The sequence below is a fragment of the Leopardus geoffroyi genome, chromosome A3 (assembly GCF_018350155.1).
Source record: "Leopardus geoffroyi isolate Oge1 chromosome A3, O.geoffroyi_Oge1_pat1.0, whole genome shotgun sequence".
Classification (NCBI taxonomy): Eukaryota; Metazoa; Chordata; class Mammalia; order Carnivora; family Felidae; genus Leopardus; species Leopardus geoffroyi.
This window is the reverse complement of record NC_059336.1, coordinates 1-56600: the sequence shown is the minus strand read 5'-3', so window position 1 is coordinate 56600 and position 56600 is coordinate 1. Positions and strand designations below refer to the sequence as shown.

General features: G+C 45.6%; 1 long non-coding RNA gene across 1 annotated transcript; it reads left to right on the top strand.

Moving 5' to 3' along the window:
• The first annotated feature begins 17193 nt into the window (after positions 1–17193).
• Positions 17194–49479, top strand: LOC123579824. The gene is made up of 3 exons (XR_006702972.1): positions 17194–17832; positions 33513–33668; positions 49351–49479. It is a non-coding gene; the product is annotated as an uncharacterized LOC123579824 (long non-coding RNA).
• The last annotated feature ends 7121 nt before the right edge of the window (positions 49480–56600 follow it).

Below are 56600 nucleotides of genomic sequence, written 5' to 3'. Positions count from 1 at the left end.
TATTGAGAAGCTTTCCTGGCACTGGTTTCTCCCAAGCTTATCCTTCATAAAGGAAGTAAGAGCTGAGAATGCCCTCTCGATTCATGTGTGTGCAGGCCTAGAGCCTCCCAGGAGCTAGGAGCCAAGCTTTGGGGCATCTCTCTGCAACCTCCCATCTTTGGAGGACTTCTTGTTTTTGAAGTTGACTGCATCAGGCTCCCTCTCCTTGTTTAGTCACTGTGGGCCAGCTTGTTTTGCTGTTTAACGCCTTTGGTTCATTTCATTAACTTATTAGTGGTGGGAAATCCAGGGTTCCTAAGCCAGAGGCCAGGTGCTTTCATGGGCATGGTCTTCCCCTCCCCCACCGGTAGGCAGTTTCCTAGGAACCTCATGGAAGGTGCTCTTCCCTGACTGAGGGTCCTGGGGTCTCCTTGAAGGCCCCTGATTGCTGTCACCTCCAGCTCCTCCCTAAACATCACCACCTGTCAGTTTGGTCTCTGAGAATGTTCCTTCATGTTCACTTCTCTATTGCCGGCGTAGCCTGGAGCCCAGAAACAATGATGCAAGCCCCCCCCCCTTCCCCCCACCCCCCCCACACATCCTGTTTAAAGAATAGAGAGATTGAGTTCAGGACAAATCATTTACATAGATAGTGCTGTAGTAGGTATTCCCTTGTTAATCTGCCTTCTCAAAGAGAGAGAGATTTTGTTTGCAAACTTCAGACCCAGAAAATTTACTGTTCTGCCAGCATTAGATAATTATCTGTCCTCCCTGAAGCAGAATGCTGTTTCTCTGGAGCCCCGCCTAGCCATGTGCCTGTGCTGGACGCCATGTGCACAGTGAAGTGACAGGCCCCCAGAGAAGACTGCCAGGAGACTTGTGCGGACGCACAGGACCAGAGGCAGGGCAGTATGGCACTGTGTCCAGAAGAGGACGGTGGGGCCCTGACCAGAGAAGCCTACAGGCCTCCCTCCCCTCTGCTGTGGTACAGGGGGCAGGGCTCACAGGCTCGCTGGGCAGGGCTTTTGCAGTGCATGGGACAAGGGCATGCTGCATGAGAGAGGAAAGCTAGTTCTGAAAGCCTCAGTCTCCTCCCTGTGCCTTCACAGTGGGAGACCGAACATTCACTCAGCATTGTGCCCACTGGGAAGAAACATCACCAAGGAGACCCCCTTCCACTTCTGCACAGGGCACACACTGTCTTTTATTTCTCTGTTTCTGAAGCGTGTCCAGGCCCCTGGAGAATCTCTCAGGACCGCACTGTAGGATCACCTTGCTAAGCTCAGAGTCCTCAGGCAGTGGCACCTGCCCTTCCAAGCATGCCGTGCTGCCTGTGATGCTTAAGCCCTGCATGCTGCCCACATCCAGGAAGTTTGAGAATTTTTCTAAGACCAGGTTGGGGAGGGGAGCAGAACCACCATGCCATTTGGCCTGGGCCCTGGAGAACCCCCCCCCCCCCCCACACCTCATCATCTGCATGTTCTGTGTGATGTTGGTGTAGGGGGCACCCTGGCTCAGGGGACACACCCCAGGACAGTAGAGAGCGGGGTCTGGCTTAGGCTGGGGCCTGACTGTGAGACCAAGCAGTGTAGAACCTTGCCCAAGGGAATACATGAGCCCATGAATCTTCTCCTCATGGGGACAGGAGATATTTCTTTGTGCACCCTGTCTGCACTCAGTGAGTAGTGAGTCCAAGATCAAGATGCCTACAAATCAGGTGTCTGTGAGAGCATGTTTCCCGGTTCACAGACAGCACCTCTTTGTCATGTCCTCACTTGGTGGAGGGGTGAGCGAGCTTTGTGGGGTCTCTTTTGTAAAGGCCCCCTCCCATCCATAGAGGCTCCATCCTCCTGATCTAAGCACCTCCCACAGGCCCTTCTCCTAACACCATCATCTTAGGTGTTGGGATTCTAATATGAGTTTGAGGGGCACACGAACATTCAGACCATAGAGGTATGGTATCTCCAGCCTCATTGCCAGCTGTCTCACGAAGGGTCTCCACCTTCCATAGACACTGCCTTTGGAAGTCCCAGATGAACCTATCCTGTGTTCCCTGCAGTCGTGTCTTCAAAGCCACAACCTTCCTTGTAGCCTCTCTGTTGGGGATCAAGAATATATATATGCACTGGCATATATTTCAGGTACAATGTAGGCCAGGTGATCATCTGAACACTGAGGGCTGTGCAGGTATGCTGCGACAAGGCATACTTGTCCCCATGCCTGTCTGATGGAGCCAGTGTGTGCCATTTGCCCTGGGCCCTTCCAGGTGTGGGACTCTTGCTCAGACTTGAGTTTTGGTCCCCACAAGCAGGAAAGGCTAATGTGACAGAGTGAGACTGGGCATGTTAATGTTTGCACCCCTGGATTTAGGTAATATGTTCCTCTGTCTCATCCCCTCTGCTTCTCACTGTGCCATTCAAATTCATTTAAAGAACTTTGTGATTCCAGCATACTGATTTGGTCGATGAGCCTTTGTGGCCCATGACCTCTGGGGTAGCTTGTCCGGCAATGCACCTGGAGGAGACGAAGCGGTGTCTTCACCTCCTCCTTCAGCTACGGCTCCTCCCTGTGCTCCAGAGGTGGAAGGAGACTTCCTGCCTGCCTTTGAGGGACTGTGCAGTTATGGAGGCAACTGGCCCCAGCCAACAAACCCCGTGTTCTTCTGTGAGTCAGACACAAGGTCTGGGCTGGCCAGAAACAACTGTTCCTCAGGGCCGTCAACCTAAGGAAATTAAATGTCACCTGGAGTGTAGGGCTGTAGCCTCTGTAAGATCAAACATTTTGGGTAACAAGAGTTTGGCACAGCCAGTTGGTCACATATGTGCATGTGACCATGTGACATGTGTGTGGATAACCCAGACATCCAGGAGGCCCTAAGTAGCCACATGATGTCCAGACTGTCACAGCGATGGCATGACTTTGCACGCAGGTGCAGCCCTCAGGCACCGCCTCCTGACTGCTTGCTCTCTTCTGTGCTATATGCTAACAAGTGAAGCTGCAGGATGGCTGGAACATAGACCATGGAAGGTAGGAGGTGGTTGCTCTTGCAGGAGAGGCATGCTGGCCGCAGTGACATGAGCAAGAGTGGGGAAACCGTGAGCAGCAGATCCGAGAAATAAAAAAGCCGGTAGATGGGTAAGGGGGTGTCAGGGCTGCTTCCTTGGGAACCTCATTGCTTTACTGTTCAATGAGCCATGGCCTGGCCTTGCAGACGTGTGTGCCAAAGCCCCAGTGGGACCTGGGATCGCCCAGGCATCTCTCCCGTGTGTTTGTCAGCCATAACTCAAGCTTGTGTCCTCACCTTCTGAGGATCAAGGGTATCGGTGGTCCTTGCGAAGTACATCCTATGTCTTCACAAGTTTGCAAACATCACAGTTTGCCAGGGAGTGACACTGGGGACCTGGATTCCTGATGCAGTACTTTCTGATTTCAGGATGCTTATTCATTGGCAACCTGGTGAATTCTGTAAATAGGGCCCATGTTTGTTAATTCAGCTGCATCAAAGATAATAAGATCAAATAAGGTCCTTTCATAATACATTAGTTGACATAAAATCCAATTAGATATTTCTGAAAATCTTGAGTTGACAGAGAAGGCTGCCCCCACCAGTGAGTTTTCCAGAAAATGAGCCCTGACTCATGGAGCAGCAACTCAAAGATTCATCTCGTAGTTGAGACCCTCCTGTAAGCTCCCCTCCCATGGCTTGTGTCAGGTCTCCTGCTGTTGCCAAGTGGGGATCAGCCCCAGGGTTGGCCTCCTTTCCATGACATTGTACTTGGCCTCAGCACAAGCAGATGGACTGCTGGCATGGAGGCTGGAACCGGGAACTAACAGAATCCGATCCCAGGTGTAATTTCTAAGGGGATCCAGTATGCAGAGCAGAGCCACCAGGTACATGGGGCTGGCTTAGAGAGATGTCCATAGTGTTGGAACAACCCCTGGATGTCCCCTTCCCACCTCCTCCTGCCACCAGCAGATACTGAGAGATTCTATTACCAGGTGAGTGAAGGGCATCAGCCCAGGGACACGGAGGGCAGCAAGTTGTCCCCAGCTCTGACTGCTCCCCACTGTGGGCCCATCCATGGCAGCATCAAGACATCTTTGGCCTCAACTACTGTTTCAGGAAAACACTTGAAAACGCTAATCTCAGCATTTATTTCCAAGGTTCCAAGCCACATTTGAGGAATGAAAGATCAACAACAATGCAAAGACAGCCTCTCAGCCCAGCCCTGCTCACCAGCCCTGAGTTCCAGGGGTCCAAGGGTCCAGAGGGAAGGACTCATAGGGTTGGGGAAGACAGTCTTCTCAGCATTTACTCTAAAGGGGTGTCAATTTCTTGGCTTATCCCCCTGCAGCCTGCAGATATCCAACAGAATATGTGGGTTTTCTGGAAACTTGAGGGCTGTAGTGGGCGGTGGGGGCATTCTAGGCCCGTGTTTTTGAGGAAAGATGCTGCATGGTTAAGACCCCAGGCCTGGATGCTCTGGGGATGGGCCGGCTGTAGATGTGTTCAGAGGTCATGGCAATGCTCAGGGCTCTGTGGTCAGTGGTGGGCCTGGGGTCAGTGGGCCCCTGCAATGTCCTTCCGGCACAGAGTGGGGCTTTTTTGTCTTTGCAATCCCAATGACTGGTTGGCACCTGTACCTAGGTAGGCATTTAGGAGATGTTAAAAATAGAATATTAGAACTAGTCCAGCCCAGTATGCTGCTCCTGCTTACCCACACTGCTCTGGTATCTCCCTTGATGCCTGCTTGGCACAGTGTGTCTGGAGGACCAGTGCCTGGGCAGAAGCTGTGCCCATCGGTGGTCAACAAGAATTCCTTGAATGCCTGATGTGTTAAGGAACTTCTCTGATCCCAACGTGAAGGGTGAGGAGACAGTTGCTGGGGTGGGGCGGGGGGGGGGGGTGGTCAGAGTGAATAGGGGAATCAATGGCTGGAATCCCCAAGACTCTGATACTTGGAAGGGCCCAGAGATGGTGTTCATGGGTAAGGTGTGCACCCTCCCTCCCAGCCCATTTTATTCCTCTCTGGCCCACCTCTCAGAAGTCTTCATGGGAGGGCCCCCTTGTAGGTAACCTCTGATGTGTCTGATGACCAAAGTGTCACCCGGATCACATACTTGAGCAAGGGGTGTCCTATGAGGATTCTGACCCTAAACCATGAAATGCATGTGCAAACTTGTAACACCCCTCTCCGGGACAGCATCCTCAGTCAGGACTGAGAGAAGGAGCCCTGGCATGGAAGCAGTTGCTTGGTCCTCGTGCCCTCAGAACCGGGCCTTTCCCATGTGCAAGGGAGGCACTTGGTGTGCTGTTGTCCATCACTTCCTCACTGTCTGGTCCTTGCCTCTCCCCACAGGGGTCCTTGCAGGAAAAGCTTCTTAGGGTTCATCCCTTTCAATTTCCCTCTTCCTTCCCTCATTGAGGAAAGTTCTGAAGCACATTCTCTTGTTCCTTTGTAAAACCATTGTTTCAGAGTTGGAAACATCACCAGGTGACAGCTGAGCCCACCGTTGTCTTAACTAATAATTAATCAGGGGAGCTCAGGAGGAAATCAGAACCACTGTAGGTCCCACCAGTGTCCTCACTGGGAATGAATCCCATCAGGGCACCAGGGGTCATTGACGTCAGGGCAGCCATGCCCTCCGTACTGGTGCTCCTCCTTCCTCTCAGCTGTTGTAGGTTTTTCGTTAGTTGTTGTGTGGTGTGTAAGATAGGGGTCTAGTGTTATGTTTGGGCTGTCCAGTTTTCCCAGCACCATTCATTGAAGAGACTGTCTTTTCACCATTGTGTATTATTGGCTCCTTTGTTGTGAATTAATTGCCCACATATGTGTGGATTTGCTTCTGGTGTCTCCATTCTGCTCCATTGGTCTTTCTGTCTCTTAGCCCATAGCATACTGTTGGTTACTGTAGCTTTGTAATATAGTTTAAAGTCAGGGAATGTGATGCCTCCCAGTTTGTTCTTCTTTATACACATACTTTGGCTATTCATGGTCCTCTGCAGTTTCATACACCTTTTAGGATTTTTTTAGTTCTGTGCAAAATGGTACTAGAATGTTGATCAGGAGGGATTACATTGCATCTGTACATCACTTTGGGTAAAGTGACAATTCTATAGTATTCACGTTTATAATCCAGGAACACATAATATCTTTCCATTTCTTCATCGATGTCTTATCTTTTCCATGGGATAGGTTTTTCATGTCTATGGTAAAGTTTTTTTCTAATTGTTTTCTTAACTTCTTTTGATGGTTCATTATGCGTTTGTCCAATGTAATGATTTTTGTATCTTGATTTTGTATCCTACAGTTTCACTGAATTTGTTTATTTGTTTTACCTTTTTTGTTTTGTTTTGTTTTGTTTTGTTTTGTTTTTTTGGTGGAGTGATGTGGAAGATTGGAACTCAAAATGGCATGTTTCTACCATATCCTTGGCCATCCACAACATCCATAGCATAGTGGCCCTAATATAATTCTACCACAGTGTCCTTTAGTAATATGCTGCATCTTGTGAACTGTGTCCAGGTAGGGTTTGGCCTCCATAATGAAGTTTGATGTGTTCTACACTTTTCTGGTATGTTACTAATATAGTTGTTTTGAGAAGTAATGTAGTTTCCATGAATTTCCAACATATAGAAAGTCTGCAATAGCAGTAGAAATACTCTTTATCTCTACACTCAGCTTCACCAGCTGTCATTTTACACCGTTGCCACTTCTTATGACGTACTTCTTTGTTTTTTATTCAAAACAGGACACCTTCCCCAGGAACTGTCATAGAACTCCCAAACAGGGAAATCATTATGGTTTCCTCATTATAATCGAATCCAGAGGCCACTTCAAGTGTCATCACCTGCCCGAACTCTGTGACAATGACTCCTGTTGTGACCCACTTTTCTGCCCTTGAGACTTTCACTCACTTCACAACCATGATTGATTTAAAGATCATAGAGGGCTCCAATCTGGGCAGCCTTTTCTGTGTGGCTTCTGTAATTTAGTATGTTTTCAATCTTTGTTCATGTTGTGACATGTTTTAGTACTTTAGTCATGATTTTAATTGTGGTTCAATTTATAAAACATAATAGTGACCATTTAAAAGATTTAAAAAATTTTTTTTAAATGTTTATGTATTTTTGAGAGAAGAGAGAGAGAGAGAGAGCAAGAGAGAGAGAGAGCATGAGTAATGGAAGGGTGGAGAGAGAGAGACAGAATCTGAAGCAGGCTCCAGGCTTTGACCTGTCAGCACAAACCCCAACGCAGGGCTTGAACCCACAAACTGTGAGATCATGACCTGAGTCGAAGTTGGACACTTAACTGACTGAGCTACTCAGGCATCCCTAAAACATTTTAAGTCTACAGTTGTATGCCACTAAATATATTCCCATTGTGCACAAATCACCACCTTCCACCTTGAGAATGTTTGAATCTCAACCAAGTGAAAGTCTATGTATTTTATTTATTTTTTATTTATTTATTTAAAAAAAATTTTTTTTTTCAACGTTTATTTATTTTTTTTGGGACAGAGAGAGACAGAGCATGAACGGGGGAGGGGCAGAGAGAGAGGGAGACACAGAATCGGAAACAGGCTCCAGGCTCTGAGCCATCAGCCCAGAGCCTGACACGGGGCTCGAACTCACGGACCGTGAGATCGTGACCTGGCTGAAGTCGGACGCTCAACCGACTGCGCCACCCAGGCGCCCCTGTATTTTAAACATTAACTACCCATTCCCCTTTCCCCTCTGCCTGGCAACCATATTTTACTTTTTGTAGGTGAATTTGATTATTTTGGATACCCCAAACAAGTAGAATCTTATAAGATTCTTTTCTGTGATTGGATTATTACCCTTGCATAGCGAATTCACGCTTCATCCACATTTTGATCTGAATCAGTACTTTAGTCCTTTGCATGGCTGGGTAATATTCCATTGTGTATACATCACCCATTTACCCTTCAATGGTTAGCTTAGCCTTTTGACTATTGTGCATGATGGTGCTACAAATTTGGGGGAAGAAATACAGAGTGAGTCCCTGCTTTCAAATATTTGGGGTATATACCTGGATGTATACTGATTAATTCTATTTTTAAGATTTTGAGGAACTCCCATTCAGTTTTCCTCAGTAGCTGCACAAATTTATTTCATTTTTTGATATGTTGGAAGAACATTTCAGTTTATGGATCTACCCCATGTTGTTGTATATTCATTTATCCTTTGTGGCATGTTTGGATATTTTGTACCATTTTCCAATTGTGAATAGTGTTGGTATGAATATTTATGTTGGCTTTGGTTATGATTACGGTTCTAGTTCATGATGTGTGAATCATGGTGTGTGGTTTATAGATTATGGTTTCAGTATTTTATTGTTTAGTGGTGTATGGTTTTGGGTTAATGGCATATGGCTTTTCAGTCACACGCCCTTATGATTTGGGTGTTTTTGTGTGAGGAGGTGGGAAGAAGAGTGTTATGGGGTTTGAGATGAAATGTTTCTTGTGGGTGAGTGGATGAGGGGGTAAGCTGGTGGATGTTTGTGGGGGGAGGGTTTAGGAGGTTCAGTGGGTGGTGTGTGGGGGAGCCAGTGGGTTCAGAATTTGGAAGTGATGGTTTAAGGGTGAGTGAGTGAGGGTTTGAGAAGGTAATTGTTCAGGTGGTAAGGGGGTGACAATATCAGGTGTAGGTTTAGAAGGTTTTGGGGATGAGTGCTTATTAGTTGAGAGATTAGAGAGATCAGGTGCTAATGGCTTAGGGCATGAGGGTTTAGGAAATGAGGATGGGAGTAGGGTGGGCCTTGAGTCATTGGAGATAATGGTTAATGTGTTTAGGCTGGGGTGGTGGAAGATGCACGGAGAACCCGGTTGTCCAGAGAACTCATTAGGGAGAGCACTAGACTGATTAACTGGAATTTGTGGTAAAAGGTAAAAGACCTTGAGAGAGCTAGGGTTTAGGATCAGGGTACATTCTGAATTCAGATACATGGTTTGCAAATATTTTCTCTAAGTTTGTGGCTTGTCTTGGTTTTTTGAACAAAGTTTATCAGGGTAGAAGTTTTATTTTACAAAGTCCATGTTATCAATTTTTCTCTTCTTGGTTGGTCTTTGTGTCTGTGTTTTATTTTATTTTTTTATTTTTATTTTTTTTAAAATTTTTTTTTTTTTCAACGTTTATTTATTTTTGGGACAGAGAGAGACAGAGCATGAACAGGGGAAGGTCAGAGAGAGAGAGGGAGACACAGAATCGGAAACAGGCTCCAGGCTCTGAGCCATCATGAGCCATCAGCCCAGAGCCTGACGCGGGGCTCGAACTCACAGACCGTGAGATCGTGACCTGGCTGAAGTCGGACGCCCAACCGACTGCGCCACCCAGGCGCCCTGTGTTTTATTTTTTTAAATGTTTGTTAATTTTGAGAGGGTGAGGGTGAGGGGGGGTGGGGGTGAGTCTGAGGGTTAGGGTTAGGGTTATGGTTATGGTTAGGGTTAGGTTAAAGCTTAGGTAAGGGTTAGTGTTAAAGTCAGAGTTACAGGGTTAGAGGGATAGAGGGTTAGAGAGTTAGGGTTAGGGTTCGGTTGAGGGTTAGGGTTAGGGTTAGGGTTAGGTCCCAGGAGGCTCCAGGCTCTGAACCGACAGCAGTGCAGTGGTCCCTGGAGGATTGAGCGGAGGGCACAAGGGAGGGTGCCAGTCAGGATTATTCTTTGCTTTCCAAGGCCACACAACTCTATGAGCCACTGTTGGGGTAGGCTGCAGGAATCTTCTCCGGCAGCTTCAGCCGGGCCTGGGAAATGACATAGTGATGTTGCAGGTTCTACACCCAGTGATCTTGCACCACTTCTGGACCCCAGGCTCGTGGTGTTGTCAGACTTTGGTTGGGTCCCCATGGGGAAAGAGCCTTAGCTAGGGTTAGGGTTCGGTCCAGGGACGTTGCCAGGGCCAATGGGACTCCACTCTCATGATCTCCCTGGAGGGCTGAAGTGAGGGCCCATTCAACAGTGAGGGTCCAGTATAGGTTTAGGATTCGAGATAAGCTTATGCTTCAGTTGAGAGATATGGTTAGGGTTAGGGTTAGATCCCAGGAGGCTCAGGCATGAACCACAGTAGTGCAGTTGTCTCCCCGAAGGTCTGAGTTAAGGCACAAGGGAGGATTCTGGTCAGGATTAGTCTTTGGCTTCCAAGGCCACACAACTGTATGGGCCACCGTCGGGTAGGCCTCAGGAATCCTCTCGGGCAGCTGCAGCCGGGCCTTGGAAACAACATGGTGCTATTCCAGGTTCTATGCCGAGTGATCCTGAACCACTTCTGGACCCCATGTGCGTGGTGTTTTCAGAGTTTGATATTGGGTCCCCATGAGGCGAGAGCATTATGTAGGGTTACGGCTTGGTCCACGGATGTCGCCAGTGCTGAAGCGACTCCCGTCTCGTGATCTCTCTCGAGGGCTGACTTGAAGGCCCATGGTATGGTGTGGGTCATGTGTAGGGTTAGGGTTCTATATAGGGTTAAGGGTTGGTTGAGAGTTATGGTTAGGGTTACAGATAGGGTTAGGTGTCAGGAGGCTACAGGTGCTGAACCCACAGCTGTGCAGTTGTCTCCTAAAGGGCTGAGTTGAGGGCACAAGGGAGGGTGCCAGTCAGGATTAGTCTTTGGCTTCCAAGGCCAGACCAGTGTATAGGCCACTTGTCAGGTAGGCCTCAGGAATCCTCTCAGGCAGCTGCAGCCTGGGCTTGGAAATGACACGGTGAAGTTCCAGGTTCTATGCCGAGTGATTCTGCACTGCTTCTGGACCACATGTGCATGGTGTTTTTAGACTTTGGTATTGGGCCCTGTGAAGAGAGAGCCTTAGCTAGGGTTGCTGGTTGAGCTCAGGACGTTGCCAGGGCCAAAGCGACTCCAGTCTCATGATCTCCCTCGAGGGCTGAAGTGAGGGCCCATGAGACGGTGCGGGTCAAGTGTAGGTTTAGGGTTTGAGATAGGGTTAGGTTTTGGTTGAGGGTTATGGTTAGGGTTACAGTTAGGGTTAGGGTTAGGTCCCAGGAGGCTCCAGGCGCTGAATCCACAGCAGTGCAGTTGTCTCCCCAAAGGGCTGAGTGGAGTGCATAAGGGAAGGTACGGTCAGGATTAGTCTTTTGGTTCAAGGCCCGACAACTGTATGGGCTACTCGTCAGGTAGGCCTCATGAATCCTTTCGGGCAGATGCAGCTGGGCCTTGCAAATGACATGGTGATGTTCCAAGTTCTATGCCAAGTGATTCTGCACCTGTTCTGGACCCCATATGTGTGGTGTTTTCAGAGTTTGGTATTGGTCCCCATGAAGCGAGAGCATTATGTAGGGTTACGGTTCGGTCCATGGATGCCCTCAGTGCCGAAGCAACTCCAGTCTCGTGATCTCCCTCGAGGGCAGACCTGAGGTCCCATGGTATGGTGTGGGTCATGTGTAGGGTTAGGGTTCTATATAGGGTTAGGGGTTGGTTGAGGGTTATGGTTAGGGTTATGGATAGGGTTAGGGATAGGTCCCAGGAGGCTCCAGGCGCTGAACCCACAGCTGTGCAGTGGTCTCTCCGAAGGGTTGAGTTGAGGGCATAAGGGAGGGTGCCAGTCAGGATTAGTCTTTGGCTTCCAAGACCACACAACTCTCTCTTCCAAGGCCCCTGGTCGGGTAGGCCTCAGGAATACTCTCAGGCAGCTGGAGCTGGGCTTTGGAAACGACATGGGAAGTTCCAGGTTCCATGCCGAGTGAGTCTGCACCGCTTCTGGACCCCAGGTGCGTGGTGTTGTCAGACTTTGGTATTGGGTCCCCATGGGGATGAGAGCCTTAGCTAGGGTTAAGGTTCGGTCCAGGGACATCACCAGGGCTGAAGCGACTCCAGTCTCGTAATCTCCTTCGAGGGCTGTAGTGAGGGGCTAGGGTTAGGGTTAGGGTTAGGGTTAGGGTTAGGGTTTAGGGTTAGGGTTAGGGTTAGGGTTAGGTTTTAGGGTTAGGGTTAGGGTTAGGGTTAGGGTTAGGGTTAGGGTTAGGATTTAGGGTTAGGGTTAGGGTTCGGGTTAAGGTTAGGGTTCGGTCCCAGGAGGCTCCAGGCTCCGAAACCAGAGCTGGGAAGTGGTCTCCGCGAAGGGGTCAGTTGAGGGCACAAGGGACGGAGCCGGTCACGATTCGTCTTTGGCCGCCAAGGCCACACACGTCGATCCGCCCCTGGTGGAGGAGGCCTCCGGAATCCTCTCGGGCCGCTGCAGCCGTTCCTGGGAAACCACATGGTGAGCTTTCCGGTTCCATGCCGAGTCAGCCTGCACTGCTTCTGGACCCCAGGCGGTTGTTGTTGTCAGACGTTGCAATTGGGTTCCCATGGGAGAGAGCCTGAGCTAGGGTTAGGGTTTGGTCCAGGGACGTCTCCAGGGCCGAAGCGACCCCGGTTTCGTGATCTCCCTCGAGGGCTGAAGTGAGGGCCCATGCCAGAAGGCGTCTCAATTGCAGGGTTAGGGATCGAGGCGGGCTTAGGTTTTGGTGGAGGGTCCTGGTTCTGGGTAGTGTTAGGGTTAGGGTTCGGTCCCAGGATGCTCCAGGCGCCGAAACCAGCACTGGGCAGTGTTCTCCGGGAAGGGGTCAGTTGAGGGCACAAGGGACGGTGCCGGTCACGATTCGTTTTTGGCTGCCAAGGCCACACACGTCGATCCGCCCCTGATCGAGGAGGCCTCTGAAATCCCCTAGGGCAGCTGCAGCCGGTCCTGGGAAAGCACATGGTGAGCTTCCAGGTTCCATGCCGAGTCATCCTGCACTGCTTCTGGACCCCAGGCGCGTGTTGTTATCAGAGGTTGGAATTGGGTTCCCATGGGAAGAGAGCCTTAACTAGGGTTAGGGTTAGGGTTAGGGTTAGGGTTAGGTCCTAGGAGGCTCCAGGCGCCGAACCCACAGCAGGGCAGTGGTCTCCCCGAAGGGCTGAGTTGAGGGACGGTGCCGTTCAGGATCCGTCTTTGGCTGCCAAGGCAAACACGTCGATCCGCCCTTGGTCGAGGAGGCCTCCTGAATCCTCTTGTGCAGCTGCAGCCATGTCTGGGATACGACATGGTGAGCTTCTGGGTTCCATGCTGAGTCAGCCTGCACCGCTTCTGGACCCCAGGCGTGTGGTGTTGTCAGACGTTGGAATTGGGTCCCCATGGGGAGAGAGACTTAGCTAGGGTTAGGGTTCGGCCCAGGGACGTCGCCAGGGCCGAAGCGACTCCGGTTCTCATGATCTCCCTTGATGGCTGAAGTGAGGGCCCATGCCAGAAGACGCCTCAATTGCAGTGTTAGGGTTGGAGGCAGGCTTAGGTTGTGGTGTAGGATCCCGATTCAGGGTAGGGCTAGGGTCAGGGTTAGGACCCAGGAGGCTCCAGATGCCCAACCGACAGCAGGGCCGTGGTCTCCCAAAAGGCTGAGTTGAGTGCACAGCGGACGGTGCCAGTCAGGATTCGTCTTTGGCTGCCAAGACCACACACGTCGATTGGGCCCTGGTCGAGGAGGCCTCCGGAATCCTCTCGGGCGGCTGAAGCCGGGAGTGGGAAACATCATGGTGCGCTTCCATGTTCCATGCCGAGTCAGCCTGCACCGCTTCTGGACCCCAGGCGCATGGTGTTGTCAGACGTTGAAATTGGGTCCCCATGGGGAGAGAACATTAGCTAGGCTTGGGGTTCGGTCCAGGGACGTCGCCAGGGAGGTGGCGTAGGGGGATGGGTTAAATGGGTGATGGGCTATGGAGAGCACTAGTAGTGTGGATCACTGGGTGTTGTATGTAAGTGATGGATGACTACTTTCTGACTTGAAGCTAACATTACACTGTATGTTAACTAACTGGTATTTAAATAAAATTGAAAAAATGAATACTAAAGAAATACATAAATACATTTAAACTAAACTAAATAAACACATGTGAAAAAGGAAAAAGAAAACTCATGTGATGATGTCAATAGACACAGAAAAAGCGTTCTGAGAAAATTTTGTATCCATTTGTGGTAAAAATCTTTTAAAATTCTGTGTAGAAGGGTCAAATCTCAACATAACAAAGGCCATGTATGTGAAGCCCACAGCTAATGTTATACTCAGTGGTGAAATTGTGAAAGATTTTCCACTAAGATCAGGCACAAGACAAGGATGCCCTACATGTGTGAAGGGGTTTGGGTGATGCAGGCTTCTGGTTATGCAATGAATGAATCACAGATAGAAGATATAGCATAGGGGACATAGAGAATGGTACTGGAGTAGTGATGCATGGTGACAGATGATAGCTACACCTGTGTTAGTGTAGCAGAATGTATACATTTGTCCAATCACTGTGTTGTTCATCTGAAACTAATGTAACGTAGTGTGTCAGCTATTCCCACATAACATGTTTTTTTTTTTGTTTTTTTTTGTTTTTTTTTAAATTTTTTTTTCAACGTTTATTTATTTTTGGGACAGAGAGAGACAGAGCATGAACGGGGGAGGGGCAGAGAGAGAGGGAGACACAGAATCGGAAACAGGCTCCAGGCTCTGAGCCATCAGCCCAGAGCCTGACGCGGGGCTCGAACTCACGGACCGCGAGATCGTGACCTGGCTGAAGTCGGACGCTTAACCAACTGCGCCACCCAGGCGCCCCCATGTTTTTTTTTTTTAAACAAGGTAAAGGACTGAAATAAAAAGTTTAATGTAAAAGAACCTGTTAATATCTAATGAAGAAATGCAGTGAAGTTCCAAACTTAAAAGTCACCATATCAAATTCTGTATCATTCCTGTACACTAACCCAATTATCGAAGAAGTAAAGAAAACAATCCCATTTACAATAGCATCAAAAACAATAAAAATTATAGCAATACAGTTAGCCAAGGAAATGAAAATGTCTCTACAGAAAACTATACAACCTGTGTGCGGGAATGGAAGAAATTCAATTTGGGTGAAAGAAAGGGGAGAACACACAAGTCAGTGAAAAGCCATCCCATGTCCAACTTTCGGAGGAATTAATACAGATACAATGTCCATATTACCCAAAGCCATCTAGAGATCCAGTGCAATCTCTATCAAGACTCCGGTGCAATTTTTATGCAATGAGAAAATCATATCCTAAAATTTATTTGGAACCACAAAAAGACCCCAAGTAGCCAACACAAGAGAGAACAAAACAGGAGGCATCACCCTTCTTGATTTCAAGCGTCATTCTAACACAAAGAAATCAATTATGTCACTGGCCTAAGCACAGCCAAAAGACAATGGAACAGAAATTGAGAGCCCAAACTGAACCCATGCATCACAGTCACCTAGTATTTGACAAGGGAGTCAATAACACACAGTGGAGAAGAGTAGTCTTTGGAATAACTGGTGCTGGGGAAATTGGATATTCCCATGTATAAGAACAAAGTTTGGCACCGCATATTACACCACTCCCTAGAGAGTGAAAGGAAGAAATAGAGAGAGATGTGGTTAGAGAGAAACAGAGACAAAGAGGAAGTACAAGAAGGAAAGTAGAGACCTGGTCCGGGTATGTGGACACGGTTAGATGGGCCAGGGGAGAGGGGATGTATGAAGTGGCTCTGAGTGCTGGGGCAGAAAGGGCTTCTATCATGGGCATCAGAGTTCCATGGCCCCAAGACTCCAACATCCCTGGGTCCAAGTTCTGCAGAGGCCATTGGAATTGAAAAGATGGGTAGCCCTCATTTCTTCTGGAATTGTGAGGTTCAGCCTCACGTTCTGTCATGGAGAGGGATGTCTTGAGGGAGAGTGTGCTGCTCTTTGGCAGGTAAACTCCATAGTCTGCCCTGTGGGGAGGTGTCCCAGGGCCATCTCCCTCACTGCCCCAGGCTCTGTTGGATTTCCCCCCTCCCCCACCAGCTGGCCTTCCTCAAGTTCTGAACCCAGGCATCAGGCATTGTGTTGCCCCCAGGTCCTGCAGACTGGACCTGGCAGAGGTGGACTAGTAATATTGATTAAAAAAAAAAGATATATATATATTTGACAATAAGGTACACATCCTCCCTCTGGGACTAGCGGTGTGCATCCCAATCGTGGGTTGCTATCCTCCTCTCCACAACCAATCTGAGGAATCCAGAAGGTAGGTGGACCCTTTAAAACACTCTAGTCTTCTCTTACATGAAATTCAAAGACATTTTCTTGACCCAGCTTTCTTTTAATTCTGAAGAGATGGCAATTAGTAATTGAAGGCATAATAGTCCTATAGGAAATTGACCTATATGACTGATGGACATTATTTCATCCATCCGTATCCCTAAAGCACATTTCATTGGAAATATTAGCCAAGGATACACACTGTAAATTCACAACAGATGTGTAGCTCCCTGTAAGTTGCATTCTGACGTTGTCCCATATGGGTCATCAAAGATATTATTAGTGACTTTTCAGATAAGCTTTCAACACCAAGAAGGTGATGTTAGAGAATCTGGTATGAATGGAAATTCGCAGATTCTAAATGAGGAATGATTTTTCATTTTTAATGTTTCTTTTTCTGAGAGAACCCGAGCTGGGGAGGGGGATAGAGTGGGAGACACCGAATATGAGGCAGGCTCGAGGCTCTGAGCTCTCAGGACAGAGCCTGATGCGGGGCTCAAACTCATGGACTGCAAAATCCTGACTTGACTCAAAGTCGGACGCTTAACCGACTAAGCCACCCGAGCGCCCCAGGAAGGATAGTTTAGTGGCAAAGAAGAAGAAATTAAAGATAGTGTAAAGGATGTCTATTTTTAATTGAAATATTGTTCACACATTTGTTGTGTTAGTTTTAGGCATACACTGTAGTCATTCCATATGTCTATACGTTATGTTGTACTCAACCACAAGTGTAGCTATCCTGTGAAAGCATGCAACAATATTGTTACAGGATTGACTCCATTCCATTGGCTGTCCCTTGTATCCCTAGGACTCACTCACTCCATAGCTGGACGCCGGTATCTCTCTCTCTCTCAAAGGTGTCCATTCTTTATCTAACCTAAGTATTTTGGTGGTAAACAAAATTACCTCTTGTTCAGCATGTGTAAATCGGTGGTCTATTTTTCTGTGAATATTGCTTAAAACGTTACAAATGATGTCGTTACGTTAATAAATTCGGTTTCATTCTTCACTCACAGGAAAGAGAAGGAAAAGATTTTGTGTCGCAGGCCCTGTCACTAAAACCTTCCCAACGAGGAGAACAGGCTTAGTTGCCCAGAGCACCTTCGGTCTCTCAGCTGAGCAACCAGGGCCTACAACATTGAAGGAATGCCCATGGTGGCCAGCAGAGAGAGCTCAAGAACCACAGACCCCCGAGGGGCGGGTTCCTCTGCTGGGCAGTGATAGCCAGCAGAGGGCGCACCATCTGCTTTTCTGACCCAGGGCACCTCAGAGCAGGAAGGGCTTAGATTGCTCTCAGAGGACTCAGGCCTCTGCTGGTGCCTCAGTACAGAGAGCAGAGCTGCATTTCCAGCAGGTTCTGCCACCCGCCCCAGGGGAGACCTTGGGAGCTTAGCAGCAACTTGGCATCTCCTGAGTCTCCAGAGAGAGGCTGCCTTGTTGTACTGAGTGCTGAGGAGGGCGCGCCGGGTGGCTTCCCTGGTCAAGCTGGTTGCTGAGCTGCACAGGCCTTTGCATTTTCTGGGCTGTTCCCGTGTTTCATTCCACCCCTTCCCGGACAGTTTTTGAACAAGACGTATTTTACTAAAGGACTTGTGGATGGCGGGGTCCCGCGACATCACCTCATAGATGCAGTCCATGGTTTGTTCCAGATCCAGGCTTGTTTCCGGGAAGGAACCCTAACAGAAATTCAGAAGCACGGGAGCTGCATTCAATTAGGACGTGGATACATGAAATGCTCGTCTCACGACCTTCTAGAAGAATGAGCTGGGACCCATGTTCCGAGTCTGCTGGAACCAGAGACCAAGGTAAGGGCACAAACTGTCCCACACATCATACATGCTTTTTTAAAAATTTCATGGTTATTTTTCCAACCTAGTGAAGTGATTGAACACTACAGAAAACCTGGTAGGTAAGTCTCATTAACCTCATGTTATCTTTTAATTTAAATTCCAGTGAGTGAAGACACAGTGTAATAGTAATTTCAGGCGTCCAATATAGAGCAACACTTCCACACGTCACCCGGTCTCATCCCAGGTGCACTTCTTAATCCCCATCAGCTGTTTCACCCATTCCCTCACCTCGCTGTGGAACTCCTCAGTTTGTTTCCTAGTTAAGAGTCCGTTTGTCTCCTCCCCCCGCCCCTTTGTTTTGTTTTCATGCCATGTGTTAGTGAAATCATTGGGTATTTGTCTTTCTCCGACAGGCTTATTTCACCCAGCATAACATTCTCTCTCTCCATCCACCTCGTGGCAAATGGCAAGATTTCGTGTTTTTACGGCTAAATAATATTCCATTCCATATACCACATCTCAATTTATTCATCAGTTGATGGGTGCTTGGATAGTTTCTGTCATTTGGCTTTTGTAGAAAATGCTGCTGTAAACATCACGGTGCATGTATCCCTTTGAAGATTTTGTATTCTTTGTGGAAATACCTTGTAGGGAAGTTGCTGGATTGTAAGGTACTTCTATTTCCAGTTTGGTTTTGTTTTTTGACATCTCCATGTGGTTTTCCAGAGCGGCTGCACCAGTTTGCATTCCTACCCACAGTGCAAGAGGGTTATTCTTTCCCCACATCCTTGGCAACACCTGCTGTGTCATCTTTCATTGATTTTAGTCATTGTGACAGATGTGATGTGTTCTCTCATTGTACTTTTGAATTGTATTTCCCTGAAGATCAGTATTGTTGAGCATTTTTTCATGTGTCTCTTGGCCATGTATATGTCTTCCTTCAGGAAATGTCCATTCGTGTCTTCTGCCCATTTTTAATCAGATTTCTCATTTTTTGGGTGCTGTATAACTGTATATATTTTGGACACTAACCCTTTATCCGATGTCGTTTGCAAATATTCTGTTGATGTTTTAGTTCTGTTGATTATTTCCTTGGTGACGGAAGGTTTTAATTTTTATAAAGTCTCATTATTTTTGCTTGCGTTTCCCTTACCTCTAGAGATATATCTACAAAGACGTTTGTACAGGCAATGTCAAGTAAGATACTACCCATGTTATCCTCTGGGATTTTTATGGTTTCAGGTTTCACATATAGGTCTTTGTCCATGTTGGATTTATTTTTGTGTATGTTGTAAGAAAGTGGTCCGTTGTTTTTGTTTTGTTTTCCAGATTGCTGTCCAGTTTTTCCAAAACCATATGTTGAGGAGCCTTTTTTTTTAAATTTATGTATTTATTTTTGAGAGCGAGAGCGAGCGAGCATACAGAAGAGGGGCAGAGAGATATGGAGAGAGAGAATCCCATGCATGCTCTGCACTGCCCTGAGATCATGACCTGAGCTGAACCCACCATCACACGCTTTCGTGACTGGGCCACCCATTGTCCCAAGACTATCTTTTTTTTTTTTTTTTTTTTTCCATTGGATGTTCTTTCCTGCTTTGTTGAGAATTAATTGACCATAGAGGTGTGAGTTTATTTCTGGGTTTCCATGCTATTGATCTATGCGTATGAGTTTGTTGTTGTTGTTACTTTTTGTTGTTGTTTTGTCAGTACTGTTCAGTGCGGACATACTGATCATACTGTTCTGATCAGTATAGCTTTGTAATATAACCTAAAGTCTGGAATTGTGATGTCTCCAGCTTTGCTTTTCTTCTACAAGTTTGTGTTGGCTGTTTGGGGACTTTTGTCATTCCATACAAATTTTGAGATTATTTGTTCTTGTTCTGTGACAAATGTTTTTGTTAGTGTGATATCCCTATCACACTTCATTTCATTATATGTGTAGATTGTTTTGAGGAGTGTAGACATTTTAACAGTATTTTGTGCTTCCCATCCATGAACATGAAATGTATGTCCATTTCTTTGTGTCCTCTTCCATTTATTTCATCAGTGTTTCATAGCCCTTAGAGTACGGGTCTTTCACCTCTTTGGTTAGGTTTATTCCTGGTTTCTTGTGGTATTTGTGAGCCTGTCAATGGGATTGATCCCTTACTTTCTCTCTGTGTTAATTCATGATTTGTGTTAGAAATTCCATACATCTATGTTCCTTGATTTCTGTAGATTGTGACTTGTCAAATTCATATATCGATTCTAGCAATTTTTAAGGGAGCCTTTCATGTTTTTTTATAGAACATATCATGTCAGTTCCAAACAGCGAAAGTGCTACTACTTCCTTGCCGATTTGGATGCCTCTTATTTCTTTTTGTTGTCTGAGGGCTGTGGTTAGGGTTTCCCATACTATGTGGGATAACAGTGGTGAGAGGGGTCATTCCTATCTTGTCCCTGACTTTGGAAGAAAAACTGTCAATTTTTACCCATTGAGGATGAGATGAGCTGTGGGTTTTTCATAGACGACCTTTATTATGTGCAGGTAGGTTGAGTCTCAATGTACTTTGCTGAGGGTTTTTATCATGAATGGATGTGACATTTTATCAAATAGTTTCCCTGCATCTGTTGAAAGCATCCTATTGTTCTTATCCTTTCTTCTATTACTGTGGTGCATCATGTTGATTGATATGTGAATGTGGAACCACGCTTGCAGCCCAGGAATATATCCCACTTGATTATGGTAAATGATTCTATCAATGTATTGTTGACTTTAATTTGAAGGTTTTTAAATGAGAATTTCGGCATGCAGAGTCATCAGGCTATTGCTCTGCAGTTTTATTTAAAATTTTTTAAACATCTTTTAAAATGCTTATTTCTTTCCTTAGAGTACATAAAAGTGAGGGAGGGGCAGAGAGACAGGGAGAGAGAGAATCCTGGCCATGCCCCACACTGTCATGGCAGGGCCCAACGTGGGACTCGAACCCGCGCACCGCAAGATAATGTCCTAATCCAAAATTAAGAGTTGGACAGTAAACCGACTGACCCACACAGGCGCCGCTGCAGTTTTCGGTTTTAGTGGAGGCTTCATCTCGTTTTGGTATCAGGGTAATGATGGCCTCATACGATGAATTTGTAGGTTTTCCTTTTTTTTAATTTTTTTGTAATAATTCGAGGAGAATACATATTACCTCTTCCTTGAATGGATGGTAGAATTCATCAATGAAGCCATCTTGCCATGAAATCTTGTGTTGGGGGGAGATTTTTTTAATTACTGATGGGGTATCTTTCTGTTTTCAGATTTTAGGTATCTTCCTGTTTCAGTTTTGGTAGTGTGTGTGTTTCTAGGAATTTGTCCATTTTTCTCTGAGTGTCCGATTTGTTGCATATAGTTGTTCATAATATTATCTTCTAATTGTATTTTTGTGGTGTTGACTGTTATTTCTCCTTTCTTATTTGTGATTTTATTTATTTGAGTCCTTTCTGTCTTCTTTGTGAAGCGTCTGCCGAGGAGGTTTTCCAGTTGATTGCTGCTTTCAATGAACCAGCCCCTGGTTTCATTGATTTGGTCTAGTGTCTTTTTGGTTTCTATATTCCTTATTTCTGCCCTAAACTCTATTATTTCCTTCCTTCTGCTGCTCTTTTTCTCATTCCTTTAGGTGTAAGTTAGGATTCTTTGAGATTTTTCTTGCTCTTTAAGGTAGGCTTGTATTGCTATATACTTCCATCATAGACTGCTTTTGCCACATTCCAAAGGGTTTTACCAGTGCATTTTCATTTTCATTTGTTTCAGTGTATATTCTCATTGATTTCCTGTTTGACCCATTCATTTAGTAGCATGTTACTTAACCTCCGTTTATTTGTGGCCTTGCCGCCCCCCCCCCCCCCCCGCCCTTTATTTGTGGTTGAGTTCAAGTTTCCTAGCTTTGTGGTTAGAAAAGATGCTTGGTCTGATCTCTGTCGTTGGGTACCTCTTGAGGCCTGATTTGTGACCTAGAATGTGATCAATTCTGGAGAACGCCCCAGGTATGCTTGAAAAGAATGTGTACTCTGCCATTTTAGTATGGAGTGTTCTGAATATCTGTTAAACCCTTCTGGTCCAGTGTGTCATTCAAAGCCATTGTTTCCTTGTTGACTTTCTGTTTATAGGTTCTGTCCATTGATGTGAGTGATGTGTTAAAGTCCTCTACTATCATCATATTATTATAAATGGGTTCCTTTACGGTTGTTGCTAAATGTTTTATATACTTGGTGATCGCATGTTGGGTGCATCAAAATTTACAATCATTGGATCTTCTTGTTTGGCTGTCCCCTTTAGTATGAGATCGTGTCTGTCTTCATCTCTTGTTATAGCTGTATGTATGTATGTATGTATGTATGTATGTATGTATGTATGTATGCATTTAAACTTAAGTCTTAGTTGACATACAGTGCATTCTCGGGTTTAGGAGTAGAATTCGGTGATTCATCCTTTACATACAACAACCAGTGCTCATCACAACAAGTGCTCTCCTTAATACTCGTCCTCCATCTAGCCCAGCGTTGACCCATCTCCCTCCATCAACTTTCACTTTTTTTTTTCTCTAACATTAAGAGACTCATGTGGTTTGTTACCACGCTTCTCTTTTCCTGGCTCCTTCCCTAGTTTTCATGTGTTTTGTTTCTTAACTTCCACATGAGTGAAATCATATATGTGTCTTTCTCTGATTGACATATTTCACGTAGCATAATACATTCGAGCTCCATCCACATCGTTGCAAATGGCAAGATTTCATTCTTCTTGAAGCTGAGTTATATTTCATTGTATATACGTATGTATGTATATATGAACATACACGTATGTCCATATGCGTATACATACATATACATACACACACCACAACTTCTTTACACCTTCATCAGTTGATGGATACTTGGGCTTTCTCCATAATTGGGCTACTGTTGATAATTCTGCTATAAATATTGGGTGCATGCAATGTCACTATTAGGTATTTACCCAAAGGGTACCAAAATAGAGTCTCGGTTTTAAAGTTTATTTTGCCTGATATAAGTATTGCTACTGGCTTTCTTTTGACATTATTGGCATGATCAATATTTCTTCATTCCCTCACTTCAAATCTGCAGGAGACTTGGGGCGCCTGGGTGGCTCAGTCGGTTAAGGGGCCGATTTCGGCTCAGGTCATGATCTCGCGGTCCGTGAGGTCGAGCCCCGCGTCGGGCTCTGTGCTGACAGCTCAGAGCCTGGAGCCTGTTTCAGATTCTGTGTCTTCCTCTCTCTGACCCTCCCCCATTCATGCTCTGTCTCTCTCTGTCTCAAAAATAAATAAACATTAAAAAAATTTAAAAAAATAACAAATCTGCAGGAGGCTTAAGTCCAAATAAGGCTTTGTAGGCAGCCTCTAGATAGACATTGTTTTTTGTTTGCTTGTTTGTTTCTTTGTTTTGTCCATTCTGACGCCCTATCCAATGTCTTTGGATTGGAGCATTTCATCCATTTATAGTCAGAGTGATTATTGCTAGGTATATATTTAGTCCCATTCTACTAGTTGTTTTGTCATTGTTTCTTGATGTTTTCTCTGATCCTTTCTTGTCTGTAACGCTTTTAGTCTTTCCTTTCCACTCAAGAGCCCGATTTAAATATTCTTTTCTTTTGACTGGTGGTACATTTCTTTACTTATTTTTAATATTTCTTCTTTTTAAAATTTAAGCCCAAGTTGGTTACCTTATAGAGGAATACAGTTTCAGTAGTAGACTTTAGTGATCCATCAAGTACAAAATATACCCAATACTCATCCCAAGGTCCACCCCTAATGCCCATCACCCATTTAGCCCATACCCCTATTCAGTAACCCTCCAGGAACCCTGAGATTCTTCCCTCTATTTAACAGTCTCTTATCATTTGACTCCCTCTCTGTGTGTATCTTATTTTTGCTTTCCTTGCACTATGTTCATCAGTTTTATTAAATTCGACAGATGAGAGAAATCATAGGATGTGTGTCGTTCTCTGACATATTTTGCTTAGCTTAATAAAGTCCGGTTCCATCCACGTTGTTGCAAAGAGCGAGATTTCATTCTTTATGATCGCCGAGTAATAGTCCATTGTATGAATATACCGTATCTTCTTTATCCATTCATCTGTCAGTGGTCATTTGGGCCTTTTTTGTCAAAATTTAGCCATTGTTGATAATGCTGCTATAAATATTGGAGTACACGTGCCACTTCGAGTCAGCGTTAGTGTATCTCTTGGATAAATACCTAGTAGTGCAAATGCTGGGTCCTAGTATAGTTCTATTTTTTGTTTTTGTGACGAATGTCCATACTAGTGTCCAGAATGGCTACACCACTTTGCATTCCCACCAGCATTGCAAAAGGGTTCCCTTTCCCTGCATCCTTGCCAACATCTGTCCTTTCTGGAGATGTTAATTTTAGCCATTCTGATAGGTGTGAGGGGATATCTCATTGTGGGTTTGATTTGTATTTCAGTGATGACCAGTGAGGTTGAGCATCTTTTCATATGTGACCGATCTGGACGTCACCTTTCTTAAAGTGTCTCTTCATGTCTTTTGCCCATTTCTTCACTGGATTATTTGGTTTCTGGGTGTTGAGTGTGATCAGTTTTTTATAGATTTTGGATACTAACCCTTTATCTGATATGTCACCTGCAAATATCTTCTCCCATTTCATTCAGTTGCCTTGTAGTTTGGCTGATTTTGTCCCCTGCTGTGCAGAAGCTTTTTATCTTCAGGACCCAATAGTTCATTGTGGTTTTTATTGCCCTTGCTTCTGGAGACATGACAAGTGAGAAGTTGCTGCGGCCAGGGTCAAGGAGGTACATTGCCTGTTATCTCCTCTAGGATTTTGATGGTTCCTGACTTACATTTAGATAATTCATCCATTTTGAGGTGTGTGTGTGTGTGTGTGTGAGTGAGAGAGAGTGTGTGTGTGTGTGTGTGTGTGTGTGTGTGTCGTTTAAGAACAGTGTCCAGGTTCATCATTCTCACTGTCCAGTATTCCTAGTACCATTTGCTGAAGACACTCTTATTCCATTGGATATTCTTTCTGTGTTAACAAAGATTACTCACCATATGTTTGAGGGTATATTTCTGGGTTCCATATTCTGTTCCATTGATGTCTGTCTCCGTTTCTGTGCCTGTACATACTGTCTTGATGAATGCAGCTTTCTAATACACCATAAGTCCAAAATAGTCATGTTTCCACCTTTGTTTTCTCTTTCAACATGACTTTGGCTTTTGGTATCTTTTCTGGATCCTTACACATTTTAGGGTTGTTTGTTCTAGCTCTGTGGAGAAAGCTCGTGTTAGTTTGATAGGGATTGCATTGAGTGTGTCGATTGCTTTGGTAGTATTGACATCTTAACGATGTTTGTTCTTCTAATACGTGAGCATGGAATGTTTTCCATTTCTTTGGGTTTCTTCAATTTTTCTCATAGACGATTTATAGTTGGTTGCTTACATCCCCATTGGGAGAGAGTCTGAGCTAGGGTTAGGGTTCGGTCCAGGACGTTGCCAGGGCCAAAGCAACCCCAGTCTCGTGATCTCCCTAGAGGAATGAAGTAAGGGACCAGGAGACAGCGGGGGTCAAGTGTTTGATTAGGTTTCAAGATCGGGTTAGGATTCGGTTGAGGTTTCCGGTTAGGGGTAGGGTTTGGGTTAGGACACGAGAGGTTCCAGGTACTGAACCCCCAGCAGGGCGGTGGTCACCTGAATGGGCTAAGTTGAGGGCACAGGGGAGAGGGCCGGTAAGGTTCAGTCTTTGACTTCCTGGCCACGCAAATCTATGGGCCACTGGTCGGGTAGGCCTCAGGAATTCTCTCAGACAACTGCAGCCGGGCCTGCAGAATGGCATTGTGAGGTTCCAGGCACCATGCCGAGGGACACTGCCCCGCTTCTGGAACCCCAGGCGCGTGGTGTTGCCAGACCTTGGGATTGGGTCCCCAAGGGGAGAGAGCTTTAGCTACGGTTAGTGTTTGGACCAGGGACGTAGCCAGGATCAAAGTGACTCCAGTCTCGAGATCTCCCAACAGAGATGCAGTGAGGGCTCATGTGAAGGTGAGGTTAAAATGAAGGGATAGGTTTCAAGGCCGACTTAGGATTCGGAGGAGGATCCGGTTAAGGGTAGGGATGGGGTTACGTCCCAGGAGGCCCCAGGTGCTGAAGCCAGAACACTTCAGCAGTCTCCCCGAAGCACTGAGTTCAGGGCACAAGGGAGAGGGCCGGGCAGGATCAGACTGTATTCTTCCAAGGCCACACAGCTGTATGAGCGCCTGGTTGGGGAAGACTCAGGAATCCTCTCTGGCAGCTGCAACAGGCATGGGAAACGACATGGTGAGATTCCAGATACCATACCAAGTGACCATGCAACCCTTCAGGACCCAAGGCGTATGGTGTTGTCAGACGTAGGGATTGGGTCCCCACGGGGAGAGAGCCTTAGCTAGGATAAGGGTTTGGTCCAGGGACGTCGCCAGGGCCGAAGCCACACTGGTCCCGTAATCTATCTCAAGGCCTGAAATGAGGGCCGATGAGATGGGGCGGCTCAAGTAGAGGGTTAGGTTTTGAGGAAGGCTGAGATTTTGGTGGAGGGTTCTGACACAGGGTAGGTTTAGGGTGAAGTTTAGATCCCAGGAGGATCCAGATGATGAATCCACAGAAAGACAGTGGTCTCCCTGAAGGACTAGGTGGAGGACACAAGGAAGGGTGCCGGTCAGGATCCGTTTTGGTCTGCCAAGGCCACATGCGTGATTGGGCCCATTGTCGAGGAGGCCTCCGGAATCCTCTCGGACAGCTGCAGCCGGGCCTGGGAAACGACATGGTGAGCTTCCGGGTTCCATGCCGAGTCAGCCTGCACTGCTTCTGGACCCCAGGCGCGTGGTGTTGTCAGACGTTGGAATTGGGTTCCCATGGGGAGAGAGCCTAAACTAGGGTTAGGGTTTGGTCCAGGGATGTCGCCAGGGCCGAAGCAACTCTGGGCTCATCTCCCTCGAGGGCTGAAGTGAGAGCCCATGCCAGAAGGCGGCTCAATTGCAGGGTTAGAGATCGAGGCAGGCTTAGGTTTCGGTGGAGGGTCCTGGTTCGGGGTAGGGTTAGGGTTAGGGTTAGGTCCCAGGAGGCTCCAGGCGCCGAAACCAGCACTGAGCAGTGGTCTCCGCGAAGGCTTCAGTTGAGGGCACAAGGGATGTGCCGGTCACGATTCGTCTTTGGCTGCCAGGCCACACTCGTCGATCCTCCCCTTGTCGAGGAGGCCTCCGGAATCCTCTCGGGCCACTGCAGCCGGGCCTGGGAAACGACATGGTGAGCCTCCCGGTTCCATGCCGAGTCAGGCTGCACCGCTTCTGGAACCCAGGCGCGTGGTGTTGTCAGACGTAGGAATTAAGTCCCCATGGGGAGAGAGCCTTAGCTAGGGTTAGGGTTCGGTCCAGGGACGTCGCCAGGGCCGAAGCGACTCCGGTCTCGTGATCTCCCTCGAGGGCTGAAGTGAGGGCCCATGCCAGAAGGCGGCTCAATTGCAGGGTTAGGGATCGAGGCCGCCTTAGGTTTCAGTGGAGGGTCCCGGTTCGGGGTAGGGTTAGGGTTAGGGGTAGGGTTAGGGTTAGGGGTAGGGTTAGGGTTAGGGTTAGGGTTAGGGTTAGGGGTTAGGGTTAGGGTTAGGGTTAGGGGTTAGGGTTAGGGGTTAGGGTTAGGGGTTAGGGTTAGGGGTTAGGGGTTAGGGGTTAGGGTTAGGGGTTAGGGGTTAGGGTTAGGGTTAGGGTTTAGGGTTAGGGTTAGGGTTTAGGGTTAGGGTTAGGGTTAGGGTTAGGGTTAGGGGTTAGGGGTTAGGGTTAGGGTTAGGGTTAGGGTTAGGGGTTAGGGTTAGGGTTAGGGTTAGGGTTAGGGGTTAGGGTTAGGGTTAGGGTTAGGGTTAGGGTTAGGGTTAGGGGTTAGGGTTAGGGGTTAGGGTTAGGGTTAGGGTTAGGGTTAGGGGTTAGGGTTAGGGGTTAGGGTTAGGGTTAGGGTTAGGGTTAGGGTTAGGGTTAGGGTTCGGGTTAAGGTTAGGGTTCGGTCCCAGGAGGCTCCAGGCTCCGAAACCAGAGCTGGGAAGTGGTCTCCGCGAAGGGGTCAGTTGAGGGCACAAGGGACGGAGCCGGTCACGATTCGTCTTTGGCCGCCAAGGCCACACACGTCGATCCGCCCCTGGTGGAGGAGGCCTCCGGAATCCTCTCGGGCCGCTGCAGCCGTTCCTGGGAAACCACATGGTGAGCTTTCCGGTTCCATGCCGAGTCAGCCTGCACTGCTTCTGGACCCCAGGCGGTTGTTGTTGTCAGACGTTGCAATTGGGTTCCCATGGGAGAGAGCCTGAGCTAGGGTTAGGGTTTGGTCCAGGGACGTCTCCAGGGCCGAAGCGACCCCGGTTTCGTGATCTCCCTCGAGGGCTGAAGTGAGGGCCCATGCCAGAAGGCGTCTCAATTGCAGGGTTAGGGATCGAGGCGGGCTTAGGTTTTGGTGGAGGGTCCTGGTTCTGGGTAGTGTTAGGGTTAGGGTTCGGTCCCAGGATGCTCCAGGCGCCGAAACCAGCACTGGGCAGTGTTCTCCGGGAAGGGGTCAGTTGAGGGCACAAGGGACGGTGCCGGTCACGATTCGTTTTTGGCTGCCAAGGCCACACACGTCGATCCGCCCCTGATCGAGGAGGCCTCTGAAATCCCCTAGGGCAGCTGCAGCCGGTCCTGGGAAAGCACATGGTGAGCTTCCAGGTTCCATGCCGAGTCATCCTGCACTGCTTCTGGACCCCAGGCGCGTGTTGTTATCAGAGGTTGGAATTGGGTTCCCATGGGAAGAGAGCCTTAACTAGGGTTAGGGTTAGGGTTAGGGTTAGGGTTAGGTCCTAGGAGGCTCCAGGCGCCGAACCCACAGCAGGGCAGTGGTCTCCCCGAAGGGCTGAGTTGAGGGACGGTGCCGTTCAGGATCCGTCTTTGGCTGCCAAGGCAAACACGTCGATCCGCCCTTGGTCGAGGAGGCCTCCTGAATCCTCTTGTGCAGCTGCAGCCATGTCTGGGATACGACATGGTGAGCTTCTGGGTTCCATGCTGAGTCAGCCTGCACCGCTTCTGGACCCCAGGCGTGTGGTGTTGTCAGACGTTGGAATTGGGTCCCCATGGGGAGAGAGACTTAGCTAGGGTTAGGGTTCGGCCCAGGGACGTCGCCAGGGCCGAAGCGACTCCGGTTCTCATGATCTCCCTTGATGGCTGAAGTGAGGGCCCATGCCAGAAGACGCCTCAATTGCAGTGTTAGGGTTGGAGGCAGGCTTAGGTTGTGGTGTAGGATCCCGATTCAGGGTAGGGCTAGGGTCAGGGTTAGGACCCAGGAGGCTCCAGATGCCCAACCGACAGCAGGGCCGTGGTCTCCCAAAAGGCTGAGTTGAGTGCACAGCGGACGGTGCCAGTCAGGATTCGTCTTTGGCTGCCAAGACCACACACGTCGATTGGGCCCTGGTCGAGGAGGCCTCCGGAATCCTCTCGGGCGGCTGAAGCCGGGAGTGGGAAACATCATGGTGCGCTTCCATGTTCCATGCCGAGTCAGCCTGCACCGCTTCTGGACCCCAGGCGCATGGTGTTGTCAGACGTTGAAATTGGGTCCCCATGGGGAGAGAACATTAGCTAGGCTTGGGGTTCGGTCCAGGGACGTCGCCAGGGAGGTGGCGTAGGGGGATGGGTTAAATGGGTGATGGGCTATGGAGAGCACTAGTAGTGTGGATCACTGGGTGTTGTATGTAAGTGATGGATGACTACTTTCTGACTTGAAGCTAACATTACACTGTATGTTAACTAACTGGTATTTAAATAAAATTGAAAAAATGAATACTAAAGAAATACATAAATACATTTAAACTAAACTAAATAAACACATGTGAAAAAGGAAAAAGAAAACTCATGTGATGATGTCAATAGACACAGAAAAAGCGTTCTGAGAAAATTTTGTATCCATTTGTGGTAAAAATCTTTTAAAATTCTGTGTAGAAGGGTCAAATCTCAACATAACAAAGGCCATGTATGTGAAGCCCACAGCTAATGTTATACTCAGTGGTGAAATTGTGAAAGATTTTCCACTAAGATCAGGCACAAGACAAGGATGCCCTACATGTGTGAAGGGGTTTGGGTGATGCAGGCTTCTGGTTATGCAATGAATGAATCACAGATAGAAGATATAGCATAGGGGACATAGAGAATGGTACTGGAGTAGTGATGCATGGTGACAGATGATAGCTACACCTGTGTTAGTGTAGCAGAATGTATACATTTGTCCAATCACTGTGTTGTTCATCTGAAACTAATGTAACGTAGTGTGTCAGCTATTCCCACATAACATGTTTTTTTTTTTGTTTTTTTTTGTTTTTTTTTAAATTTTTTTTTCAACGTTTATTTATTTTTGGGACAGAGAGAGACAGAGCATGAACGGGGGAGGGGCAGAGAGAGAGGGAGACACAGAATCGGAAACAGGCTCCAGGCTCTGAGCCATCAGCCCAGAGCCTGACGCGGGGCTCGAACTCACGGACCGCGAGATCGTGACCTGGCTGAAGTCGGACGCTTAACCAACTGCGCCACCCAGGCGCCCCCATGTTTTTTTTTTTTAAACAAGGTAAAGGACTGAAATAAAAAGTTTAATGTAAAAGAACCTGTTAATATCTAATGAAGAAATGCAGTGAAGTTCCAAACTTAAAAGTCACCATATCAAATTCTGTATCATTCCTGTACACTAACCCAATTATCGAAGAAGTAAAGAAAACAATCCCATTTACAATAGCATCAAAAACAATAAAAATTATAGCAATACAGTTAGCCAAGGAAATGAAAATGTCTCTACAGAAAACTATACAACCTGTGTGCGGGAATGGAAGAAATTCAATTTGGGTGAAAGAAAGGGGAGAACACACAAGTCAGTGAAAAGCCATCCCATGTCCAACTTTCGGAGGAATTAATACAGATACAATGTCCATATTACCCAAAGCCATCTAGAGATCCAGTGCAATCTCTATCAAGACTCCGGTGCAATTTTTATGCAATGAGAAAATCATATCCTAAAATTTATTTGGAACCACAAAAAGACCCCAAGTAGCCAACACAAGAGAGAACAAAACAGGAGGCATCACCCTTCTTGATTTCAAGCGTCATTCTAACACAAAGAAATCAATTATGTCACTGGCCTAAGCACAGCCAAAAGACAATGGAACAGAAATTGAGAGCCCAAACTGAACCCATGCATCACAGTCACCTAGTATTTGACAAGGGAGTCAATAACACACAGTGGAGAAGAGTAGTCTTTGGAATAACTGGTGCTGGGGAAATTGGATATTCCCATGTATAAGAACAAAGTTTGGCACCGCATATTACACCACTCCCTAGAGAGTGAAAGGAAGAAATAGAGAGAGATGTGGTTAGAGAGAAACAGAGACAAAGAGGAAGTACAAGAAGGAAAGTAGAGACCTGGTCCGGGTATGTGGACACGGTTAGATGGGCCAGGGGAGAGGGGATGTATGAAGTGGCTCTGAGTGCTGGGGCAGAAAGGGCTTCTATCATGGGCATCAGAGTTCCATGGCCCCAAGACTCCAACATCCCTGGGTCCAAGTTCTGCAGAGGCCATTGGAATTGAAAAGATGGGTAGCCCTCATTTCTTCTGGAATTGTGAGGTTCAGCCTCACGTTCTGTCATGGAGAGGGATGTCTTGAGGGAGAGTGTGCTGCTCTTTGGCAGGTAAACTCCATAGTCTGCCCTGTGGGGAGGTGTCCCAGGGCCATCTCCCTCACTGCCCCAGGCTCTGTTGGATTTCCCCCCTCCCCCACCAGCTGGCCTTCCTCAAGTTCTGAACCCAGGCATCAGGCATTGTGTTGCCCCCAGGTCCTGCAGACTGGACCTGGCAGAGGTGGACTAGTAATATTGATTAAAAAAAAAAGATATATATATATTTGACAATAAGGTACACATCCTCCCTCTGGGACTAGCGGTGTGCATCCCAATCGTGGGTTGCTATCCTCCTCTCCACAACCAATCTGAGGAATCCAGAAGGTAGGTGGACCCTTTAAAACACTCTAGTCTTCTCTTACATGAAATTCAAAGACATTTTCTTGACCCAGCTTTCTTTTAATTCTGAAGAGATGGCAATTAGTAATTGAAGGCATAATAGTCCTATAGGAAATTGACCTATATGACTGATGGACATTATTTCATCCATCCGTATCCCTAAAGCACATTTCATTGGAAATATTAGCCAAGGATACACACTGTAAATTCACAACAGATGTGTAGCTCCCTGTAAGTTGCATTCTGACGTTGTCCCATATGGGTCATCAAAGATATTATTAGTGACTTTTCAGATAAGCTTTCAACACCAAGAAGGTGATGTTAGAGAATCTGGTATGAATGGAAATTCGCAGATTCTAAATGAGGAATGATTTTTCATTTTTAATGTTTCTTTTTCTGAGAGAACCCGAGCTGGGGAGGGGGATAGAGTGGGAGACACCGAATATGAGGCAGGCTCGAGGCTCTGAGCTCTCAGGACAGAGCCTGATGCGGGGCTCAAACTCATGGACTGCAAAATCCTGACTTGACTCAAAGTCGGACGCTTAACCGACTAAGCCACCCGAGCGCCCCAGGAAGGATAGTTTAGTGGCAAAGAAGAAGAAATTAAAGATAGTGTAAAGGATGTCTATTTTTAATTGAAATATTGTTCACACATTTGTTGTGTTAGTTTTAGGCATACACTGTAGTCATTCCATATGTCTATACGTTATGTTGTACTCAACCACAAGTGTAGCTATCCTGTGAAAGCATGCAACAATATTGTTACAGGATTGACTCCATTCCATTGGCTGTCCCTTGTATCCCTAGGACTCACTCACTCCATAGCTGGACGCCGGTATCTCTCTCTCTCTCAAAGGTGTCCATTCTTTATCTAACCTAAGTATTTTGGTGGTAAACAAAATTACCTCTTGTTCAGCATGTGTAAATCGGTGGTCTATTTTTCTGTGAATATTGCTTAAAACGTTACAAATGATGTCGTTACGTTAATAAATTCGGTTTCATTCTTCACTCACAGGAAAGAGAAGGAAAAGATTTTGTGTCGCAGGCCCTGTCACTAAAACCTTCCCAACGAGGAGAACAGGCTTAGTTGCCCAGAGCACCTTCGGTCTCTCAGCTGAGCAACCAGGGCCTACAACATTGAAGGAATGCCCATGGTGGCCAGCAGAGAGAGCTCAAGAACCACAGACCCCCGAGGGGCGGGTTCCTCTGCTGGGCAGTGATAGCCAGCAGAGGGCGCACCATCTGCTTTTCTGACCCAGGGCACCTCAGAGCAGGAAGGGCTTAGATTGCTCTCAGAGGACTCAGGCCTCTGCTGGTGCCTCAGTACAGAGAGCAGAGCTGCATTTCCAGCAGGTTCTGCCACCCGCCCCAGGGGAGACCTTGGGAGCTTAGCAGCAACTTGGCATCTCCTGAGTCTCCAGAGAGAGGCTGCCTTGTTGTACTGAGTGCTGAGGAGGGCGCGCCGGGTGGCTTCCCTGGTCAAGCTGGTTGCTGAGCTGCACAGGCCTTTGCATTTTCTGGGCTGTTCCCGTGTTTCATTCCACCCCTTCCCGGACAGTTTTTGAACAAGACGTATTTTACTAAAGGACTTGTGGATGGCGGGGTCCCGCGACATCACCTCATAGATGCAGTCCATGGTTTGTTCCAGATCCAGGCTTGTTTCCGGGAAGGAACCCTAACAGAAATTCAGAAGCACGGGAGCTGCATTCAATTAGGACGTGGATACATGAAATGCTCGTCTCACGACCTTCTAGAAGAATGAGCTGGGACCCATGTTCCGAGTCTGCTGGAACCAGAGACCAAGGTAAGGGCACAAACTGTCCCACACATCATACATGCTTTTTTAAAAATTTCATGGTTATTTTTCCAACCTAGTGAAGTGATTGAACACTACAGAAAACCTGGTAGGTAAGTCTCATTAACCTCATGTTATCTTTTAATTTAAATTCCAGTGAGTGAAGACACAGTGTAATATTAATTTCAGGCGTCCAATATAGAGCAACACTTCCACACGTCACCCGGTCTCATCCCAGGTGCACTTCTTAATCCCCATCAGCTGTTTCACCCATTCCCTCACCTCGCTGTGGAACTCCTCAGTTTGTTTCCTAGTTAAGAGTCCGTTTGTCTCCTCCCCCCGCCCCTTTGTTTTGTTTTCATGCCATGTGTTAGTGAAATCATTGGGTATTTGTCTTTCTCCGACAGGCTTATTTCACCCAGCATAACATTCTCTCTCTCCATCCACCTCGTGGCAAATGGCAAGATTTCGTGTTTTTACGGCTAAATAATATTCCATTCCATATACCACATCTCAATTTATTCATCAGTTGATGGGTGCTTGGATAGTTTCTGTCATTTGGCTTTTGTAGAAAATGCTGCTGTAAACATCACGGTGCATGTATCCCTTTGAAGATTTTGTATTCTTTGTGGAAATACCTTGTAGGGAAGTTGCTGGATTGTAAGGTACTTCTATTTCCAGTTTGGTTTTGTTTTTTGACATCTCCATGTGGTTTTCCAGAGCGGCTGCACCAGTTTGCATTCCTACCCACAGTGCAAGAGGGTTATTCTTTCCCCACATCCTTGGCAACACCTGCTGTGTCATCTTTCATTGATTTTAGTCATTGTGACAGATGTGATGTGTTCTCTCATTGTACTTTTGAATTGTATTTCCCTGAAGATCAGTATTGTTGAGCATTTTTTCATGTGTCTCTTGGCCATGTATATGTCTTCCTTCAGGAAATGTCCATTCGTGTCTTCTGCCCATTTTTAATCAGATTTCTCATTTTTTGGGTGCTGTATAACTGTATATATTTTGGACACTAACCCTTTATCCGATGTCGTTTGCAAATATTCTGTTGATGTTTTAGTTCTGTTGATTATTTCCTTGGTGACGGAAGGTTTTAATTTTTATAAAGTCTCATTATTTTTGCTTGCGTTTCCCTTACCTCTAGAGATATATCTACAAAGACGTTTGTACAGGCAATGTCAAGTAAGATACTACCCATGTTATCCTCTGGGATTTTTATGGTTTCAGGTTTCACATATAGGTCTTTGTCCATGTTGGATTTATTTTTGTGTATGTTGTAAGAAAGTGGTCCGTTGTTTTTGTTTTGTTTTCCAGATTGCTGTCCAGTTTTTCCAAAACCATATGTTGAGGAGCCTTTTTTTTTAAATTTATGTATTTATTTTTGAGAGCGAGAGCGAGCGAGCATACAGAAGAGGGGCAGAGAGATATGGAGAGAGAGAATCCCATGCATGCTCTGCACTGCCCTGAGATCATGACCTGAGCTGAACCCACCATCACACGCTTTCGTGACTGGGCCACCCATTGTCCCAAGACTATCTTTTTTTTTTTTTTTTTTTTCCATTGGATGTTCTTTCCTGCTTTGTTGAGAATTAATTGACCATAGAGGTGTGAGTTTATTTCTGGGTTTCCATGCTATTGATCTATGCGTATGAGTTTGTTGTTGTTGTTACTTTTTGTTGTTGTTTTGTCAGTACTGTTCAGTGCGGACATACTGATCATACTGTTCTGATCAGTATAGCTTTGTAATATAACCTAAAGTCTGGAATTGTGATGTCTCCAGCTTTGCTTTTCTTCTACAAGTTTGTGTTGGCTGTTTGGGGACTTTTGTCATTCCATACAAATTTTGAGATTATTTGTTCTTGTTCTGTGACAAATGTTTTTGTTAGTGTGATATCCCTATCACACTTCATTTCATTATATGTGTAGATTGTTTTGAGGAGTGTAGACATTTTAACAGTATTTTGTGCTTCCCATCCATGAACATGAAATGTATGTCCATTTCTTTGTGTCCTCTTCCATTTATTTCATCAGTGTTTCATAGCCCTTAGAGTACGGGTCTTTCACCTCTTTGGTTAGGTTTATTCCTGGTTTCTTGTGGTATTTGTGAGCCTGTCAATGGGATTGATCCCTTACTTTCTCTCTGTGTTAATTCATGATTTGTGTTAGAAATTCCATACATCTATGTTCCTTGATTTCTGTAGATTGTGACTTGTCAAATTCATATATCGATTCTAGCAATTTTTAAGGGAGCCTTTCATGTTTTTTTATAGAACATATCATGTCAGTTCCAAACAGCGAAAGTGCTACTACTTCCTTGCCGATTTGGATGCCTCTTATTTCTTTTTGTTGTCTGAGGGCTGTGGTTAGGGTTTCCCATACTATGTGGGATAACAGTGGTGAGAGGGGTCATTCCTATCTTGTCCCTGACTTTGGAAGAAAAACTGTCAATTTTTACCCATTGAGGATGAGATGAGCTGTGGGTTTTTCATAGACGACCTTTATTATGTGCAGGTAGGTTGAGTCTCAATGTACTTTGCTGAGGGTTTTTATCATGAATGGATGTGACATTTTATCAAATAGTTTCCCTGCATCTGTTGAAAGCATCCTATTGTTCTTATCCTTTCTTCTATTACTGTGGTGCATCATGTTGATTGATATGTGAATGTGGAACCACGCTTGCAGCCCAGGAATATATCCCACTTGATTATGGTAAATGATTCTATCAATGTATTGTTGACTTTAATTTGAAGGTTTTTAAATGAGAATTTCGGCATGCAGAGTCATCAGGCTATTGCTCTGCAGTTTTATTTAAAATTTTTTAAACATCTTTTAAAATGCTTATTTCTTTCCTTAGAGTACATAAAAGTGAGGGAGGGGCAGAGAGACAGGGAGAGAGAGAATCCTGGCCATGCCCCACACTGTCATGGCAGGGCCCAACGTGGGACTCGAACCCGCGCACCGCAAGATAATGTCCTAATCCAAAATTAAGAGTTGGACAGTAAACCGACTGACCCACACAGGCGCCGCTGCAGTTTTCGGTTTTAGTGGAGGCTTCATCTCGTTTTGGTATCAGGGTAATGATGGCCTCATACGATGAATTTGTAGGTTTTCCTTTTTTTTAATTTTTTTGTAATAATTCGAGGAGAATACATATTACCTCTTCCTTGAATGGATGGTAGAATTCATCAATGAAGCCATCTTGCCATGAAATCTTGTGTTGGGGGGAGATTTTTTTAATTACTGATGGGGTATCTTTCTGTTTTCAGATTTTAGGTATCTTCCTGTTTCAGTTTTGGTAGTGTGTGTGTTTCTAGGAATTTGTCCATTTTTCTCTGAGTGTCCGATTTGTTGCATATAGTTGTTCATAATATTATCTTCTAATTGTATTTTTGTGGTGTTGACTGTTATTTCTCCTTTCTTATTTGTGATTTTATTTATTTGAGTCCTTTCTGTCTTCTTTGTGAAGCGTCTGCCGAGGAGGTTTTCCAGTTGATTGCTGCTTTCAATGAACCAGCCCCTGGTTTCATTGATTTGGTCTAGTGTCTTTTTGGTTTCTATATTCCTTATTTCTGCCCTAAACTCTATTATTTCCTTCCTTCTGCTGCTCTTTTTCTCATTCCTTTAGGTGTAAGTTAGGATTCTTTGAGATTTTTCTTGCTCTTTAAGGTAGGCTTGTATTGCTATATACTTCCATCATAGACTGCTTTTGCCACATTCCAAAGGGTTTTACCAGTGCATTTTCATTTTCATTTGTTTCAGTGTATATTCTCATTGATTTCCTGTTTGACCCATTCATTTAGTAGCATGTTACTTAACCTCCGTTTATTTGTGGCCTTGCCGCCCCCCCCCCCCCCCCCGCCCTTTATTTGTGGTTGAGTTCAAGTTTCCTAGCTTTGTGGTTAGAAAAGATGCTTGGTCTGATCTCTGTCGTTGGGTACCTCTTGAGGCCTGATTTGTGACCTAGAATGTGATCAATTCTGGAGAACGCCCCAGGTATGCTTGAAAAGAATGTGTACTCTGCCATTTTAGTATGGAGTGTTCTGAATATCTGTTAAACCCTTCTGGTCCAGTGTGTCATTCAAAGCCATTGTTTCCTTGTTGACTTTCTGTTTATAGGTTCTGTCCATTGATGTGAGTGATGTGTTAAAGTCCTCTACTATCATCATATTATTATAAATGGGTTCCTTTACGGTTGTTGCTAAATGTTTTATATACTTGGTGATCGCATGTTGGGTGCATCAAAATTTACAATCATTGGATCTTCTTGTTTGGCTGTCCCCTTTAGTATGAGATCGTGTCTGTCTTCATCTCTTGTTATAGCTGTATGTATGTATGTATGTATGTATGTATGTATGTATGTATGTATGCATTTAAACTTAAGTCTTAGTTGACATACAGTGCATTCTCGGGTTTAGGAGTAGAATTCGGTGATTCATCCTTTACATACAACAACCAGTGCTCATCACAACAAGTGCTCTCCTTAATACTCGTCCTCCATCTAGCCCAGCGTTGACCCATCTCCCTCCATCAACTTTCACTTTTTTTTTTCTCTAACATTAAGAGACTCATGTGGTTTGTTACCACGCTTCTCTTTTCCTGGCTCCTTCCCTAGTTTTCATGTGTTTTGTTTCTTAACTTCCACATGAGTGAAATCATATATGTGTCTTTCTCTGATTGACATATTTCACGTAGCATAATACATTCGAGCTCCATCCACATCGTTGCAAATGGCAAGATTTCATTCTTCTTGAAGCTGAGTTATATTTCATTGTATATACGTATGTATGTATATATGAACATACACGTATGTCCATATGCGTATACATACATATACATACACACACCACAACTTCTTTACACCTTCATCAGTTGATGGATACTTGGGCTTTCTCCATAATTGGGCTACTGTTGATAATTCTGCTATAAATATTGGGTGCATGCAATGTCACTATTAGGTATTTACCCAAAGGGTACCAAAATAGAGTCTCGGTTTTAAAGTTTATTTTGCCTGATATAAGTATTGCTACTGGCTTTCTTTTGACATTATTGGCATGATCAATATTTCTTCATTCCCTCACTTCAAATCTGCAGGAGACTTGGGGCGCCTGGGTGGCTCAGTCGGTTAAGGGGCCGATTTCGGCTCAGGTCATGATCTCGCGGTCCGTGAGGTCGAGCCCCGCGTCGGGCTCTGTGCTGACAGCTCAGAGCCTGGAGCCTGTTTCAGATTCTGTGTCTTCCTCTCTCTGACCCTCCCCCATTCATGCTCTGTCTCTCTCTGTCTCAAAAATAAATAAACATTAAAAAAATTTAAAAAAATAACAAATCTGCAGGAGGCTTAAGTCCAAATAAGGCTTTGTAGGCAGCCTCTAGATAGACATTGTTTTTTGTTTGCTTGTTTGTTTCTTTGTTTTGTCCATTCTGACGCCCTATCCAATGTCTTTGGATTGGAGCATTTCATCCATTTATAGTCAGAGTGATTATTGCTAGGTATATATTTAGTCCCATTCTACTAGTTGTTTTGTCATTGTTTCTTGATGTTTTCTCTGATCCTTTCTTGTCTGTAACGCTTTTAGTCTTTCCTTTCCACTCAAGAGCCCGATTTAAATATTCTTTTCTTTTGACTGGTGGTACATTTCTTTACTTATTTTTAATATTTCTTCTTTTTAAAATTTAAGCCCAAGTTGGTTACCTTATAGAGGAATACAGTTTCAGTAGTAGACTTTAGTGATCCATCAAGTACAAAATATACCCAATACTCATCCCAAGGTCCACCCCTAATGCCCATCACCCATTTAGCCCATACCCCTATTCAGTAACCCTCCAGGAACCCTGAGATTCTTCCCTCTATTTAACAGTCTCTTATCATTTGACTCCCTCTCTGTGTGTATCTTATTTTTGCTTTCCTTGCACTATGTTCATCAGTTTTATTAAATTCGACAGATGAGAGAAATCATAGGATGTGTGTCGTTCTCTGACATATTTTGCTTAGCTTAATAAAGTCCGGTTCCATCCACGTTGTTGCAAAGAGCGAGATTTCATTCTTTATGATCGCCGAGTAATAGTCCATTGTATGAATATACCGTATCTTCTTTATCCATTCATCTGTCAGTGGTCATTTGGGCCTTTTTTGTCAAAATTTAGCCATTGTTGATAATGCTGCTATAAATATTGGAGTACACGTGCCACTTCGAGTCAGCGTTAGTGTATCTCTTGGATAAATACCTAGTAGTGCAAATGCTGGGTCCTAGTATAGTTCTATTTTTTGTTTTTGTGACGAATGTCCATACTAGTGTCCAGAATGGCTACACCACTTTGCATTCCCACCAGCATTGCAAAAGGGTTCCCTTTCCCTGCATCCTTGCCAACATCTGTCCTTTCTGGAGATGTTAATTTTAGCCATTCTGATAGGTGTGAGGGGATATCTCATTGTGGGTTTGATTTGTATTTCAGTGATGACCAGTGAGGTTGAGCATCTTTTCATATGTGACCGATCTGGACGTCACCTTTCTTAAAGTGTCTCTTCATGTCTTTTGCCCATTTCTTCACTGGATTATTTGGTTTCTGGGTGTTGAGTGTGATCAGTTTTTTATAGATTTTGGATACTAACCCTTTATCTGATATGTCACCTGCAAATATCTTCTCCCATTTCATTCAGTTGCCTTGTAGTTTGGCTGATTTTGTCCCCTGCTGTGCAGAAGCTTTTTATCTTCAGGACCCAATAGTTCATTGTGGTTTTTATTGCCCTTGCTTCTGGAGACATGACAAGTGAGAAGTTGCTGCGGCCAGGGTCAAGGAGGTACATTGCCTGTTATCTCCTCTAGGATTTTGATGGTTCCTGACTTACATTTAGATAATTCATCCATTTTGAGGTGTGTGTGTGTGTGTGTGTGAGTGAGAGAGAGTGTGTGTGTGTGTGTGTGTGTGTGTGTGTGTCGTTTAAGAACAGTGTCCAGGTTCATCATTCTCACTGTCCAGTATTCCTAGTACCATTTGCTGAAGACACTCTTATTCCATTGGATATTCTTTCTGTGTTAACAAAGATTACTCACCATATGTTTGAGGGTATATTTCTGGGTTCCATATTCTGTTCCATTGATGTCTGTCTCCGTTTCTGTGCCTGTACATACTGTCTTGATGAATGCAGCTTTCTAATACACCATAAGTCCAAAATAGTCATGTTTCCACCTTTGTTTTCTCTTTCAACATGACTTTGGCTTTTGGTATCTTTTCTGGATCCTTACACATTTTAGGGTTGTTTGTTCTAGCTCTGTGGAGAAAGCTCGTGTTAGTTTGATAGGGATTGCATTGAGTGTGTCGATTGCTTTGGTAGTATTGACATCTTAACGATGTTTGTTCTTCTAATACGTGAGCATGGAATGTTTTCCATTTCTTTGGGTTTCTTCAATTTTTCTCATAGACGATTTATAGTTGGTTGCTTACATCCCCATTGGGAGAGAGTCTGAGCTAGGGTTAGGGTTCGGTCCAGGACGTTGCCAGGGCCAAAGCAACCCCAGTCTCGTGATCTCCCTAGAGGAATGAAGTAAGGGACCAGGAGACAGCGGGGGTCAAGTGTTTGATTAGGTTTCAAGATCGGGTTAGGATTCGGTTGAGGTTTCCGGTTAGGGGTAGGGTTTGGGTTAGGACACGAGAGGTTCCAGGTACTGAACCCCCAGCAGGGCGGTGGTCACCTGAATGGGCTAAGTTGAGGGCACAGGGGAGAGGGCCGGTAAGGTTCAGTCTTTGACTTCCTGGCCACGCAAATCTATGGGCCACTGGTCGGGTAGGCCTCAGGAATTCTCTCAGACAACTGCAGCCGGGCCTGCAGAATGGCATTGTGAGGTTCCAGGCACCATGCCGAGGGACACTGCCCCGCTTCTGGAACCCCAGGCGCGTGGTGTTGCCAGACCTTGGGATTGGGTCCCCAAGGGGAGAGAGCTTTAGCTACGGTTAGTGTTTGGACCAGGGACGTAGCCAGGATCAAAGTGACTCCAGTCTCGAGATCTCCCAACAGAGATGCAGTGAGGGCTCATGTGAAGGTGAGGTTAAAATGAAGGGATAGGTTTCAAGGCCGACTTAGGATTCGGAGGAGGATCCGGTTAAGGGTAGGGATGGGGTTACGTCCCAGGAGGCCCCAGGTGCTGAAGCCAGAACACTTCAGCAGTCTCCCCGAAGCACTGAGTTCAGGGCACAAGGGAGAGGGCCGGGCAGGATCAGACTGTATTCTTCCAAGGCCACACAGCTGTATGAGCGCCTGGTTGGGGAAGACTCAGGAATCCTCTCTGGCAGCTGCAACAGGCATGGGAAACGACATGGTGAGATTCCAGATACCATACCAAGTGACCATGCAACCCTTCAGGACCCAAGGCGTATGGTGTTGTCAGACGTAGGGATTGGGTCCCCACGGGGAGAGAGCCTTAGCTAGGATAAGGGTTTGGTCCAGGGACGTCGCCAGGGCCGAAGCCACACTGGTCCCGTAATCTATCTCAAGGCCTGAAATGAGGGCCGATGAGATGGGGCGGCTCAAGTAGAGGGTTAGGTTTTGAGGAAGGCTGAGATTTTGGTGGAGGGTTCTGACACAGGGTAGGTTTAGGGTGAAGTTTAGATCCCAGGAGGATCCAGATGATGAATCCACAGAAAGACAGTGGTCTCCCTGAAGGACTAGGTGGAGGACACAAGGAAGGGTGCCGGTCAGGATCCGTTTTGGTCTGCCAAGGCCACATGCGTGATTGGGCCCATTGTCGAGGAGGCCTCCGGAATCCTCTCGGACAGCTGCAGCCGGGCCTGGGAAACGACATGGTGAGCTTCCGGGTTCCATGCCGAGTCAGCCTGCACTGCTTCTGGACCCCAGGCGCGTGGTGTTGTCAGACGTTGGAATTGGGTTCCCATGGGGAGAGAGCCTAAACTAGGGTTAGGGTTTGGTCCAGGGATGTCGCCAGGGCCGAAGCAACTCTGGGCTCATCTCCCTCGAGGGCTGAAGTGAGAGCCCATGCCAGAAGGCGGCTCAATTGCAGGGTTAGAGATCGAGGCAGGCTTAGGTTTCGGTGGAGGGTCCTGGTTCGGGGTAGGGTTAGGGTTAGGGTTAGGTCCCAGGAGGCTCCAGGCGCCGAAAACCAGCACTGAGCAGTGGTCTCCGCGAAGGCTTCAGTTGAGGGCACAAGGGATGTGCCGGTCACGATTCGTCTTTGGCTGCCAGGCCACACTCGTCGATCCTCCCCTTGTCGAGGAGGCCTCCGGAATCCTCTCGGGCCACTGCAGCCGGGCCTGGGAAACGACATGGTGAGCCTCCCGGTTCCATGCCGAGTCAGGCTGCACCGCTTCTGGAACCCAGGCGCGTGGTGTTGTCAGACGTAGGAATTAAGTCCCCATGGGGAGAGAGCCTTAGCTAGGGTTAGGGTTCGGTCCAGGGACGTCGCCAGGGCCGAAGCGACTCCGGTCTCGTGATCTCCCTCGAGGGCTGAAGTGAGGGCCCATGCCAGAAGGCGGCTCAATTGCAGGGTTAGGGATCGAGGCCGCCTTAGGTTTCAGTGGAGGGTCCCGGTTCGGGGTAGGGTTAGGGTTAGGGGTAGGGTTAGGGTTAGGGGTAGGGTTAGGGTTAGGGTTAGGGTTAGGGTTAGGGGTTAGGGTTAGGGTTAGGGTTAGGGGTTAGGGTTAGGGGTTAGGGTTAGGGGTTAGGGTTAGGGGTTAGGGGTTAGGGGTTAGGGTTAGGGGTTAGGGGTTAGGGTTAGGGTTAGGGTTTAGGGTTAGGGTTAGGGTTTAGGGTTAGGGTTAGGGTTAGGGTTAGGGTTAGGGGTTAGGGGTTAGGGTTAGGGTTAGGGTTAGGGTTAGGGGTTAGGGTTAGGGTTAGGGTTAGGGTTAGGGGTTAGGGTTAGGGTTAGGGTTAGGGTTAGGGTTAGGGTTAGGGGTTAGGGTTAGGGGTTAGGGTTAGGGTTAGGGTTAGGGTTAGGGGTTAGGGTTAGGGGTTAGGGTTAGGGTTAGGGTTAGGGTTAGGGTTAGGGTTAGGGTTCGGGTTAAGGTTAGGGTTCGGTCCCAGGAGGCTCCAGGCTCCGAAACCAGAGCTGGGAAGTGGTCTCCGCGAAGGGGTCAGTTGAGGGCACAAGGGACGGAGCCGGTCACGATTCGTCTTTGGCCGCCAAGGCCACACACGTCGATCCGCCCCTGGTGGAGGAGGCCTCCGGAATCCTCTCGGGCCGCTGCAGCCGTTCCTGGGAAACCACATGGTGAGCTTTCCGGTTCCATGCCGAGTCAGCCTGCACTGCTTCTGGACCCCAGGCGGTTGTTGTTGTCAGACGTTGCAATTGGGTTCCCATGGGAGAGAGCCTGAGCTAGGGTTAGGGTTTGGTCCAGGGACGTCTCCAGGGCCGAAGCGACCCCGGTTTCGTGATCTCCCTCGAGGGCTGAAGTGAGGGCCCATGCCAGAAGGCGTCTCAATTGCAGGGTTAGGGATCGAGGCGGGCTTAGGTTTTGGTGGAGGGTCCTGGTTCTGGGTAGTGTTAGGGTTAGGGTTCGGTCCCAGGATGCTCCAGGCGCCGAAACCAGCACTGGGCAGTGTTCTCCGGGAAGGGGTCAGTTGAGGGCACAAGGGACGGTGCCGGTCACGATTCGTTTTTGGCTGCCAAGGCCACACACGTCGATCCGCCCCTGATCGAGGAGGCCTCTGAAATCCCCTAGGGCAGCTGCAGCCGGTCCTGGGAAAGCACATGGTGAGCTTCCAGGTTCCATGCCGAGTCATCCTGCACTGCTTCTGGACCCCAGGCGCGTGTTGTTATCAGAGGTTGGAATTGGGTTCCCATGGGAAGAGAGCCTTAACTAGGGTTAGGGTTAGGGTTAGGGTTAGGGTTAGGTCCTAGGAGGCTCCAGGCGCCGAACCCACAGCAGGGCAGTGGTCTCCCCGAAGGGCTGAGTTGAGGGACGGTGCCGTTCAGGATCCGTCTTTGGCTGCCAAGGCAAACACGTCGATCCGCCCTTGGTCGAGGAGGCCTCCTGAATCCTCTTGTGCAGCTGCAGCCATGTCTGGGATACGACATGGTGAGCTTCTGGGTTCCATGCTGAGTCAGCCTGCACCGCTTCTGGACCCCAGGCGTGTGGTGTTGTCAGACGTTGGAATTGGGTCCCCATGGGGAGAGAGACTTAGCTAGGGTTAGGGTTCGGCCCAGGGACGTCGCCAGGGCCGAAGCGACTCCGGTTCTCATGATCTCCCTTGATGGCTGAAGTGAGGGCCCATGCCAGAAGACGCCTCAATTGCAGTGTTAGGGTTGGAGGCAGGCTTAGGTTGTGGTGTAGGATCCCGATTCAGGGTAGGGCTAGGGTCAGGGTTAGGACCCAGGAGGCTCCAGATGCCCAACCGACAGCAGGGCCGTGGTCTCCCAAAAGGCTGAGTTGAGTGCACAGCGGACGGTGCCAGTCAGGATTCGTCTTTGGCTGCCAAGACCACACACGTCGATTGGGCCCTGGTCGAGGAGGCCTCCGGAATCCTCTCGGGCGGCTGAAGCCGGGAGTGGGAAACATCATGGTGCGCTTCCATGTTCCATGCCGAGTCAGCCTGCACCGCTTCTGGACCCCAGGCGCATGGTGTTGTCAGACGTTGAAATTGGGTCCCCATGGGGAGAGAACATTAGCTAGGCTTGGGGTTCGGTCCAGGGACGTCGCCAGGGAGGTGGCGTAGGGGGATGGGTTAAATGGGTGATGGGCTATGGAGAGCACTAGTAGTGTGGATCACTGGGTGTTGTATGTAAGTGATGGATGACTACTTTCTGACTTGAAGCTAACATTACACTGTATGTTAACTAACTGGTATTTAAATAAAATTGAAAAAATGAATACTAAAGAAATACATAAATACATTTAAACTAAACTAAATAAACACATGTGAAAAAGGAAAAAGAAAACTCATGTGATGATGTCAATAGACACAGAAAAAGCGTTCTGAGAAAATTTTGTATCCATTTGTGGTAAAAATCTTTTAAAATTCTGTGTAGAAGGGTCAAATCTCAACATAACAAAGGCCATGTATGTGAAGCCCACAGCTAATGTTATACTCAGTGGTGAAATTGTGAAAGATTTTCCACTAAGATCAGGCACAAGACAAGGATGCCCTACATGTGTGAAGGGGTTTGGGTGATGCAGGCTTCTGGTTATGCAATGAATGAATCACAGATAGAAGATATAGCATAGGGGACATAGAGAATGGTACTGGAGTAGTGATGCATGGTGACAGATGATAGCTACACCTGTGTTAGTGTAGCAGAATGTATACATTTGTCCAATCACTGTGTTGTTCATCTGAAACTAATGTAACGTAGTGTGTCAGCTATTCCCACATAACATGTTTTTTTTTTTGTTTTTTTTTGTTTTTTTTTAAATTTTTTTTTTCAACGTTTATTTATTTTTGGGACAGAGAGAGACAGAGCATGAACGGGGAGGGGCAGAGAGAGAGGGAGACACAGAATCGGAAACAGGCTCCAGGCTCTGAGCCATCAGCCCAGAGCCTGACGCGGGGCTCGAACTCACGGACCGCGAGATCGTGACCTGGCTGAAGTCGGACGCTTAACCAACTGCGCCACCCAGGCGCCCCCATGTTTTTTTTTTTTAAACAAGGTAAAGGACTGAAATAAAAAGTTTAATGTAAAAGAACCTGTTAATATCTAATGAAGAAATGCAGTGAAGTTCCAAACTTAAAAGTCACCATATCAAATTCTGTATCATTCCTGTACACTAACCCAATTATCGAAGAAGTAAAGAAAACAATCCCATTTACAATAGCATCAAAAACAATAAAAATTATAGCAATACAGTTAGCCAAGGAAATGAAAATGTCTCTACAGAAAACTATACAACCTGTGTGCGGGAATGGAAGAAATTCAATTTGGGTGAAAGAAAGGGGAGAACACACAAGTCAGTGAAAAGCCATCCCATGTCCAACTTTCGGAGGAATTAATACAGATACAATGTCCATATTACCCAAAGCCATCTAGAGATCCAGTGCAATCTCTATCAAGACTCCGGTGCAATTTTTATGCAATGAGAAAATCATATCCTAAAATTTATTTGGAACCACAAAAAGACCCCAAGTAGCCAACACAAGAGAGAACAAAACAGGAGGCATCACCCTTCTTGATTTCAAGCGTCATTCTAACACAAAGAAATCAATTATGTCACTGGCCTAAGCACAGCCAAAAGACAATGGAACAGAAATTGAGAGCCCAAACTGAACCCATGCATCACAGTCACCTAGTATTTGACAAGGGAGTCAATAACACACAGTGGAGAAGAGTAGTCTTTGGAATAACTGGTGCTGGGGAAATTGGATATTCCCATGTATAAGAACAAAGTTTGGCACCGCATATTACACCACTCCCTAGAGAGTGAAAGGAAGAAATAGAGAGAGATGTGGTTAGAGAGAAACAGAGACAAAGAGGAAGTACAAGAAGGAAAGTAGAGACCTGGTCCGGGTATGTGGACACGGTTAGATGGGCCAGGGGAGAGGGGATGTATGAAGTGGCTCTGAGTGCTGGGGCAGAAAGGGCTTCTATCATGGGCATCAGAGTTCCATGGCCCCAAGACTCCAACATCCCTGGGTCCAAGTTCTGCAGAGGCCATTGGAATTGAAAAGATGGGTAGCCCTCATTTCTTCTGGAATTGTGAGGTTCAGCCTCACGTTCTGTCATGGAGAGGGATGTCTTGAGGGAGAGTGTGCTGCTCTTTGGCAGGTAAACTCCATAGTCTGCCCTGTGGGGAGGTGTCCCAGGGCCATCTCCCTCACTGCCCCAGGCTCTGTTGGATTTCCCCCCTCCCCCACCAGCTGGCCTTCCTCAAGTTCTGAACCCAGGCATCAGGCATTGTGTTGCCCCCAGGTCCTGCAGACTGGACCTGGCAGAGGTGGACTAGTAATATTGATTAAAAAAAAAAAGATATATATATATTTGACAATAAGGTACACATCCTCCCTCTGGGACTAGCGGTGTGCATCCCAATCGTGGGTTGCTATCCTCCTCTCCACAACCAATCTGAGGAATCCAGAAGGTAGGTGGACCCTTTAAAACACTCTAGTCTTCTCTTACATGAAATTCAAAGACATTTTCTTGACCCAGCTTTCTTTTAATTCTGAAGAGATGGCAATTAGTAATTGAAGGCATAATAGTCCTATAGGAAATTGACCTATATGACTGATGGACATTATTTCATCCATCCGTATCCCTAAAGCACATTTCATTGGAAATATTAGCCAAGGATACACACTGTAAATTCACAACAGATGTGTAGCTCCCTGTAAGTTGCATTCTGACGTTGTCCCATATGGGTCATCAAAGATATTATTAGTGACTTTTCAGATAAGCTTTCAACACCAAGAAGGTGATGTTAGAGAATCTGGTATGAATGGAAATTCGCAGATTCTAAATGAGGAATGATTTTTCATTTTTAATGTTTCTTTTTCTGAGAGAACCCGAGCTGGGGAGGGGGATAGAGTGGGAGACACCGAATATGAGGCAGGCTCGAGGCTCTGAGCTCTCAGGACAGAGCCTGATGCGGGGCTCAAACTCATGGACTGCAAAATCCTGACTTGACTCAAAGTCGGACGCTTAACCGACTAAGCCACCCGAGCGCCCCAGGAAGGATAGTTTAGTGGCAAAGAAGAAGAAATTAAAGATAGTGTAAAGGATGTCTATTTTTAATTGAAATATTGTTCACACATTTGTTGTGTTAGTTTTAGGCATACACTGTAGTCATTCCATATGTCTATACGTTATGTTGTACTCAACCACAAGTGTAGCTATCCTGTGAAAGCATGCAACAATATTGTTACAGGATTGACTCCATTCCATTGGCTGTCCCTTGTATCCCTAGGACTCACTCACTCCATAGCTGGACGCCGGTATCTCTCTCTCTCTCAAAGGTGTCCATTCTTTATCTAACCTAAGTATTTTGGTGGTAAACAAAATTACCTCTTGTTCAGCATGTGTAAATCGGTGGTCTATTTTTCTGTGAATATTGCTTAAAACGTTACAAATGATGTCGTTACGTTAATAAATTCGGTTTCATTCTTCACTCACAGGAAAGAGAAGGAAAAGATTTTGTGTCGCAGGCCCTGTCACTAAAACCTTCCCAACGAGGAGAACAGGCTTAGTTGCCCAGAGCACCTTCGGTCTCTCAGCTGAGCAACCAGGGCCTACAACATTGAAGGAATGCCCATGGTGGCCAGCAGAGAGAGCTCAAGAACCACAGACCCCCGAGGGGCGGGTTCCTCTGCTGGGCAGTGATAGCCAGCAGAGGGCGCACCATCTGCTTTTTCTGACCCAGGGCACCTCAGAGCAGGAAGGGCTTAGATTGCTCTCAGAGGACTCAGGCCTCTGCTGGTGCCTCAGTACAGAGAGCAGAGCTGCATTTCCAGCAGGTTCTGCCACCCGCCCCAGGGGAGACCTTGGGAGCTTAGCAGCAACTTGGCATCTCCTGAGTCTCCAGAGAGAGGCTGCCTTGTTGTACTGAGTGCTGAGGAGGGCGCGCCGGGTGGCTTCCCTGGTCAAGCTGGTTGCTGAGCTGCACAGGCCTTTGCATTTTCTGGGCTGTTCCCGTGTTTCATTCCACCCCTTCCGGACAGTTTTTGAACAAGACGTATTTTACTAAAGGACTTGTGGATGGCGGGGTCCCGCGACATCACCTCATAGATGCAGTCCATGGTTTGTTCCAGATCCAGGCTTGTTTCCGGGAAGGAACCCTAACAGAAATTCAGAAGCACGGGAGCTGCATTCAATTAGGACGTGGATACATGAAATGCTCGTCTCACGACCTTCTAGAAGAATGAGCTGGGACCCATGTTCCGAGTCTGCTGGAACCAGAGACCAAGGTAAGGGCACAAACTGTCCCACACATCATACATGCTTTTTTAAAAATTTCATGGTTATTTTTCCAACCTAGTGAAGTGATTGAACACTACAGAAAACCTGGTAGGTAAGTCTCATTAACCTCATGTTATCTTTTAATTTAAATTCCAGTGAGTGAAGACACAGTGTAATATTAATTTCAGGCGTCCAATATAGAGCAACACTTCCACACGTCACCCGGTCTCATCCCAGGTGCACTTCTTAATCCCCATCAGCTGTTTCACCCATTCCCTCACCTCGCTGTGGAACTCCTCAGTTTGTTTCCTAGTTAAGAGTCCGTTTGTCTCCTCCCCCCGCCCCTTTGTTTTGTTTTCATGCCATGTGTTAGTGAAATCATTGGGTATTTGTCTTTCTCCGACAGGCTTATTTCACCCAGCATAACATTCTCTCTCTCCATCCACCTCGTGGCAAATGGCAAGATTTCGTGTTTTTACGGCTAAATAATATTCCATTCCATATACCACATCTCAATTTATTCATCAGTTGATGGGTGCTTGGATAGTTTCTGTCATTTGGCTTTTGTAGAAAATGCTGCTGTAAACATCACGGTGCATGTATCCCTTTGAAGATTTTGTATTCTTTGTGGAAATACCTTGTAGGGAAGTTGCTGGATTGTAAGGTACTTCTATTTCCAGTTTGGTTTTGTTTTTTGACATCTCCATGTGGTTTTCCAGAGCGGCTGCACCAGTTTGCATTCCTACCCACAGTGCAAGAGGGTTATTCTTTCCCCACATCCTTGGCAACACCTGCTGTGTCATCTTTCATTGATTTTAGTCATTGTGACAGATGTGATGTGTTCTCTCATTGTACTTTTGAATTGTATTTCCCTGAAGATCAGTATTGTTGAGCATTTTTTCATGTGTCTCTTGGCCATGTATATGTCTTCCTTCAGGAAATGTCCATTCGTGTCTTCTGCCCATTTTTAATCAGATTTCTCATTTTTTGGGTGCTGTATAACTGTATATATTTTGGACACTAACCCTTTATCCGATGTCGTTTGCAAATATTCTGTTGATGTTTTAGTTCTGTTGATTATTTCCTTGGTGACGGAAGGTTTTAATTTTTATAAAGTCTCATTATTTTTGCTTGCGTTTCCCTTACCTCTAGAGATATATCTACAAAGACGTTTGTACAGGCAATGTCAAGTAAGATACTACCCATGTTATCCTCTGGGATTTTTTATGGTTTCAGGTTTCACATATAGGTCTTTGTCCATGTTGGATTTATTTTTGTGTATGTTGTAAGAAAGTGGTCCGTTGTTTTTGTTTTGTTTTCCAGATTGCTGTCCAGTTTTTCCAAAACCATATGTTGAGGAGCCTTTTTTTTTAAATTTATGTATTTATTTTTGAGAGCGAGAGCGAGCGAGCATACAGAAGAGGGGCAGAGAGATATGGAGAGAGAGAATCCCATGCATGCTCTGCACTGCCCTGAGATCATGACCTGAGCTGAACCCACCATCACACGCTTTCGTGACTGGGCCACCCATTGTCCCAAGACTATCTTTTTTTTTTTTTTTTTTTTTTCCATTGGATGTTCTTTCCTGCTTTGTTGAGAATTAATTGACCATAGAGGTGTGAGTTTATTTCTGGGTTTCCATGCTATTGATCTATGCGTATGAGTTTGTTGTTGTTGTTACTTTTTGTTGTTGTTTTGTCAGTACTGTTCAGTGCGGACATACTGATCATACTGTTCTGATCAGTATAGCTTTGTAATATAACCTAAAGTCTGGAATTGTGATGTCTCCAGCTTTGCTTTTCTTCTACAAGTTTGTGGTGGCTGTTTGGGGACTTTTGTCATTCCATACAATATTTTGAGATTATTTGTTCTTGTTCTGTGACAAATGTTTTTGTTAGTGTGATATCCCTATCACACTTCATTTCATTATATGTGTAGATTGTTTTGAGGAGTGTAGACATTTTAACAGTATTTTGTGCTTCCCATCCATGAACATGAAATGTATGTCCATTTCTTTGTGTCCTCTTCCATTTATTTCATCAGTGTTTCATAGCCCTTAGAGTACGGGTCTTTCACCTCTTTGGTTAGGTTTATTCCTGGTTTCTGTGGTATTTGTGAGCCTGTCAATGGGATTGATCCCTTACTTTCTCTCTGTGTTAATTCATGATTTGTGTTAGAAATTCCATACATCTATGTTCCTTGATTTCTGTAGATTGTGACTTGTCAAATTCATATATCGATTCTAGCAATTTTTAAGGGAGCCTTTCATGTTTTTTTTATAGAACATATCATGTCAGTTCCAAACAGCGAAAGTGCTACTACTTCCTTGCCGATTTGGATGCCTCTTATTTCTTTTTGTTGTCTGAGGGCTGTGGTTAGGGTTTCCCATACTATGTGGGATAACAGTGGTGAGAGGGGTCATTCCTATCTTGTCCCTGACTTTGGAAGAAAAACTGTCAATTTTTACCCATTGAGGATGAGATGAGCTGTGGGTTTTTCATAGACGACCTTTATTATGTGCAGGTAGGTTGAGTCTCAATGTACTTTGCTGAGGGTTTTTATCATGAATGGATGTGACATTTTATCAAATAGTTTCCCTGCATCTGTTGAAAGCATCCTATTGTTCTTATCCTTTCTTCTATTACTGTGGTGCATCATGTTGATTGATATGTGAATGTGGAACCACGCTTGCAGCCCAGGAATATATCCCACTTGATTATGGTAAATGATTCTATCAATGTATTGTTGACTTTAATTTGAAGGTTTTTAAATGAGAATTTCGGCATGCAGAGTCATCAGGCTATTGCTCTGCAGTTTTATTTAAAATTTTTTAAACATCTTTTAAAATGCTTATTTCTTTCCTTAGAGTACATAAAAGTGAGGGAGGGGCAGAGAGACAGGGAGAGAGAGAATCCTGGCCATGCCCCACACTGTCATGGCAGGGCCCAACGTGGGACTCGAACCCGCGCACCGCAAGATAATGTCCTAATCCAAAATTAAGAGTTGGACAGTAAACCGACTGACCCACACAGGCGCCGCTGCAGTTTTCGGTTTTAGTGGAGGCTTCATCTCGTTTTGGTATCAGGGTAATGATGGCCTCATACGATGAATTTGTAGGTTTTCCTTTTTTTTAATTTTTTTGTAATAATTCGAGGAGAATACATATTACCTCTTCCTTGAATGGATGGTAGAATTCATCAATGAAGCCATCTTGCCATGAAATCTTGTGTTGGGGGAGATTTTTTTAATTACTGATGGGGTATCTTTCTGTTTTCAGATTTTAGGTATCTTCCTGTTTCAGTTTTGGTAGTGTGTGTGTTTCTAGGAATTTGTCCATTTTTCTCTGAGTGTCCGATTTGTTGCATATAGTTGTTCATAATATTATCTTCTAATTGTATTTTTGTGGTGTTGACTGTTATTTCTCCTTTCTTATTTGTGATTTTATTTATTTGAGTCCTTTCTGTCTTCTTTGTGAAGCGTCTGCCGAGGAGGTTTTCCAGTTGATTGCTGCTTTCAATGAACCAGCCCCTGGTTTCATTGATTTGGTCTAGTGTCTTTTTGGTTTCTATATTCCTTATTTCTGCCCTAAACTCTATTATTTCCTTCCTTCTGCTGCTCTTTTTCTCATTCCTTTAGGTGTAAGTTAGGATTCTTTGAGATTTTTCTTGCTCTTTAAGGTAGGCTTGTATTGCTATATACTTCCATCATAGACTGCTTTTGCCACATTCCAAAGGGTTTTACCAGTGCATTTTCATTTTCATTTGTTTCAGTGTATATTCTCATTGATTTCCTGTTTGACCCATTCATTTAGTAGCATGTTACTTAACCTCCGTTTATTTGTGGCCTTGCCCCCCCCCCCCCCCCCCCCCGCCCTTTATTTGTGGTTGAGTTCAAGTTTCCTAGCTTTGTGGTTAGAAAAGATGCTTGGTCTGATCTCTGTCGTTGGGTACCTCTTGAGGCCTGAATTGTGACCTAGAATGTGATCAATTCTGGAGAACGCCCCAGGTATGCTTGAAAAGAATGTGTACTCTGCCATTTTAGTATGGAGTGTTCTGAATATCTGTTAAACCCTTCTGGTCCAGTGTGTCATTCAAAGCCATTGTTTCCTTGTTGACTTTCTGTTTATAGGTTCTGTCCATTGATGTGAGTGATGTGTTAAAGTCCTCTACTATCATCATATTATTATAAATGGGTTCCTTTACGGTTGTTGCTAAATGTTTTATATACTTGGTGATCGCATGTTGGGTGCATCAAAATTTACAATCATTGGATCTTCTTGTTTGGCTGTCCCCTTTAGTATGAGATCGTGTCTGTCTTCATCTCTTGTTATAGCTGTATGTATGTATGTATGTATGTATGTATGTATGTATGTATGTATGCATTTAAACTTAAGTCTTAGTTGACATACAGTGCATTCTCGGGTTTAGGAGTAAATTCGGTGATTCATCCTTTACATACAAACAACCAGTGCTCATCACAACAAAGTGCTCTCCTTAATACTCGTCCTCCATCTAGCCCAGCGTTGACCCATCTCCCTCCATCAACTTTCACTTTTTTTTTTCTCTAACATTAAGAGACTCATGTGGTTTGTTACCACGCTTCTCTTTTCCTGGCTCCTTCCCTAGTTTTCATGTGTTTTGTTTCTTAACTTCCACATGAGTGAAATCATATATGTGTCTTTCTCTGATTGACATATTTCACGTAGCATAATACATTCGAGCTCCATCCACATCGTTGCAAAATGGCAAGATTTCATTCTTCTTGAAGCTGAGTTATATTTCATTGTATATACGTATGTTATGTATATATGAACATACACGTATGTCCATATGCGTATACATACATATACATACACACACCACAACTTCTTTACACCTTCATCAGTTGATGGATACTTGGGCTTTCTCCATAATTGGGCTACTGTTGATAATTCTGCTATAAATATTGGGTGCATGCAATGTCACTATTAAGGTATTTACCCAAGGGGTACCAAAATAGAGTCTCGGTTTTAAAGTTTATTTTGCCTGATATAAGTATTGCTACTGGCTTTCTTTTGACATTATTGGCATGATCAATATTTCTTCATTCCCTCACTTCAAATCTGCAGGAGACTTGGGGCGCCTGGGTGGCTCAGTCGGTTAAGGGGCCGATTTCGGCTCAGGTCATGATCTCGCGGTCCGTGAGGTCGAGCCCCGCGTCGGGCTCTGTGCTGACAGCTCAGAGCCTGGAGCCTGTTTCTATTCTGTGTCTTCCTCTCTCTGACCCTCCCCCATTCATGCTCTGTCTCTCTCTGTCTCAAAAATAAATAACCATTAAAAAAATTTAAAAAAAAATAACAAATCTGCAGGAGGCTTAAGTCCAAATAAGGCTTTTGTAGGCAGCCTCTAGATAGACATTGTTTTTTGTTTGCTTGTTTGTTTCTTTGTTTTGTCCATTCTGACGCCCTATCCAATGTCTTTGGATTGGAGCATTTCATCCATTTATAGTCAGAGTGATTATTGCTAGGTATATATTTAGTCCCATTCTACTAGTTGTTTTGTCATTGTTTCTTGATGTTTTCTCTGATCCTTTCTTGTCTGTAACGCTTTTAGTCTTTTCCTTTCCACTCAAGAGCCCGATTTAAATATTCTTTTCTTTTGACTGGTGGTACATTTCTTTACTTATTTTTAATATTTCTTCTTTTTAAAATTTAAGCCCAAGTTGGTTACCTTATAGAGGAATACAGTTTCAGTAGTAGACTTTAGTGATCCATCAAGTACAAAATATACCCAATACTCATCCCAAGGTCCACCCCTAATGCCCATCACCCATTTAGCCCATACCCCTATTCAGTAACCCTCCAGGAACCCTGAGATTCTTCCCTCTATTTAACAGTCTCTTATCATTTGACTCCCTCTCTGTGTGTATCTTATTTTTGCTTTCCTTGCACTATGTTCATCAGTTTTATTAAATTCGAACAGATGAGAGAAATCATAGGATGTGTGTCGTTCTCTGACATATTTTGCTTAGCTTAATAAAGTCCGGTTCCATCCACGTTGTTGCAAAGAGCGAGATTTCATTCTTTATGATCGCCGAGTAATAGTCCATTGTATGAATATACCGTATCTTCTTTATCCATTCATCTGTCAGTGGTCATTTGGGCCTTTTTTGTCAAAATTTAGCCATTGTTGATAATGCTGCTATAAATATTGGAGTACACGTGCCACTTCGAGTCAGCGTTAGTGTATCTCTTGGATAAATACCTAGTAGTGCAAATGCTGGGTCCTAGTATAGTTCTATTTTTTGTTTTTGTGACGAATGTCCATACTAGTGTCCAGAATGGCTACACCACTTTGCATTCCCACCAGCATTGCAAAAGGGTTCCCTTTCCCTGCATCCTTGCCAACATCTGTCCTTTCTGGAGATGTTAATTTTAGCCATTCTGATAGGTGTGAGGGGATATCTCATCATTGTGGGTTTGATTTGTATTTCAGTGATGACCAGTGAGGTTGAGCATCTTTTCATATGTGACCGATCGGGACGTCACCTTTCTTAAAGTGTCTCTTCTTGTCTTTTTGCCCATTTCTTCACTGGATTATTTGGTTTCTGGGTGTTGAGTGTGATCAGTTTTTTATAGATTTTGGATACTAACCCTTTATCTGATATGTCACCTGCAAATATCTTCTCCCATTTCATTCAGTTGCCTTGTAGTTTGGCTGATTTTGTCCCCTGCTGTGCAGAAGCTTTTTATCTTCAGGACCCAATAGTTCATTGTGGTTTTTATTGCCCTTGCTTCTGGAGACATGACAAGTGAGAAGTTGCTGCGGCCAGGGTCAAGGAGGTACATTGCCTGTTATCTCCTCTAGGATTTTGATGGTTCCTGACTTACATTTAGATAATTCATCCATTTGTGAGGGTGTTTGTGTGTGTGTGTGTGAGTGAGAGAGAGTGTAGTGTGTGTGTTTGTGGTGTGTGTGTGTCGTTTAAGAACAGTGTTCCAGGTTCATCATTCTCACTGTCCAGTATTCCTAGTACCATTTGCTGAAGACACTCTTATTCCATTGGATATTCTTTCTGTGTTAACAAAGATTACTCACCATATGTTTGAGGGTATATTTCTGGG